Here is a 72,089-nt window from a genome sequence, read left to right as displayed (position 1 = left end):
CTGTAGCAGGAAGGGTAAGTAGTCCGGGCGTACAGCTTTTGCTTCTGGTAGACATGCTCCTTTTTTGTAAGCCTCTGTAATGCTTTTGATATTTGATGCCGTTAGCCATAGGCGAGTGAGTCGGTTATTTACCTTTATCGGTGGTTGTAGCTTTGAGTCGTAGGAAGTGCCGATGACCAAGCTATTGCCACCAGGTTGTGATCACACTCCATAGTTCTGGATACTGCGTAGTCTTCTATGAATTGGAGCATGCTGTGAGAGATGAAGAAGTAGTCGATTCACCTCTCTCCCAGGTAGGTAATGTCCTCTCCCATGCTTTCAGTGCAGCGACGTTGTGCAGATTTCTTGATTTCATCAGCGACATCAGCGACATCCATGTTGCTCCTCTTTCTTCCGCCTGTGATAGAGCTTTCAACGCCCTAGCGTTGCCCATTTTGATGTTGCAGTTTGAGTTTAGGTCTCCACATGTGTGTCTGGGAGTCTTCAACTGAAATGTTATCGATTACTTTTTCTAGTTTTTTACAAAAATCTGTGCTTGATATTTTCTGCAGGTTCAGGTAGACCGTTATGATTGCTAGCTTTGCTGTTTCATTTCCCCTCCCTCCGCTGTGATTTTGGGTCCATGTTGTTAAGACCGCAAGAATGCCATATAATTCCATTATTTGCTTTGTAATCTCAATCTCAGACCCCAGTCGGATTGCTATTAGGAGCCCTGAGGATGGGCGGCCAAAAGGCCTTTCGTTGCCGGGGAGAACGCTATCTCAAAACCATCTAGTAAAGGTTTTGTCATTAGCCATGTTTCTGGGAGACAAAGTATGTCAAAGGCTCCAAGATCTTGGTTGTCTGGGCTCGTTAGGTGATGATGGACTCTCGTGTTCCATGAGGCCATTGTCACACGACTCTTTGGCGGCAGTTTTATCAGGTGCAACGGAGGAGATCTTTTTCCTGGGGCTCCTCCTGGTAATTGCTATTTGTCTTGTTTCAGGTTGAGGTCTGCCTTTAACCACTTTCATGGGCCCTTTGGTATTCTTGTGTCGTCCCTCTCTGGGTGGTTCACCTCTCTTTCATGGTCATTTTTTTGTTCTTTCTCTTGTTCCAATCTGTTGACATGTGGGGTCGATCTCTGGTGATCTTCGGCTTCTGAGCAAACTCTATGGTTGCGAAATTGGTCTCTCTTCCAGACTGGAGCTTCTCTTCTTGTCTCCCTGGTGTGGATCTCTCTCCGCCTACTGTGCTCCCGTCTGCTCCCTTGGTTGGTTCGCGCTCTGTGGCTATCTTTTTTCTCTGTGTTTTTGGAACTCGAGTCGAGCCTTTTCCGATGGTAGAGAGCTTCAGTTTTTTATTCATAGTGGCGTTGTTGGTCCCCACTGTCCATGCTGGACCCACCCCTCAGGTTTTGCTTTGGTTGTGCAATTTCTGTCAAAATGAATCCTGCTTTTTTTAGGTCATTGTATGGCTCGTTTGTAAGTCCTTTAAGTGCCCTACTTTTAATGTGCAAGTAGGTTTTTGCTTTCTGCTCTTGGTGGTAGGGTTCAATTAGGATGAAGTCGTCCGTTTTCAGATATTGAAGGAAATCAATTTTGTTCAATGTTTTTAAAACTGTTTTCCTGTTGAGAATCATGTAGTTGCTTTTACATGATATTTGTTCCAGTTTGAAGACTCTGATTTCTTCTGGTTGGTTTTCTCGTGTCGTAGGCCTCTCCCGCCCATGAGTCCTTTTTGTTTTTTCCTCTGAGTCTCCTTTTATTTTGTGATGTTTTGGGGTAGACGCACGGGTGTGATCATTTCTTTTGGTCGTTTCAAGTTTTTCCAGTGTGTTTTCTGTTTTTTTCTATTCGAAGTGAAAATCTCCTTGCTGCTTTGGAGGCGTTTTACGCCTCAGTTTCTATGTCTTATTTTCTCCACAGGTTTCTGCCTCTGTATGTTGTGTTTTTATAGGTCCTTCTAAGGCCGTTGACTGGATGCGTTTTTTGCGTGTCCTCCTTCTATGTCTCTGGTTCCGAGTGCACGGATAGGTCCATTAAGGCGCTTATCGTCAGAAATTCCTCCACTGTTCAGGGTGATTTTTCTTCAGAGTTGGTCTCTTGTTGAGATTTTAGAGCTTTGTGAGCTGATGAGGTTGGACGCTTAGTCAAATCGATCTTGTTCTTATCTTTGTTGTCCTCTGTTCGAGGAGATTTAGTTTTCAAGGATCCTATTTGTGTTGCCAGCTGCAAACCTATTTTTTCTCTTTGGTTGGGTAACAGTGTTATTGTTTTTTGGCTGGCATTTGGTTTTTGCATTTGCCCCGATGTACCTTCTGGTCGTAGTGTCGATTTGGGTTTGGTGAAAATAGGTTAAATTTCACATTTTTACACCCCTTGCATTGTCTGTGATGCTCTTTCTGTAGTTTTTTTTTGGCCTTTGTTCTTTTGAATACCTTCCTTGATTTCTGCCCCCATACAGGCCCATTTAGCCTCCCATATCACTGTCTGTTTTTCATTTTTAAGTTCTACAGCTGTTAAGTATCCTTCGATGAATTCAAATTTGGACAGAAGTTTGCCAAGGATCGTTGTGTTGTCTTTGTAGATTAATTTATCGTTTCGTAAAGTTTACCGAAGGGGGAGAGGGTGATCGTGATTGCCGCCATGATTTTTGTCATATCTGGTTTTTTGTTGGTCTTGACGTGTCCATCGAGATTTCACTGGATCTTCTGTGTTTACCTGGCGTTTGTTCCGTATCTATGTTTTGAGGTGAGCGGCGGGCCTGTGTTGAACTTTCAGGGCGGGGGGGCACCTGAGGGGAGGTTAGCTGTGTTCAAAACTCCCCATGGTTTCCAGTGTAGCTCATGTTTGGCGCTATTCCGTCCATAGTGTGGTTTACAATGTTTTCTCTCCTGTCTAGGAGTTGGAGATGGATTTTTGTCCAGGGCTGCTCACTCATTTTCCTCATTGTCCCCGGCACCAGGGGATGTGGCCTCGCCCAATCCTCTGGCAACCTGTCGCACCTCAGGGTTTCTGGAAGTTGGTTCTGCTCTGTGGGGTCTGGAGCATTTTATTGATTCGGATCAGAGTTTTGTAATATCTCCATCTCTGCAGGGTCTTGTTGTTCTGACGTAGCAACGGCATTTGGGTGAGGTAGGTCCATCACATGAGGGATCACTTGCGCCGTCTTGTCTTGGTGCTGGATGTCTGTGGGCTCCATTAGAGGGTGGATGGCATTTTCCCCTCTCGGCATATGGTTGAGGTCCTTTTTTTGGTGATCCTCAGTTGGATTAGTATTCACCTCAATCCCATTCTCTGCTTCTTCTTCAGTATGCGGTTTTGCTTCATCCGTTTTCCTTGTTTTGTTGGCAGGCATGATCTCATCTACTATTTCCAACATTTCTGCGTCCGAAAGTTCTATGTCTGAGTTTAGTTTCCCTTTATGCTGTTGTTTCTTGAAAAAGTTAAGCAGAGCATTTGAAATCAAAGGGTTTGGTAAAGTGGATGTCAGGGCCTTCGACTTCTTATTTATTGGCTGTTTTGGCCTTTTTTGGTCTTTAATCCGAGGCTTGAGTCTGTGTGTCTTGTACTGGCCAGATCTTTGAGGTTGACTTTTTCCAATCCTTTCGTTTTCGCTGTTTTTCCTTTTTGGCTTTTGTTGTAAGTTGTTTTTATTTTCTTCGCAGAGCACCCCCTTTTGGATTGTGGCACCGTCGGCTTCCGGCAGGGCACAAGGGTCCATGTCAAAGCAGGGCTTTGTGGCCAGCACCGGAATGTCCTCCATAGTAGACAGATCACGGATTGCTTTGTCCTCCGTGCTACAAGGTCCTTGTGCTGGATGAGGAAAGGTGGATTGTTATGGTTCTTTGTTGAGTCATTGGATGCGTGGTTTGATTTCAATAGGTCTGGTTGAGTGTGGGTATGAATTTGGGCTGTGATCAATATTTCTGTTTTATCCCGGTTGCCCATTTCGCCAACACTATGTTCTGAGGGCGGGTGCTGTTCAGTTTCTTCTATCCGGGGCTCTAGGAAGTTTTTATTTTGGTCCCTTCCTCCCCGCTCCTCACAGGAGGGCTGGTCTCTCTGCTCCTCACTCAGGGTTGTCGAAGTTGTCAAGGTTGCCACCGGTATGATGGTCTTAAGTGTCTCAAAAGTTTCAGTTTTCCTCAATACGTTTTTATTTGTGGCCGAACTCGTGGTGTGCATACCGCATGTGTTTTCACAGGCTGGGGCTGCAGGAAGGGCCAGCCCAGTATGCCCTACGGCAGTCTCGGCTTGCAGACCTCTCGCTGAAGTGGAACTCTGGTACCTGTCATCTTCACACAATGCTGGCCTTGTACGCACTGCTGGCGTGAGTTTGAAAATGGAGGTTCCTGTCTCCTGCAATCCGCTAGTGGCGGCAATGTACAGTTTCTTTGTTTTACACTGCGGCTCACGATCAAGTTCAGACGGTAATTATGTGTCATATGTGGTGGTGGCTGCAACGCCCTTACCTTGCTTCGGGGGCAGAGATCTTCTTTCCGCCAGAGAGAGCTTCAAATTGCTCCTAAGGCACCTCACAGCTGCTGCTCAGGTTCCGTTGAGTCAAAGAGATCAGCCATCTCCACCGTCTCGGCAAATTCTGTTAGTGCCACCACCTTGTGCCTCTTCTCTAGGGGGGTAGAGATGTTGACCACAGTGTCCGTGGCCCCCTGCATCGCCCTGCAAGGCCTGCAAGACTGCAGGACTGCTGACTCTACGCTGACTCCACGCAGACTCCGCGGTCCGCTCCACGGTAGACGCTGTAGTTATGTGGCTCCGCCCACAGGAAAACAAACTGGAAGGTAGACTCTGCTGCAGGACTGCTGACTCTACACTGACTCCACGCAAACTCCGCGGTCCGCTCCACGGTAGACGCTGTAGTTATGTCGGTCCGCCCACAGGAAAACAAACTGGAAGGCAGACTCTGCTGCAGGACTGCTGACTCTACGCTGACTCCACGCAGACTCCGCGGTCCGCTCCGCGGTAGACTCTGTAGTTATGTGGGTCTGCCCACAGGATAACAAACTGGAAGGCAGACTCTGCTGCAGGACTGCTGACTCTATGCTGACTCCACGCAGACTCTGCGGTCCGCTCTGTGGTAGACGCTGTAGTTATGTGGGTCCGCCCACAGGAAAACAAACTGGAAGGCAGACTCTGCAGACTCTGCACAAGGTCGGGGGTACAGCTTGTGTGCACCATGGTATCTGGGTTAATGAGAAAGCTTAATGTCTCATCAAAAGCAGGTTTGACCGCGCCAAGTAATTTTGATTGCATCTGGAACAGGAAGGTGCACATCATGTGATGGTCTCAAATTTATGAACCTATTGGTAAGAACCCCAATCATATACCTGGGTTCGATAGTGACGATATAGGGGACCACGTCTCTTGGGAAATGGGGGTAGCGTAGATGTGGCCAATCAGTCAAGGGACTATAGGGGGACTTAGCATGTTCTATAGATGGTAGCCAATGAGGGTGCTGGGATTATGTTGTACTTATTATTATGCATGCTATTGTTAATTATGGCTTATCAGCATTTAAAAGATTAAACCCTTTGAAGAATCTGGGGGCTCGATGTCAGTTTGGTTCCATGGGACCATATGATACCCGTTTTGCGTGTAGAAAACCTTGTTTTCCCTTGCAAAGTTGTGCAGTGATTCTTTTGTCATTTTGGATTGTTTTTATTCTCTGGTTTTTGGGCTGCCACTCTATCAATTTGGTGACCCTGATGTGATCCCAGGTTCTTTGTGACGTCCGGGGTGTCCCAGCCATGCATTTTATGGTGTGGTACCCATCTACAGCGACCAGTCCCCCGTGCACGACTTGAAAAGAGGTTCACAGGTTCTGTGTTGCCAGAAGGCCTGTCTGTTCTTTGGATTGGGGCGCTGCTCCCAGATTGTGAAGGCTGTTGATGGGACCCAGAATTGGAGGAACTCAGTAGAATGCATAGATGTGCACCTTCGCAGGTGGAAACAACAAGGGGAAGGTGTGTGTGTGTGTGGAGGGGTCAGCCTCTAATCACCTTACCCCAAAGCAGGCCCACCACTTAAGAAGCGAGTGCATGTTTGTACATAAAGCAAGTTAGCTGTGTAATCGGCTGGGAGACGCTAGATAGTGCTGTAGAGTCAAACTAACCCGAGTCTGTCAGAACAATACAAGTTGACACATTATATGCATTTTTGGAACTGTTGTAAGACTCCAATATATTCATTACAATACACCCCCAGATGTGATTTGTCAAGACCTATGCAAAAGAAATCCAATCTTTCTCTAATTCCCCCATTCTCATTGGTTACGTTTATCTTAACTACCATCTCCAGCTCATGTGAATGGAGGATAGCACAGGGGCAATGCACTGGTCTTGGAAGCAAGACCACGCAGAGCAACAGAGGTTTGAATCCCAGATCCACACTTAGAAACCAAACTCAGGTACGGTATGAGGCACTTTATAAAAAAACAATAAAATAAAATGTATTCAACACACCCTCTTTCAGCATTTGTTCCTGGTAGGTTGTGGCATCACCACATAGATACACATTCATATATAAACATATTTTATTACAAGCCCTTGCTGGTTTGAGACCTCCTTAACCCTGAACATAATTTCACATGGTTTGCAAGAGTACTTAAAAAAATATGAAGAGGGGAAGAATAGACAGGTTCCCTTTGAACTGACAATAACCATTTCACCCACCCATACTGACTTGATGGTGTCTCCTGAACACTCTAATCTAAACTACCATTTCAACATTCATGGCGTCTGGTCACATCCAGAGAAAACAATTAAAACCCATGAAGTATCGGTCACTCTGCCCTTGAGCGTCAATTCAGCACGAGTTTATTGATGGTCAAAAGCAAATGGCCATATCCCTCTGAACAATAAAAAACAAACTCCCATGCACTTAAAAATATAAGAATCTGCCTTCTGTGATACTGTCAGGCCATAACAACCCCTGACCGGCTTGTTGGCCTGACAATCTGCTTAATGCTGCTGTTAATCAGTACCTCTCCTTCAGCCTGCAACCCTGCAAAACCATGTCTTCTCAGTCACTCAGAATTCTCCTTCACAGCTGAATGCAGAGTTTAACCAATTTCTGAAAAGAGCCCACTACATGTAGATGTGTAAATTCCCTATGTATGTATATCAGTGTGCATGCATGTTTTAAAAACTATCATCCTCTTTACAGTGACTATTCACAACAAATCCCCTTCCTTGCATGTGCATTATGAAACTCCTCATTGCCGAGCTTCTAGGTGCTTCGCAGCATACCATATCTACATTGTGTTTATATTCCGTTGGCGATTTTGACATTTTTCTTGCTGTGTATGTAAAAATCTAAAATGTATCAACTTAACAGAAAGTAACACTTACAGTAACACATATCTCATTCACATTAAATATGCTGGATACATATGAAATTGCAACATTGTGCCAACTTTGCCGCTCCTCAGTCACAAATATGGCACGTGCAATGCCAACCCTCTCTTTCTTTGTGGGAACTTTCCTGACCAAGCCAACATGTGTGAAGTAAGTTGATGGGGAGTGAGAGAAGTGTAACAAGACCATTTGGCAGTATATAGCAATTTGCATAAAGTGACATCACGGTATATATTATGAGGGAAAGATGATAAAAGAGTAACAGGAACTTCTCTGATTATGAAGGAAAGGCAGCTCTGTAGGATAAAATAAGGAGTGAGGCCCAAAACATGGACACCTGGCAACCTAACCTTCCACTCAGAACAATGGAATGTGAGGAGGTACCTTCCCTCTTCCTGAGGCAAGGGGAAAGCGGAAGGGTCTACACCATTGTGTAAATAAGTGTGATTTTGTTGTGTAGGTCTAGTATGTTACGGAACTGGGATTCCTTTTCCCGGCAGAAGGGGGTGTAGAGGAGCAGGTAGATTCTATCTCGTCATTTCCCGCCCCCTCACCGCCATCATACTGGAACAGTCGGAGTAGAGCAATAAATGGGACGCCCTGCATTTTTCACATTCCGCATCGAGTGTATAAGAGAAGTTATACACTCAGACAGCCATGCAGAATGTACCCTCACAATGAGGTGTGGAAGGATGTTGCATGGAAGAATGCTATATGGAAGGATGCTGACTGCCAAGATGTCAGAATGTATTGAATGCATCAATGACTATTATGGATGGACAGTAAAGTGAAATCTCATGAGGAAAAAGTGATGTCATAAAGAAGATATATGAACCTATGTTGAAACGATATGAGAATACTTAGAAGTAATGATTTAACTAAAACACTAAGAGTAACATGTACCTAAAACTAAAGTAATCATGGATCTAAAGAAGATGAAGTAGCTCACTGGCCAATAACGGTAAATATTCTGTAATGCAAGGTAGAAAGAAAACATATAGTAGCTTGCTATAGAGGAATATAATAACATGGTGATGTTGAACTTAACTAAGCTACCTTGGGAGGATAGCTCAGGGGCAACATGCTTGCCTTGGAAGCAAGGCAACACAGAGCACCACAGTTTCGATCCCCGGGTCGGTGCTTAGAAACCTCTGGATATTAAGCGTGTTATAAATAACCTATCATTTCATACCTCAGAAACAGGCCGAAGCTTTAGAATCAGGAGATGCGGAACAGCAGCTCTGTGTGCAGAGTTGATGATGAATCAAGGTTGGCTTAGAGTTAATTTTATTTTATTTTTATTTTTTACATTTGTATAGCGCGCAGGCAGCCCAGGGGCATTTTGGCGCTGTTACTTGCAGAAAGCTTAGTTACATTATGCATAGGTTACATCATTTGGCATTGACATTTAGGTGTAACAGATATTATGCATGGAGGCGTACAAAGGTCAGGTATACATGTGGCGAGTGTAGGTGATAAACGGTAGGGAATCAAGCAAACAGGGTGGTTTTCAAGGTTTTGCGGAAGGTTGTCAGGAAAGGTTCAGCTCGCAGGGCAGTGGGGAGGGCATTCCAGTGTAGAGCCGCAAGGTAGGGGAAGCTAGAACCCCCTGCTCTTGATTTTTTTATCATGGGTACCGTGAGTAGGTTAATGATTATACTTCAATGGATAAGCATAGATCACAAAGGGAGAACATGGAAAAGCTCTGAATTTGGGACATTCTTCATAGATGAAAGAAGAAGAAAACATCTCTGAGTGCCTGTAACGCTCACCTGATTCCCACGAAGGGTGAGGTTTCTGTAGGTGAAAGAATATGGGGGTTAAGGGTCTGGGCTGTTGAATGTTCCTCTCCCTCTCCCTCTCTTCCTAGCTTCTCCGTAGAGCCCCCCCAGGTCAACGTGCTCACCTTAGATAGGTGAATGCTGGACTCTCCATCTGCGTCTGGTGCAGGGTGCCGTTGCCAGTTCCTTCACTGGTGAAGCATAGGCCTCTTGAACTCAGAGGATCGTTACCGTCGTTAACTGCACGAGCGGTGAGTTTCCGGGCACCTTTTTAGTCTTTATAGTCTTTAGGTGCGTGGCACGTTAATATTGAACAGGACTCTGTATAATGCTTTTCCCTTTTTGTCTTGCAGGAATCTGGAGATGGAAGATGGAGTGAAGCGCCTGGAAATGAGTAAGTAAATGCAAGCGCTCAAACTGTCTTTTTCCCTTGCTGCTTAGTTCGTGCTGAAGAGACGCCAGAGTATTTGCAGGCGTTCTATTGTGACGAGCGCGATCGGCGTAAGTAAATACCTGTCTAATGTCTCTTCTTTTGTTTTCACAGGCGACGATGCAGCGTGAAGAAATCCGGAATTCGCGGAGTGCCGGTGAGTAATAACTATGCTTTTGTCTTCACAGGCGGAGGTGCAGCGTGAAGAAATCCAGAATTCGCGGAGTGCCGGTAAGTAATAACAATGCTTTTGTCTTCACAGGCGGAGGTGCAGCGTGAAGAAATGGCCGCAGCCGATGGATCAGGTGAGTAAGCACTGCGTGTAGGTAAGAAAAGAGTTCCAGTTCCAGAAGAGTTCCAGTGCTGTATCCAGGGAGTGGAGCTTGCCCCACCCAGGTAAGAAAGTAGTTCCTGTTCACAGAGGACTTCTAAGTGGCTGGTAAGTAAGCAGCATGGTCTGCTGCAGGTAAGTCCACCCAAGCATCTTCATACATAATATGAGCCCGGCGCTTCCAGTGCCGGGACCGATGACTTTGATGAGCCTGGTGCCACCGGCGCCAGGACAAGGCCCAAAAGGTCCCAGTGGGGACCGGCTGGTGCCTAAGATAACGGTTAGTGGCCTGCTTCCAAGGATGTTGGGCTGTTCCTGACTCCTTGGAAGCAGTGATCATGACAGCACCCCCCCTCAAGGCCCCTCCCAAGCGTGTCTTCTCCGGGGGTTTTGGCTTGTCGGGGTGATTCAAATGGAATTTCTTGACCAGACGAGGTGCGTGGACATGTTCTGAGGGTTCCCAAGACCTTTCCTGGGGGCCGTATCCTTTCCAATCAACCAGGTAATATAATTTAGATTTGGAGATTTTGGAGTCTAGGATGTTCTTTACTTCGAACTCAATTTCTCCATCTACTAAAACAGGTTCTGGGAGTTCGGTCAATCGGGTTCCTGGTTGTACTGGTTTTAGTAAGGAGACATGGAATACTGGATGTATTTTCATATGCGAAGGCAATTCCAATTTAACAGCCACTGGATTAATTATGGCAGAGATAAGATAGGGTCCAAGGTATCTCGGGATAAAGGTGCGGGGCCCTTTTAGAGGTAGGTGCTTAGTGGATAACCAGACCTGCTCTCCCACTGCGTAGTGAGGGGCCTCTTTACGGTGCTGATCTGCTCCTTTCTTGAATTGAGCTTTAGCTCTTTGCAGATGGTCAGTGGCTTCCTTAAAAGCATGAGTGATCTCCGAGTGCAAGTGATCCACAGCAGGTGCCTCGAATTCTTGGGGAGGATCCAGGTTAGAGGTTCTAGGATGGTGTCCGTATAATAAGAAGAAGGGAGTCTTTCCGGTTCCAGAATGAGTCGAATTGTTATAAGCGTATTCAGCAATCCAAAGAATGTCCTTCCAAGGGTTTTCAGTTTGTTGGAGCATGCAACGTAGATATTGCTCTAGAGTTTGATTTGTCCTCTCGGTTTGTCCGTCAGTCTGGGGATGATGACTGGTAGAAAGTCTCACATCTATTTGGGCTAAACGACAGCAACTTCGCCAAAAGTGGGAGATGAATTGACTTCCCCTATCGGAAACCAAAACCGAGGGAAAACCGTGTAACCGAACGATGTTTTCTAAGAATTCTCGGGCCAATACTGAAGCTGAAGGTAGGCCCTTCAGGGGAATGAAGTGAGCCATCTTGGAGAATAGATCCACGACTACTAAAATGGTATTATACCCTGAGCATGGAGGTAAGTCCGTGATGAAATCCATGGACAGGGTATGCCATGGACAGGGAGGGATGTCTAGTGGGTGTAAGAGGCCGGCTGGTTTCTCCTTCAGACTTTTATTTTGGGCGCATACACCGCAAGAGATTACAAAGTCTCTAATATCCTTTTTCCATGATGGCCACCAGAAATGTCTTTTGACCTTTTCCATGGTTTTGGTTATGCCAGGGTGACCCTCCATTAGTGAATCGTGATAACAGGAGATTACCTGTCTTTGTATCTTCTCACTGGGCAAGTACAATCGTCCTCGGAAAAAATGTAGATCTTGATCCACTGAAAATTCTTTTCCCCATAATTGCCAGTTCTGTAAGTCGGCCGGAGTTAGAAGTGATTTGACTGTGGTCTTGATGTCTTCAAAGGATTGAGCGCTGACCAAACCCAAAATCCTTTGTTCAGGTATTATGGGTATTGGTTCTGGATTGGTCAAATGTTCATCTATTCCCATCCGGGAAAGGGCATCTGCTTTTCCATTTTTACTGCCAGGTCGATAAGTAATTATAAAGTCAAATTCCACCAAAAACAGAGCCCAGCGAAGCTGCCTGGAGGATTGAGCTTTGGCCGTCTTCAGATACTGTAAGTTGCGGTGATCAGTCATTACGGTGACTGTGTGTCTGGCTCCCAAAAGATAATGCCGCCAGGCTTTAAAGGCCGATCCGATAGCTAAAAGTTCCTTGTCTGTAATTGAATAGTTGATCTCGGGAGCCGAGAATTTGCGGGACCAAAAGGCTATAGGATGTAATTGATGTGTGACCGGATCTCTTTGTGATAAAACTGCCCCCATAGCAAGACTTGAAGCATCTGTTTCTACGATGTAGGGGAGTTCTGGACGAGGATGTTTTAGAACAGGTGCAGAAATGAATTTAGTTTTTAAGTCCCGAAAAGCTTGTTCCGCCTCAGTAGACCACTCAAAACGTTTGTTTTTCTTTAACAGAGCAGTGATGGGCTGGACTATTCGAAAGAATTCAGGAATGAATCTGCGGTAAAAATTAGCGAAGCCTAACATGCTTTGGACTCCCTTTATAGAGGTTGGTGAAGGCCACTCGATAATTGCATCGACTTTCTTTGAATCCATATGGACTCCATTGGGTGACAATATGAATCCCAGGAACTCAACTTCAGTTACGTTAAAAACGCATTTTTCGAGTTTAGCAAAAAGGTTATGTTGACGTAGTCTCTTGAGGACCTCTCTAACATGTTTCCGATGTTCTTCTTTAGATGATGAATAGACGAGGATGTCATCAATGTAGACAACAACACACACATCTATGAGTTCTCTAAGGACATCATTCATTAAATACTGGAAGGCGGCAGGACCGTTGCAAAGTCCAAAGGGCATAACTTGATATTCAAACAGCCCATACTTGGTGCGGAAGGCCGTCTTCCATTCATCGCCCTCTTTTATTCGTACCAAGTGGTAGGCTCCTCTGAGATCCAACTTTGTATATATACATGCGTCTTTGACTTGGTCCAGGAGTTCAGGGATCAAAGGTAACGGTTATCTGTTTTTAACGGTGATTTGATTCAGGGCGCGGTAATCTATACAAGTCCTAAGGTCTCCTTCCTTTTTCGGAACGAAGAACAAAGCCTAGGAAGCTGGAGATTTTGAAGGACGGATAAACCCGTTGGCTAGGTATTGGTCCAGATATTGTCTGAGGTGAAGATTCTCTGGCTCGGTGAGGGCATAAATCCTACTGCAAGGAGGAGTTGTTCCGGGTATCAGATCTATTTGACAGTCGTACGACCTATGAGGAGGCAGGGTGTTAGCTTGATCCTTCCGAAAGACGTCTTGGAATTCCTTGTATTCGGGAGGTAATTTGGGAACCTCAGAAGAGATTGCCGCCAGTGAAACATCAGGCCGAGGATAACAAGTGGTAAAACATTCTGGAAACTGAACCGTCTTTGCTCGCCAATCAATCTGAGGATTGTGCTTCTCTAACCAAGGGATTCCCAGAATGATCTGGAACTGAGGGGCCTTGATCACATCGAACACGATTTTCTCCCGGTGTCCATCTTGGCTCACTAGCGTCACTTCTTGGGTGGCGTGCGTTACTGGTCCGGAGGCTATCTCCGTGCCATCCACTGTAGTAATGACGTCTTTTACTGCCTTAGGGACAAGGGGTAGGTTCATCCTTGATACCATTTCACGGTCCACATAATTACCGATTGCTCCGCTGTTGATGTAAGCTTCAATTGCATGCAAACGATCCGGACGATCAGGACTAATGAGGACCATGGGCACCACGAAATGCGAGGTCACGGGACAGATCTTAACGCTCGGCAAGAGGACCTCTACACTTGTCGGGCTAGGTCGTTTCCCTGCTCAGAATTTGTGGTACAGGTATCTGCGGCTCTTACAGCCTTCTTAGCTGGTTTCACTGGACAGTCTCGAAGAAAGTGCCCTGAGTTTCCGCAATAGAGGCATAATTGCAGCTGTCTTCTTCTTTCCCGCTCCTTTTGGGTTAAAGGTCCTTTCATGACCCCTATTTGCATGGGTTCCACAGTGTCAGCTCCCCTAGTAGAGGTCTGTGGTTTAGAAAACACTCGGGTATCAAATTTGGAACGATCAGCCTTCCTGTTCTGTAATCTGTGGTCCAATTGGACAACTAAGTCAATATAGTCTGAGCATTCTTGTGGAGGATTCACAACTTGAGCTAACACATCCTTGAGCTCTCCACGCAAGCCTCGGTAGAAAAGCGTTATTCTCTTATCCTCGGGCCATTGAGTTTCCACTATAAGTCTGTTAAATGAGGCTAAATAAGTCAAGAGGTCTTGATTACCCTGTCGTAATGAAAGAAGTTCATTGTCCAAGGCCTGCCCTTGTGCATGTCTTGCGAACAGTTTCTCCATGCTGGACTGGAAGGCCTGCAAATCATGTAAAACCGGATCATCCTGGGTGACTAAAGGGATCGACCAATCTGCTGCGCTGCCACTGAGATAAGAAAGCACGAAAGCCACCTTGGTCTGATCTGTTGGGAATGCAGCTGGTCGACATAAGAAGTGTAGGCAGCACTGGTTGATGAACACTGCAAATTTCTTTGGGTCACCAGAAAAGCGCTCGGGCGGAGCCAATGGCACATTACCGGGTAGATTGATTTGCACTGGATTTAAAGATGATGCAGAAGGATAACTTCCTCCTGGAGTGGGCAAAGGTGTCTGTCCTGCCTGCGTTTGTAGCAATTGCCTAGCGAGGTCTTCTGTTCGCTCCTTGGAAATTATCAGCTCTCTTCTTAGAGAGTTTGTTTCCTGACGAGCAGCATGTACTTCTGCTCTTAATTCCCCGAGCAACTGGGCTAATTGATCAGTGTCTGAGGTTTCCATTGCGCCTGGGTAGGAGTTTTGCGGTGGGCTTCGCATTCTGTAACGCTCACCTGATTCCCACGGAGGCGCTGGTCTTGGCAAGAAGGTGTCTGTGACTCGAAAAGTGATGTGCAGGACTCGATTGGCTTCTGGGGTCGAACCTCTTCTCACTGTGTATCGAACCCGAAGGGTGAGGTTTCTGTAGGTGAAAGAATATGGGGGTTAAGGGTCTGGGCTGTTGAATGTTCCTCTCCCTCTCCCTCTCTTCCTAGCTTCTCCGTAGAGCCCCCCCAGGTCAACGTGCTCACCTTAGATAGGTGAATGCTGGACTCTCCATCTGCGTCTGGTGCAGGGTGCCGTTGCCAGTTCCTTCACTGGTGAAACATAGGCCTCTTCAACTCAGAGGATCGTTACCGTCGTTAACTGCACGAGCGGTGAGTTTCCGGGCACCTTTTTAGTCTTTATAGTCTTTAGGTGCGTGGCACGTTAATATTGAACAGGACTCTGTATAATGCTTTTCCCTTTTTGTCTTGCAGGAATCTGGAGATGGAAGATGGAGTGAAGCGCCTGGAAAGGAGTAAGTAAATGCAAGCGCTCAAACTGTCTTTTTCCCTTGCTGCTTAGTTTGTGCTGAAGAGACGCCGGAGTATTTGCAGGCGTTCTATTGTGACGAGCGCGATGGGCGTAAGTAAATACCTGTCTAATGTCTCTTCTTTTGTTTTCACAGGCGACGATGCAGCGTGAAGAAATCCGGAATTCGCGGAGTGCCGGTGAGTAATAACTATGCTTTTGTCTTCACAGGCGGAGGTGCAGCGTGAAGAAATCCGGAATTCGCGGAGTGCCGGTAAGTAATAACAATGCTTTTGTCTTCACAGGCGGAGGTGCAGCGTGAAGAAATGGCCGCAGCCGATGGATCAGGTGAGTAAGCACTGCGTGTAAAGGTTGCCTTGCTAACCTGTTGTTTCTTGTCCTTGCAGGTGCTGTTGTTGACTGGATACAGGAATGGTAAGTATAATTCTTGCAGGTTCAGGATCGAAAGAAAGGAAAAAGGCTGGAACAGACTCGGTGAGCATTCTGCTGCAGATGCAGAATAACGCGAAGCACGTTTCATCTATCGGGTGTGGTTTAAATAGCCTTGGAGTGATGAGGCGTCTTCCTCCACGGCCCCGCCTAGGTAAGAAAAGAGTTCCAGTTCCAGAAGAGTTCCAGTGCTGTATCCAGGGAGTGGAGCTTGCCCCACCCAGGTAAGAAAGTAGTTCCTGTTCACAGAGGACTTCTAAGTGGCTGGTAAGTAAGCAGCATGGTCTGCTGCAGGTAAGTCCACCCAAGCATCTTCATACATAATATGAGCCCGGCGCTTCCAGTGCCGGGACCGATGACTTTGATGAGCCTGGTGCCACCGGCGCCAGGACAAGTCCCAAAAGGTCCCAGTGGGGACCGGCTGGTGCCTAAGATAACGGTTAGTGGCCTGCTTCCAAGGATGTTGGGCTGTTCCTGACTCCTTGGAAGCAGTGATCATGACAGTGCCAAACTGTAGGTTAATTAAAAGTATACAAAGTTCATGTGGGATAGAGTGAGCAAGTCTCTAGTGACCAGGAGGAGCAACAGCACCCTGCATAATTAAATCAAATAGCAGTAAATAGAATTTTCAAATAGACACATTCATGGTCTCATCACATGTGACTCAGAAGTCGAAAATAAATGTTGTTCATTGGAGCCTTAAACTAAGATAGTGGTGTGCTCACACTCCCTTGAATGTTCCAGGACACTTAGTAGGCAACTAGGTCAACTACAAATGGAAGACTTTGGCTGATGGCTTACAGATGAGAGTTCATGGACTAATTGTGAAAATGGGGAGTAGTCTGACAGGATTCAAACACCTGTTTCATTTCACATACATGCTGCTAAAAGAACCAAAGGTCCAAGGTTGGGATAGTACGCCAACCAATCAGTGGGGTTAAGGGACACCTAACATGCAATGTAGAATAGAATAATCCACTGTTGTTTTGTCAGTTATAATCAGTACTAAACAGATTTAGAGGTTGTTCAATGCATGCCATACAGATAAAGGGTAGCACATGATGTTCTAATCCTTATATGTACTATAAGTAGATATGTTTGCCTAATCAATTTCTTATCTCAATAGGTTTTTTATTTTGCCACGTAGAATGACGTTGTAGATTACACATATCGAGGTATAAAACCTCCATGTAAACGAGCTGCTATGCGAGTGTGCATGCATCAGTTCGATGTCTGTGACTTCTCCCTACTTTGTTAAATGACAATAAAGTAGTACTTTGCCATATTTTTGAGTCTTTCCGATTATTTGGTTTGAGATCTTTATTGCTATTCCATCTAGCACAAACAGACGCTTCAAGGTGCTAGATCACAGGGGCATGAGGAGGTAAATGACCTTGTCTCAAAGTGGAGATTAAGAAAGGCTCTGAAGCATTGTGGATATATCTGTGCTTTTGTTGATTTGCAGTTTACGGTTTTATTGAATTGTTGTGGTATGAAGTAATGCTTGTTGAATGCTGTGGAGAGCTGTGTGGGGTATTTAGTGTGTGGTGTGTGGGACGACAAGGGAAGGGAGGGGTAACTGGAACTGTGGACAAAAAATGGGAGGGTGGATAATTTTGGTTCCACTAGATCAGTGTTTAGGAAGTGGGCTAGCGTTATGATGTCAGACTTGGTTACAACATGAGTTCCTTAACATCATTTGAATATATGTGTAAAGCACTTCTGCTGTACCGGGAGAAAATAATGAAATATTGCAATGGGTGGGTTGTTGATATAAGAGGGGGGATCTATAAGACCTGGCCCGAAAAAGGAACAAATAAAAGAGATGTTTTGAGTCATATGTACACGTATCTAGCAGGGAAATTAAAAGGGACAAAACTGAGGAATACAAAGAGCATTGTCGAGCTCTGGAGAATGGATTTGGAAGATGTCCCTGAGGATCCCAAAAGAGGAAAGGTAGTTATACAAGCGCCATCCATCACCCCCTCCACTCCTAGTTTCACAACAGCACCCTGTGAGCATCCCAAAACACCTGAAACCCCCACAGCTTCACCACCCCCACAAGCAACTGCCCTGAGTATGTGCCCCATGCAACTCTGCACCAGCAAGCCCCGCAAATGTCCCACAGGCCTGAGCAGCGGGTACCACGAACAAGCCATTAGTGATGGAAACTGAAATTAGGGCATGAAGAGATTTAAAAATGGTGCTCTGAAGGACAGAAGCAGAGCTCGCAAGTGAGGAAGGATGGGCGAAGAGCACCTATGGGTACCGATGAGTGGAGAGCGGGTGATCATTTATTTAGAATTGACACCACTGTGATTAGAGATGCACATGTTGAAATGAGGGATGATGGTCCTATTGATGAAGGGTATAGGGGAGCACAACCAATAGCAGACAGTTTACATTATGAATCCATTTGATCAAATGTTGATGCAGGAGTAGAGGAAGAGGAAGAGTGAGTGACAGATGAGGGGCAGGGAGGAGAGGTGCTGCCTAGACTGTGATGAGTGTTATGAGATAAAGGACAGACAAGACAGACGAATGGAGATAGAGAAAGAAGCAGGGAAGCAGAAATAAATAAAGGATAAACCTAAGGGAATAACAATAGCTCAGAATGAATGGATGGGAAGACACATATTGGTTAAGCTAGACGATAAGGGTATTGATGTGGTTCGAGAAAGAAGAACCAGAAAAGAAAGAGAAGGAAGAAGAAAGAGCATACAAAGACGCCAAGACACCCAATAAATTACGACAATCCCAGAACTAAGATTGCTCCAGAACCTATACTGTTATCCAACACAATACACAATGTACCCAACCTCTAATGTGACCACACTGTTGAAATGTCTTTTTCATGCATGTAATGAATGTAATCTTAAATTGCTTACCCATGTATGTATCTTTTGTAACCTGACTAAGATTGCAATATAACCGAATTCTTAAGTACAAGCGCCCAGATGCCCGAGGGTTAGGTGCACTATACAAATGTATAAATAAATAAGAGATGGATAATTGTTATTGGTTATTTATAACACACTTAATACCCAGAGGTTTCTAAGCGCGGACCCAGGGATTGAACCTGTGTTTCTCTGCATGTCTTGTTTCCAAGGCGAGTGCGTTGCCCCTAAGCTATCCTCCCAAGATAATGAATGCACACGAAGGGAAGAACAAAGAAGTTATGAGGCAAGGAAAGAATGGGAGAGATTAGAAGAGAAGCCCAAAGAATGAAAGTATGTGGGTTGCAATGAAGGCGAGAGGAAGATGAATTGAGGGAGATGAGGAGAAGAGAAGAAGAAATGAAAATGAGTAGGTGATTAAAAGTTAATGAAATACAATATTTACGCCACAGGTGTATGGTGCTGATTAAAGCACGAGAGCGACTGCAGGAAGAGAGAGTCACAACAGCCCTGCAGGGAGCTGCAAGGAATGCCAAGATCAGCATGGGCTGGTGGGCAGGATGTAGAAGACATAGAGGAGAGACTTGGGAATTTATACAGCAAATGAGGGACATAGATGAGTATAAATCCCCAAAAAATGCAGAGGGATCCCTATTAAGGGGAACTGAATGCATGTTAGATGACACCATAACAGACAAGTACAGACCATTGTCTTTAAACAGATTAGAACTCGATGATGCAGAGAAAACAACAGTCACATGAGCTGGGGCATAATGATGTCAGACGAAGAGAGGGAAGAGAATGAGATGGTGCAAAGCGAGAGTGCATGCAGGTTTTTAAAGAACCAAGTATAGAGAATGGGGTAAAATGGTCAGGTTTAGAGGGCCCAGAAGAGAAGACATCAGAATCGACACTATATGCTGAGCAACTACAAGCACGATCGCGTAGTGCAGGGGATATATCCCCACCTTGTGTAAGCAGGTTAAGATCATTACCAGGAAGGAAAAAAATGGGCAAGGTTAGCTCTGCTTTGAAGAAAAGAAGTGTAGGTAAATATGATTATGGACTGGGATTTTCACAATTTCCCTTATTGGAGAAGGGGGGATGACAACCACAATATATACCATGGCCGCAAATAGATACAGAAAATTTAAAGTGTAAATTGCTGAGTTTAACTTCTGCTGCGGGAAAATGGATTTATGAGTTTGAAAGGATGACAGCAGGAATGAGGTTAGCTATAGGTGACGCAAAAGGGCTGCTAGCAGCTATCCTATGGGAGAGGGCTGACAACATTTGTAAGTGAGCAGGATATGCAGGTGTGACTTCGCAAAACACGACACATGATGGAGCGCCATTTAATAATTTCAGAGCAAGTGTATGGCAGGCGCTCAGAGTACAATACCCTGACACATCAGACATGGGTGTGATTATGACTAGGAAAATGAGGAAGGATGAAGATCCTGTTGTTTGTATTCAACATCTTCAGGATAGATGGTGGCAGGAGACTCGTGAACCATGGGATAACATGGTAGCATTATTTTATCATATTCTATGTAAGGGACTGGCCGAGTCATTGCAACAGCAATTGTAAAAACAGGTGGGACTGGAAGCAAAGACATGGCCAGAACTACAATTGACAATCGTGCATCACTGATGATTAATGCAGGAGAAGAATAAGAAGAAAGCTGGGAACAGAAATCTGGAGGAAGCAAAGTTAGTTCAGAAGAAGTTATCCAAAATAGCCATTGAGGGAGGGGAATTGTCAAGTAATGAAGGAGGGCTGACACAGGAGATACAGTCAGGGCAGCAAAATAATTCAGGATATCCCACTGACCAGAGTTGGTACAGTTTTTGGCCAAGATGAAGAGGGAATGGGCCCAGAGGAGTAGGATGAGGTGAATTTCAAACTCTCATGGACGAGGAGGATTTAGTGGTGCCCAAGATCACACGTATGCTCAGACATATGCACCACAGTCCCAACAAATGCAGCCAGAACTGCTGCAAATGCAATCGCTGCAAGGGCAACCACACCAGGTACCCATGCAACAAAAGCACAACCGCAGCAAGCACAGACACACCAGGCTATGGTACCACAATGGAAGATGGACTTATGAGCCCAACAGGCACATGCACCCAAATTAGGGAGTTTGACCGTGATACGAAGTAATCCTTACACAGGTACAGTATTGCATTTATATCCACCATAGGACAGCCCACAGCGTGACTTGATGTGTTCAGTAGTAACAGTGACACCAGACCCCCAAGAGGAACCAAGAGTCAAGGTGACGATGAAAGGCAAGGCATTTTAATTTCTAGTAGACACTGGAGCCACTCGTTCTTGTATCCGTGAGGGAACATACCCAATGTCAGGTATTGCCACAAATGCTCAAGGATTCTCTGGGGTGATGAGATTAGTTCCTTTTACAGATGAATTGCCAATCTCTATAGGAGAACATGATATATCAATGCCAGTACTATATTCTAGGCAGACTCCAGTTAATATATTGGAACAGGACTTAATGACAAAGCGTAACATGACAATATCGTTCACTGATGAAGGAATAGTGTGCTCTACTCCAGGGATACACTATATGAATGTGGGAGGGTTTATATTAGCCTTTACAGGCCAGAAGGCATCATGAGGAGTACCTTAAGATTCAGTGGTGTTTTTGTACAGAGTGACTATTTTATTATCATTGTTACCCAAGCTAGTAGGTAAAACATTGAGAATACCTGATGAATTCTTTTTTAGTCCACAAATCCCTATGGACAATGAAGAAGGGCAAATAATTCCCTTTGAATTAGAAGCAGCAGTGGTCACAGACGAAAGGGTGATGCTTCAAGAAGAGGATGGAGGACCGTTAGCCCTCAGTGAAGAATACAGGGCCTCATTCTGAGTTGGGCGGTAAGGGTTAACGGTCACCGGTAATGATGCCGGTGCCGTTAAAACCTTACTGGCCAATTTCTGAGGTCTCTTAGCAGGACCTGCAAAGGACGTATGGTCTGACCACACGTCCTTTGCGGGTCCCGCTAAGGGACCAGGGCGCTAATAAGGGGCCCGCTATTTGCGGGCCCGTAATTAGTGCCTTCCCAATTCCCATTGAGCCCTATGGGGGCTCAAATGGGAATGGGGAATGGTCTACAGAATGGGGTCTTACTGGGTCCTCCAATGTCGGAATGACCCGATAAGTCCCCATTCTGTCAGACCGGACCCGGATCCGGGTTTGGAGGCAGACATGGAACTAATAGCGTCATGGCTACCTCCAAACTCGTAATGACCCCCCACAGGATGACAGATTTAACAGAGGAAGACCTATTTATAGATAACTACTCTGACGATAACCTAGTGTTTTGTATTACTTATTGGATTAAAGTAAAGAATATAGAAATACCACAGAGAATGCCATTGGTAAAAAGAAGACTGTCATTCTTTCCGGAAGACTTAGAGAAAGTACCAGAGATTTTATGGACTACAAGCACATATGATCTGGGTCTATTAAAAGGGATAGGTGCAGTTAAAATAAATTAAAACCAGGAGCTCTTTTACCATGAGTAAAGCAATACCTCTTTTACCATGAGTAAAGCAATACCTCATGTCCAGAGAGGCGGATGAGGATATATTTGAGACCATTTCCTCTTTAATGAAGCAAGGCATATTGGTTCCATCAGATTCATCATGTAACACAGCTGTGTACCCTGTGAGTAAATCAAAGGGGGGGTTGTAGAGATTTATTCATGACATTCGCCCCTAAACAATATAGTCAAAGCTGAGTTTCCTTTAGTTCCAAATCCTGCGATAATACTGTGTAACATCCCATCGAATGTGAAATATTTCACAGTTGTCGATTTGAAGAGTGCATTCTTTTAGATTCCTCTTCATGAGGACTCATAACATTTGACTTCCTTTTTGTACAGAAATATGCACCTGAAACATACGTGTTTGCCCCAAGGTTACTGTGAGTCCCCTTCGAACTTTAATAGGGTCCTCCAGATTGGCCTAGGTAATGTACGGCTCGAAAGTGTAATAATTCAGTATGTGGATGAGATTTTGGTGTGTAGTGAGAATGAAGAAAGATATAGAGGAGGCTCAGTTAAACTAATGACCATTCTTTCAGAGAAAGGATATAAGGTACACATGGAGAAATTAGAATATTGTCAAGAAGAAGTCTTGTACATAGGACAGTTGACCTCTCATGAAGGGAGAAAAGTGACTCTTGAAGCAAACATGAAAACCATAGCACCTAAAACAGTGATGGAAATGCAACAGTTTCTAGGCTTATGTAATGATTGCAGGGCCTTGGTTTCTGACTATAGTACAAACATTCAATCACTTTTATAAGGACTCAAAGAAGCACAGGTGGACAAGAGCACAATAACATGGACAGATGAGATGACTGAAGGGTTTGGCGAATTAAAAAAGGCAATTAGTACAGCCCCTGCATAGGGGATTCCAGATTATAATGAAGAATTTGATTTATTCTCCCATTCAAATGGAGAAGTCATGACAGCAGTTCTTACACAGAAGATAACATTAGGACATGGACATAAACCGTTGGCATATTATAGTGGGATTTTAGATCCAGTAATTAAGGGACACTATCCCTGTGAGAAATCTTTAGCTGCTGCTGAGAAAGCTTAAAGATGCAGTGCCCAATAACATTTTTTGTAGAGCATGCATTGTTTGCAATTTTAGAGAAGCCCAAACGTACATTGACCACACAAAGAGCATCAGAGTATGAGGTGATTATCTCCAACCGCACAAAATTGTTAGATGTAAAACAGTAAATCCAGCAACGTTTATAGCAGAACTAGTAGGAGAGGATGAATGTGTGCATGATTGAATAACGTATACTGACGGTTACAAAGATATTCCCCAAGCTAGAGTAAAAACCCTCGGGGGGTTGGGGGAATTGCTTATATTGATAGTTTGTCAAAAATTGACCAAGTAACTGTTGAAAGGCGTACTGGAGCAGCGGTAGTGAAACTGAAAAGAGAAGCTGAATTCAAGGTAGCAACAAGCATGAGGTTGTCTTCGAATCATTTAGCACAGGCTGCAGAATTAGTGGCGCTCATCAAAGCGCTGCAGAGCTTTGAGGATGAGGAAGTGATGGTGTACTCTGAGTCTGCCTATGTGACGTCAAACGTACATGCAGGTTTGTCATGCTGGAAAAGGAGGGGCTTCCTCCGTGCAGACGGCACTCCGGTGCAACGTGCGGCCCTATTGCATAGGCTTATAGAAGCATTGAGTCTCTCATTGACCCTAGCAGTCGTAAAATACTCAGCGCATTCTTAATTAACAGACTTAAATTCCTGCGGAAATGAAGCCACAGATGTAGAGATGTAGAGGCCAAAAAAGCACCCACTTCTAGTTTGGAAACAAAATTAATTTAAACAAATGACAGGACAATGCATGTTAGCAAAAGGAGGGCTTTAACATGCTGTCTATTATCCAGTTAATTGAAATGCAAGGTAAAGCTACACAAGAGGAAAAGGATTAAAGGAGAAAGTGGGGGTGTTCTTTATCCCCCAGTGAGGCAAATTGGAGGCAGGATAGCACTGGAAAGCCAGTTATGCCTCTAGCATTATTGAGAGTAGTGCTGGAGCAGCGTAACTACCCAGCACCCACAACTTTGGAGAGTCTAGCTGCAACAATTGCAGAATAATGTTTCTCACCCAATCTATTGTAACATATGGCACAGTTCATTGTGAATTGCATAGTGTGCCAGAAATGTACAGTAGAGCACACTTTGCGAACAGTGAGAGGAGCAATCCCTAGACCCAATGGCCCATTGGCCCATTTCAGCATCTACATATAGATTATGTAGATATGCTGCAGATATGCAATGGCTAGAGATATATGCTGGTCGTGGTATGTCGTTTTACTAGATGGATAGAGGTAGGACCATGCACACACCCTGATTTCCTGTGTGCTGCTGAGTTCCTTGTGCATGAGGTGTTACCCTGGTGGGGGGGGTGCGAGATTTTACGGTCTGTCAATGGACTGAACTTGGTGAACAAATGAATTTGAACAGATAGTTCTCCTATTAGGTATAAAACTTAAGTAGTCTTCCGTTTAGCACCCACAGGAGAACAGCCTCTGTGAAAGATCAACCAGATTAATAAAGGAGCGAATATCACTCTGAAAAAGGGATGGCTACATTGCCTGCCCCTTGCCTTCCATTCCTTAAGAAATCAATCTGGTTTAGACCACTATCTAACTCCTCATTGTTATGCCTCACATACCTCCCGCCCCTCCTGATATGGCCACGGTATGTAGAGACTGTATCATCCATTGCGCTTATCTCAGTGGCACATGCTGGGTCGTTCCATGGGTCCTCGGCAACTTGGCTTCCCCGGCTCCAATGTTGTTGCAGCGGTGCTCTCTGGCCCCATGCAGGCTAAGGGGATGGCACGATCATGTTGGTTCAGTGCGACGGGGCGCCACCATACTCCTCGTGGCAACACCGACATCAGTTCCCAGGCAGGCGCTCGACTGCGCATGCATGGTTGCTTGGCAACTCGAGGCTACCAACCTCGTTCTCACACACAAGTACAAAAGCAGGCAGCTTTAGTCACTTGGCGCATCTCAAATTCCTTGTTGCCTTGCTCCTCTTCTTTTCTCCGTGCATCTGGCCTGGGTGATTCCATGCAGCTCTTGGTTTCTGCCCTGTTGCTATTTGTCTTGCTCTTCTCCTCCCTGCCTGAGGTCTTCTTGCTTTTTGTTGTCTTATACCTGCTGATAGCCTGCCTCATCTTCTTGCTTCTTGTTGTCTTATACCTGCTGGGCCCCTGCCTCATCTTTCTGCTCTTGTGCCTTCCAATGTGGTACGCCACTTCAGTGCCTGGCACTGTCTCTGCACCATGTTAAATCCTGGGGTTCCCCTCTCGTGGTGTAGGGAGAACCATCCTGCCCCTTACCTCCAAGGGAGTGCATGCTTGGTTGATGAGTGCAGGGTGGAACTCCAGTCGCACATTGACACGGACCCAGTTCGGAGTTCGTTGTGGCACTTCCTACTCCCCAGAAGGCTAAATCAGGTACGCGCCAGCGCTCAGTCTTGATTGATACTCATGAGTTGGTGAATGGACACTGTTTGAGAATCCCACTTGCTCCTCCAACCAGGGTAAGAACTTATGTCCACAGTCTAGCAAAGGCATTAGTTGATGAGATGAACGATTAGCTAAAAACAATGGGCCTCATTACGAGTTTGCCTGGACAGTAACAACGGTATCAGTAAGCTTGCCGGTACTATTGTCACCATACCAGAAAACTACGACTTCTGCTTGCGGGTGCCTTTGCAGCCACCAGGTGCTAGTGCGCAAATGTTGAGGCACCTGGAGTATGCCCCGCTATGAAGGGCCATATCAGGTAGAAGAAGCTAGTCCCACTGCTGTCAAACTGAAGGGTCGAAGAGTGTGGCTACTTCTACATGACGTCCAACCCTATAAAGGTGAAACATCAACTCCTCTCGAAGATATTGGAAGTGAAGGAAGAGAAGTAGTTGCGCGTGTGCAGACGCATCCAAGAGAAGCAAGAGAAGAAGTTCCACGCAAGCAGACTCACCTAATGGCTAGAAAGGAGAACAAGGAAAATGAAGTGCACACAAGCACTATAGATTAGGATCCAGCATTTCTCAAAAATCAACTAAAGACCAGCGTTTCTCAACATTTGACAAAGAAGAAAATAGTCTTGCAGCTACCTTGTAATCTAGTGTTTCAGTCACATCATTACTCCGAAGTATTCTCATATCGTTTCAACATAGGTTCATATATTCTCTTTATGACATTACTTTCTCTTTGTCAGGTTTCACTTTAACGTCCATCCATAATATTCATTGATGCATTCTGACATCTTGGCAGGCAACATCCTTCAACATATAATTCTTCCATGCAACATCCTTCCACACCTTTAGTATGAGGGTACATTCTGTATGGCTGTCTGAGTGCATAATGTCTCTCATACACTCGATGCAGTATGGGAACAATGCAGAGGGTCCCATGTATTGCTCTTCTGACTGTTCCAGTATGATGGCAGTGAGGGTTGGAAACTGAGGAGATAGCTCTACCTGCTCCTCTACATTCCCCACTCTCGACTAATTATTCACCAAATTCTCTTCCTCCAGTGTCTTTATCTCCTCTTCATCATTTATCATCATCTTCTCTTCAACCTGCTTCTTTTTTGGGATCCAAATCTTTGACACCCCCCTCAGATGACCTGCATTTTTTATGTGTTCATCTAAACTCCAAGTCATGTGGCAGCACTCTCCAGATGGTGAGCATAATATCCAACATGATACATATGTTTTCTGATCCTTGAGGTACTGGAACTTGGTTTCTGGAGGTGCAAGAGTCCTTTTCTTTATATTCTCATGGGTACTGGCTTCATTTTGCATCTGAATCAACAAACTGAATCACCTTGGTAGTGATTGTGACAGACATGTGATCATTATTGTGATGGAAATGAATGTGCCACGGTAGATTAGACACCAGGAGAGCGAGTCAAACCAGTAGCCAATATTGAATCCTAAAAAAACATGCCCTTTCATTACAGAAGGGACACGTGAATCTGCATATAAATGTGGGACAGAAAGCATGAGATGACCCCGACTTTTATGAAAACTCCAAGAAAGACACAGTATCTCACAGGTTAGTAAGAGAGTGTGTAGTGACTTACTACATATTAAGAGAACATTATTGATGAAAAGATATTGTGATTTGGATACTAAACTAGTTCCATGTATCACTTACCTTTAGAAAGAATTGATTAAAGTCTAGATATCTTCACCTAAAGAAGGGCTCATCGAAACTCGAAATGCGTAGTGAGAATTAGGAGGTGTCCATACAAGAATGTCCAACTGGATTAGAACACCCAGACAAGAACTAATTAAGATATCTGAACGAAGAGAGCACTGGAATTTTTTGATTTTTTTTTTTACTAATGTACCAATGAACTGAATATCGATGGCAGAAACTTGTAATGAAGTTGAATTACAATGTTATTTATCGTAACTGTATTGAAAATTATTGAGAAAAACAATTGATTGAACCTACGATGACTTAAGTGAGAAAAATGAATTCATGTTTTTTACATTTACATATAAAAATATATTTTTGAAATATTGGAATTTGATTGTTTGAATATTTACTCATTCATTGAGTTGAGGTGTGGCCTTGTTTGCCGCCCGTTAAATACGGGGGACCTTTTTCTTGTCCATTTCGCATCTGCTCACCCCTTCCAGCAGCAATGTCAATATTGTCTTCATCCCCAAAGCTTTTTTGGCTGTCCTCTTACTTTGTCCCACGATGATACTTATGAGACAGAATACTAGCAATATACCTATTAGTATTGCTCCAAGCATTTTAAAAGCATTTGCCAACTAGGTAGGAATCCATGAAAACAGAGTTAAAACCAATCATCATCTTCAATGTCATCTAGTTCTTCCAACATCTACATTTACAAAGTTGACAACATTGTTATTTCTTCTGTCAGGTTTCCATTCTCTTCATCATGGGCAGGTGTAACTGTACAGCAAGAAGGCCTGATCTTGGTGCACACATCCTCCTTCTATTGCTGTAGTTAAGTCCAGGACAGAGCTCCACCTCACTGATGAGGCCCAACAAGGCTGAAACACGTGTATGGGCTTGCTGTTGGTACTCTTGTTCAGAAGGGAATTTCATTAGCATTTCGGGGCTGGACTGCCCATGTGGGTGGGACAAAGACTGATATATAAATGGATATTTCCCATCTGTGAAAGGTACAGTGAGCAAAAAGAGATGTCTGTGAACTCTCAAAGTGAGAAAAAAAAACACAGAACAGGTTATCATGCCATGTTCTTTCTGGAGAGGGGCGACTGCTACCTTTTTTGAAAAATGTTTGCAAGGAACATGGGGCTGTTTACCCTGAGTTACCCAGGGGAACTCAGACGTGCACTCCGTGCTCATGGTGCTCAGAGAGGCACAGCTCCACCTCACTGATGAGGCCCGACAAGGCTGAAACACGTGTATGGGGTTGCTGTTGGTACTCTTGTTCAGAAGGGAATTTCCATAGCATTTCGGTGCTGGACTACCCATGTGGGCGGGACAAAGACTGATATGAAAATGGGTATTTCCCATCTGTGAAATGTAAAGTGAGCAAAAGGCAATGGCTGCAAACTCTAAAAGTGGGAAAAAAAACCACAGAAAAGGTTATCATGCCATGTTCTTTCTGGAGAAGGGCGTCTGCTACCTTTTTTGGATTAAGTCCAGGACCTACCTGTTCTAGGGGGCCATAAGCCTGATTTCCCATATTTCTCCTCTGATTGCATTAAATCCTTTTATTGTCATGTTCATCTTTTGCAGCAGCTCTCATCTGGTGATTTGTAACCACTTGGCATTCACCGCAGTCTGAATTCCTGGCATAAAAATAGATGCAAATATCACTGCTGTTCTGCTGAAAAAGTTTATGTTAAACTGGAATGTCATAGTATGCTTCTACTGATTTTGCTGAAAAATAATTCTCTCTTTTGTGTCTGTGTTTACTGAAAGACTGTCTCTTTCTCAGGTGTGCTTCCATTTTCAAGAACTGTATTATCTGTAAGTCACTTTGTGGTGCTCTCAAAGCTGGTATACTTATCAGTACCAATGAACACACTCCCTCCCATTTTGGTGGTAATTTCATATGTGCTCTGGGTCCACAGGCCCAATAGTGATCCACTAGGACTGCTGTTCCTTCCTTCATACTTGGGACATCAAAAACTCAACCACACTTGATGTTTTCTCCAACTTTGATTTTGCCATTGTTCCTGTAGCATAAAGACAAATTCTTCAGGGGTAATATCTGTAAGGGTCCCCCTCATCATCACCCCATGTTAACTATCTTGCAGTCTTAGGCCACTGGTTTTTGAATTCTTTTTCTGCGTTCATTACAACTGCTTCCCATTGTCCAGTTAATGCTAATGTTTTACACACAACCATACCAGAAGCCCACCCTTCTGGAGTAAGCACTAATCTTTTAATTTGTAGCTGGCCTCTTTCCCAGCATTCTTGTCTTTCCTCTCAAGTCTTGTCTTCATTTTCTTCTGTCTTGATTACTACTCCATTAATTCCAGGCTGTTCATATTTTATTATTTGATGCTTTGTCTCTTGCTTTTCTCTTAACTATATATATTGTACATAACTGTCTTCTCTTGAAGATATTGCTTTATTCACCCACACTATGGATGCTGTTCTGCCTTGGAACTGTCCTCTGGTCAGGCAAAGTGTACATCTGTGGCTATGAATATTTTGGTTGTTCCCAAAGCATAAGGTGTAAGGGTACACACATAATAGCTTTCGTCTGACATACTCCTTCCCACCTTTTTCATGTGTTGGTAGCATAGCTTATTTTTCAAATGCCTCGAATTATCGAGAAATGTATTTATATCTTCATGGTTTCCCTCAACATCCCTTTTAAATCGAAAGAGACTCCTAGTTATATTATAAAACAGACTGTCTGTACCTTTAGTGGGGACAATAATAGAAGTTTCATATCTGTACCACTTTTTGTAACATGTCGAAAGCCCATAATAATAAGGAGAAAAACACAAATCAAAATACCAACCGATATCATCATCAACATTCCATGAAAACCTATAGACTTTCTAGATGGTAGTGAGTCTCTAAAATGTTGAAGCCTCTACATTTTGTGTTTACTTTAATATACTAATTTCGTATCTCCTTTTTAATCACTTTTATATAAAATAAAACGGGAGTATTATTGCAAGTATCACTCTCTAGACAATACAGTTATTCTTGGGGTCTCCCAGAAAAGTGATAACGGGCCTCATTTTGAGTTAGCCTGTCCGGATTTAACGGTGCCCGTAAAACTGTACCGACACAGTTTTCTCGACTGGCTAACTCTGAGTTGTGTGGCTGTGTGGCATTACGCCCATCAGGCCAGACCTGGCGGGTGTAACATCACCGGCTACACATGGATGTGGAAACACCGGCACCATTACCACATGTTGCCAGTGTTTCCACTGCCCCCATTCCCATGGAGTCCTATCGGACTATCGGACTCCATGGGAATGGGGAGTAGCGGAATGCCAGCTCTGGAATTACCGGACCGGCGGGGCTGTAATGCCACGGTAAGTCTGGCAATTCCAGAGCCAGTAATTCATTCCAGGTCCAGCAGCAACCTGCCGGTTTTTCCGGCACAGTTACCACTGGATTTGGAATGAGCCCCAATGTGTATTCCCCTTCATATTAGAGCTGGATAAGTCTGCAATATGTGTGAAAAAAATAACAGACAAGAGTGTGTAAACTATTGCTATAATAGGTATCATAAACAAACCCAGACTGGCAATATGGTGCTTTGACAGCCTGGTTCCCTCTCCTGCCAAGGATGTGTTTCTTCAGTATTTCCATCTCTTCCTTTTATGATCAGCAACCCTTGTATCCTCTGTTTTAAATATGGGTGCCAGACTGGCAACTCTCCTCTTGAATAGCTTAATTCACTCTCCTGCCAAGCTAAGCCTTCTCGTGCCGCTGTTTCACTGTTAACTAAGGTATCTGACCCTCTGCCTGTCCGTGCTTCTCTCCGGGTGTCAGCCCGTAGTACTATATGACTTCCAGAATTCCCAACCCGCTCACTCTGTTCTCTGTGTGCATATTCCAGGTCCTCTGGACCTCTGGTCTTTTCCCATTAGCCTGCATACCTTTTCTGTCAGTTCACGTCTTCAGGGCCACAGGATTTCTTCTGAGGCCACAGTAGCGTTCAGGCTCGTTTTCGTGTCGGTCACCCATCAGAAGCATTTTGCGCCCACTCGTGGTATCTTCTCGGCTTTGCGTTGCTGTGGACACTGTGGGATGCCACTGCGTCTAATCAGGAAGGGAGTCTCATAGTACCCAGGTCTTGGGCTACGCTCGCTCTCTCTTCCAGCTTGATAGACAGAGTCTCAGCTCTCTGTATCACGATTGCCAGGTCGGCTTCCCCGGCAACACTTGTCCAAAGGATCTCTCCCTCTCTTGCTTGCCAACTGCAGATGGTCCCTGGTCCCTTGTGGGCCCTTCATTTCTTCTGGGGAAATCTCAGACAGGGCTGGGAACTCTGTCAGCATTCAAAGTTTCCCTGTCCCCCAAATCGGCAACCTGGTCCACAACCCTTTCCCTGGCAGCAAAAGCTCCTCTCTTACATGCTCCAACTTCCTGCTTTCCCTCCTCAATTTCTACTACTGCTGAACCAATAGAAAGTGTGAAACCTCTAGACTGTTAAATGTGGTTCCCATAGGAGATCCTCAGGCTGCTGCACTGCATCCTCATCACAGTACTGATCTTATGGCTCCACAGTACTGGGAAAGTGATCTTCTTACTCTTCCAAGTACTTGCTAGGGGAACGATAGGTTGCCAACAGCTCATTAGCCTATTAGGGAAGGGGTAGTTCTTAGGGTTGTTGGAAGGGGGTCTAGAGTCAGGTAATTGGCAGGGATACTGCGTTCTCTGGGAGGGTCGTCCCTAGTCCCTAATCCCAGAAGAGTCTTCCTCTCTCAATGCAATCCTCCCCCAATCTACCACCCCCCAGGGGATTATTGTACTGTGGATGCACCCCCCTGGCCCCATGGGAAAGTTCTCCCCCTAGGGGCAAAGGGGCAACATCCTGAGATTCATCAGATTAGACCATCTTTTAGTATGTAGGACCATGGAAATGATGTGCAGTGCAGATTCTATTACACTATTGACATTGCTTGCTGACAAAGGGTGCAAAGTAGACAAGGAGAAAATGGAATGTTGTCAGAAATAGGTTGTGTATTTGGGACAAATAATATCATCAGCATCAAAAAGAGTAACTCAGGAAAGAGCTGCTGCTGTGCAGAATACACCAGAGCCTACTACTGTTAAAGAGATCCAACAATTCCTGGGCTTGTGCAACTACTGTTGGGCTCAAAGTTTTGACTATTCTACTTACACACAACCTCTCCTTCTGGGACTCAAAGAAGCACAGAAGAGGAAGGGGTAACTTACATGGACAGATGAAATAGTGACATGTTTCACAGAATTGAAAATGCTATAAGTAATGCTTCAGTACTGGCAACCCTTGATTACACAAAAAAAGTTGATTTATTCTCACATTCTAATGAACAAGTAATGACTGCCATATTGGCTCAACAAACATCCCTGGGACACAAGCCTTTAGCATATTACACCAGTAGTTTAGATTCACTAATGCAGGGCCAATTTCCCTGTGAGCATGCTTTGGCCGCTGCAGCCTTTGCTATTGAGAAAAGGTCAACCATCACTATGGGGTGTACAGCACTCTGTACTCACAATACTAGAATGATCAAAATCCACATTAACCACACAGGGGGCCTCCACGTATGAAGTAATTGTGTCCCGGCCATCCATTCACATTGTAAGATGCCACACAGTGAACCCTGTCATGTTTATTGCTATACCTGTTGAGAACTGCGTCACTTATGAAGGTCCCAAAGATGATTTGGTGCAGGCCCGGGAGGACGCATTGGAGGAGGGAGTGGTCCTTTTCGTTGATGGTTCATCAATGATCGATCTGGTCGGAGACATAAGGGTGTGGCAGCAGTGCACCTTGTAGGTGGGGAATATGAGGTTGTTGTTCATAAGAGATTTCCAACACATTATTCTGCTTAGGCAGCAGAACTCATTGCCTTAATTGAAGCAATGGAGGCATCTCAGGGATGCTTGGTGACCATTTACCCTGATTCAGCATACATCACCACCACTGCACATTCAGGGTTGTTCAGGTAGAAATGGAGGGTAGTTTGTAGGTCTGACAGCACACCTGTACAGCATATAGCCCGATTGGAAAGATGGATTTATGCGTTGTCCTGCCACTCCGTTAGTAGAAGTGGACCATGCACACCCAGAATAAATACGCCATTTCGCTCAGCAATGATCCGGCAGACAAGGCAGCCAAAGAAGCAGCGTATCAAAGGAACCCTGATGTCACTATGTATCCTGAGGTGGCAAATCAGCAGTTACAGTTAACTATTCCATACATTGCAGTACCGATTACACAAATAAATGAGTTGCTTCAACAGGCACCCCAGGAGAAGAAAGATTTGTGGGTAAAGAGGGGCTGCTCGCAGTCAGCAGCTGACCACGTTTGGAGACATTTTTTTACATGTAAGGTGGTAATGACACAGAAGTTGCTGATGGTTGCGTTTGAGCAGTTGCACTATGTGGAACATGTTTCAAGACAGCACATTGCTGCAGACATTTCGGTTTGTCCTCAATTTGCATGAATTTCCAAATACATGTGTGGCAAATACCTATACACAACATGCCATCTCTACAACACTGGCCAGATGCTCAGGATGTTGCTTAGCACATTGCTTGTCACACTGGGCCGTTCCAGGAACTTCACATTGACTATGCGGATATGTCTGATATGTGTAGTACTTACCGTCACCTTATTCTTGCAGTATGTCCTTTCTCCCATTGGGTTGAGGTTTGCCCCTGTGCACACCCAAAATCTGCAGCAAAATTACTAGTACGCGAGATATTTCCTTGTTGGGCGGTGTGTGAGATCCTAAAGTCTGATAATGGAATTCACTTTTTTTATGATTTATTTAAGGACATTGCATCTCTATTCGTAATATGGGATAAGTTGTGCTCTGTATACCACGTTCAAGCCAAGGGGATTGCAAAAATTATTAACAGACTTTTGTATAGAAAACTGTCTAAGTTATGTGTAACTTTAAGGAGGAACTGGGTGCAATGTATCCCTCTGACTCTGTTTAGCCTGAGAACGTAGCCCTTGCCCATGCATAAGATAGTGACAGGGAGAAGGATGGCCAGCAACACTAACGTTCTCCTCAGCTACTACCTACCGTTATCTGACCACTATTACTTTATTTATGCCCGGTGTGGAAATTAGTCATTTGACCTGTTGGATTAGTCACTTGCCATACTTTGGACTCTGTACTGTCCAAATCATAAATTGTGCAGTGATGATTCTTCCTCGGTGTCGTGCATGCAATACTATTGGTGTCATGTATTAACTGCATAAGTGAGGATCCCTCCTCAGCTTCTTGTATGTAATATTGATGCTATCATTCTGACCAAACTGTAACATGGTCTTCTTGCCATGCCTGTCTTCCTTTAACTGTACCTGTAACGATTCAACTATGCTCAAGCGCCCCCATACCTCAGGGTTAATAAAAACTAAACTAAACTACCACACCCATAGCACCAGATGCTCACAGGGTAGCAGGAGTTTTGGGGGAAAAGTTTCATGGGTATCTGCTTGAGATAACTAAACACATTAAAGTACTCTCTTGACAGATTGCTCCTAAAAGAGAAGATGCAGCAGTAACATCGGCCACTGATGAACTGAACTTGCCACCATTACAGTTATTTCTAGGATAGAAGATCTACGTTTGTAACTTTGTCCAACTGCTGGAACCAGCAAAGGTTCCAGGGACCATTCACTGTGGTGTTTGCAACGCCAATTGCTGTTAAGGTGAAGGAGTTGTATTATTGGGTTCTTCTATCTGATGTTCATAAGGCACCCAACACCACTCCACCTTCTCATGAGGTGGAGCTAGGTATTGACCCATAAACTGCATATTGCATTACGTTCTCAATTGCCATATTGAAGTTTGAACTGACCTCAGTATTGAACCGTTCCATCGTGCAGTACATTCCATATTTACTTGTTACTGTACACCACATTTCCTTTCAGACCCAATTGTTGATTTTCGATTGAGGTGCATTAACTAGCGCTGTCCCTTTTTGATACAATAGCTGAATCTGGTACTATTTTCATAATGATGGATTTGCAGTTGTTTGCATGGATGTCTGCTTTTTCTCTCCCTCTGCAGGTGTAACTCCACAGATGTTGTGTACTATAAATGTTATGTTGTATATGTTGTGTTTTTATTACAGGTTGTATATTGTTTCTATGTGATTATTTGCTATGGTAGGGGCATTTAAAAGGGGTTATGGAGATTATGGAATGTTTTTGAGAATGAAAAACACTTGGGGATGACATGAATTAAGAGGGAAACTTAGAAGGTGATAGAGTGCAATCAAAATACCGGTGTTATATTTGATACCAAGGCCGATGTGCACCACCCTGAATCGGAAGACATGTGGTATAATCACATGCGCAATGTGGGGAGGGAGAGGTCAAATGAGAGCTACTATATATGCTTTGTGATACCTCCTGCGACAGGCGCACCCACGTTGTTTATACCCCAGGATATGCCTCCTCTTATAGCCCAGTGTCTGACACACTGAGCCCTGTTCAGAGTATGGAGTCTTTTCCAAGGAAACACTGTCCAAGCAGTAATTATGCCAGGGATGATGAAGAATGTGCCATGAAAAAGAACAGGCATGGTGCAAGGTGCGGTCATTGTTGAAAATGGAAGGAGCATTGTTTTTCAACAATAAATGAGTGGCACGGATAGTGAGCTGTGCTGTGGGGGAATTAATGATGATGATAGGTTATTTATAACGTGCTTAATACCCAGAGGTTTCTAAGCGTGGGCCCGGGGATCTAACCTGTGGTTCACTGTGTCATCTTGCTTCCAAGGTGAGCATGTTGCCCCTGAGCTATCCTCCCGAGACCGTTACTGGGGTTTCCTGACGATGTGGTGGTATGTGTCAACCAGAACTGTGGCAAAATATGGGTTAACTATGTGCCGAAAATGACATGGAGTGGGCTAAACAAAACATCAGCCAAAGTACAAAAGTCACCAGAGTACTATTTTTGCTTTCAAGGAAATTACACTGTACCCATAGGAACAGCAGCCAATGCAATAAAACATTATTTATCCCTGAACTAACTTATGGCACAGCAGCGTGAATGGACATATATTGCTTGTGTGGACAATATGCATATTAACACCCTCCAACATCATGGACGGGTGTATGTTTGCTGACCACCCTACACTCTGCAGTTCTAGTAGTTCTTGACTCTCATCTATCAGTTATAAATGTTGCAGCCCCAGAACCAACTATGCCCCCAACCATAGAACCACTAGGGTGCTGTTCATCACTCACTAAGAGTTCACCATCAGAAGAGATCGAATTACCTGCCCAAAGACTCTTCTGAGAAACTAAAGGAGATTCTGAGTCAATACCGGTAGTTTACCACTACAGAAACCTTTTTTTCTCCCTTCTGGTGCCAGGTATCCAGACTGCAGTGAACGCAAAATGGCTGCATTAAACTAGATGGGAGATGATTCAGTTGGCGAACCAGACAGAGGCATTATGCTCATGACCCTCCAAAATCGATATGTTCTGCACTTTCAAACAACTATGGAAGGGATCATATGCAAGAAAATTGGACTGTCTTGCTGTATGTACACACCCACAAATGATGCTGACAAAGGATCATAATACCATGCAATAGGGAACCGTCACAATTTGAGGACTGCCATGGAGAAAGAAGCTGGAGTGAATGCAGATGACTGGTTTGATGCCATGTTTTCATGGGCCCCATCTTGGTTAAAGATAGCTGGAAAAATGCTGTTTCCCATCGTAGTATTCTTGTTAGTGATTTTTTGCTCCTGTCAGATGATCCTAAGGTGCTGCACAAAGACTTTTCTCAGGCGCACCACAATGATGATTTCAATAAGGGCGGGTACAGCTACTCCTCTCACAAAACACAAGTACACCATGACTGATAGGTGAGATGGGGTTGTCAGGCCACGAATAGTAAAAATAGAGGGACCTTTGCAATCCTTGTGGACAGTGACCTGACCCAGAGAATTATATTGAGCTTTGGGTTGATTTGGGTTGATTTGGTAGGAGATGGAGGGTGCAGTTCTATGTCTATTCCCCCCTCTGGTTTCGGTGCTGTGGGTTGGCCGTCGCCTGTTCCATTGCTGTCTATTTGTGACTTTGGTATGTTGGAGCTTGGTGTAATTCAGGGGCAGGGTGCTATTGATGAATTGTCTTTGTCCTTCTGTCTTGGTCTCCCTATGTATTCAGTCTTTAGTATCATCCTATCATAGCTATCTATCAGGTTGTAGTTGGTAGGTATGTCTTAGAATATCTTCCTTAGATTCTGTTTGTAGTAGATTGCTTGGTGGGGTCCAGGATCGGTGTCTTCATTCACCATCGTTTTGGCTATGTGTGTACACCTGTGGGCGGTCTTCCAGTTACGCAATGAAGAGCCGGGATTTAAGAAGTTTCCATTTAAGGTGGTTTCTTGTGTTACGTATGTTCTTTGGTAAGTCGTTCCAAGTTTTCGGTGCCTGGTGAGAAAAAGAAGATCCTCCGAGTTTTCTTTTCTTGTAGGGTTTTGGTTCCAGGTGGATGTCGTTGCTTGATCTGAGTGCTCTTGTTGGTTGGTGTAGGCGTAATTTGTCTCTCTGGAACTCTGCGCCTTAGTTGTGGATTGCTCTGTGCGTGATGCACATTGATTTGAATTTGATTTGTTGTTTTATTGTTAGCCAATATAGTGTTATCAAAATCCAACAACCCCTCCTTGTCTGAGAAACCAATTAGGAACCTGAACAATGTTATCGGGGTAACTACATCTCCCAGAGTCCCTATTTTCCGGTTACCTACCAGAGCACTCCCAGTCATTCTTCTGCCCTGCTCCTCTAATTATCATTTTCCAAACTCCCAGTCAACTGTGACAAAAAACTATAGTTCCCATAATTCCTCCTACTCATTTCACAAACCCTACAAAACCCACCCTTCCAAGCTCATCACAAACCCTAGGACGAGAGATATACTTTCTTATGACACTTTTTCCCCATCCTGCACAGCAGAATTTAGAAACTCTACCCCCCCATTTTCCAACACAAACACTTTCCAATACTGTAAAAAACAACGGACTAACAACAGAGCTGTTTACTTGACATGTCCCAGCACAAGAATCAGACAGAGTCAGGCAATTAATAATAACAATGCACACCTGACGGCCATTTCCTTTTCCCACAGGGATAAAAGGTGGAGCAGGAGAGTACACTACGAGCAAGAAAAACCGCACAACGAGACAGCTATCCCAGGGCGGCAGTTCAAGAGGAGGAGAAAAGCAGTGAAAACCAAAGGGGCAACAAGGAGAGAAGCAACCGTTCCCTTTTCAACCCAGACCCACGAAGCCTCCGTGAAGGGAATCATAAGACTGTGAAGAATAGCCAGCGTGTGTTGCAGCAGATGTCAACAGTACACAGAGCCCTCCTATGCTGATAGTCAGGGCAGGGAGAGACGATTGCGACTGTGGTGCCATCCTTGACTCCAGAGGCAAGAAAAGCCAAGCTGTTCATCACACTCGGTGAGTCGAAGGAAGGACTGATAAGAAACCAAACTGTGTTGAAAGAAAGTTGCAAATGGCAAATTAAGGGGAAAACCAGCTGCATAGGGGTCTGGCACCATGTGGGTGCTCACTCGATATACTCTGGTTGATTGCCCTATTGTTGAAACTACCGATACCAGAAGGCCGTAGGAGAGCCGCAAGGAAGGGTCAAAGTGGTCAGACAGGGGTCTAACAAAACCCCCTCTACAGTCAAATGTCTTTGACCAGCACATAATTGGAAAACTAAGGGAGACAAATCCTGCATAGTGATAAAGAAGAAGGCCGCAAGGAAGGGTCAAAGTGGTCAGACAGGGGTCTAACAAAACCCCCTCTACAGTCAAACGTCTTTGACCAGCACATAATTGGAAAACTAAGGGAGACAAATCCTGCATAGTGAGAAAGAAGAAGGAACTGTGTGTTTGACAAGTGTGAACCCAACGGAGTGATGTCGACAGAATGGGGCAAAGCATGATGACCCAATGAACATTGTGTTGACAATAGTTAACCCGATGGAGGGATGGCCACAGTGGATTGATTAAAAATACATTAAGACTTGTGAATGTGGAAGGAGAAATCTTTTTGGAATAAAATATGTAGTGAACCCGAAGGTTGGAGGTTAACATTCGAAAAGGGTCTTAGCCCGGAAGAGGGAGATCCAAGAGTGAGAAGCCATCACCCAACGACTCGTGAATGCAGTTGGTGAAATCTTGTGAATAAAAGCCATAGTGAACCCGACGGAGGGAGGCTGACATTCGAGATGTGTCTGAACCCGGAAGAGGGGGACCCAGAGAGAAAAACCATCAACCATACAGACAGAAAGGAACTTTTTGTTTGGTTAATTTTTAACCCATCAGTTCCTGGGAGGCAAGAGACATTTTTGTAGAAGAGGCTTAACCACCAAAGGTCCTCTTACTTGAGAACGGAACTGTAATCTTGGCTGGGAAAGCTCGAGAGTGTAATATGCTCAGGAGTCCCACCTTGTCCTGGGCTCAAAACATGGGGGAGACACCTGGGTATAACATCCTGGCTTATAATTTGTGAACACTTCTTTCTTTCTTGTGAACACTATCCCACACTCTTTTTGTATTTAGTAGTAAGGATTGGCAATAGTTTTCTTTTAGTACAGGCCCTTTTGTTTGACAGGACACCACTAGGACAGCCGTATTATTATTTGATGGTCGTAGCTTGCTCCCATCTTTGATTTTGGTTTAGATTAGGTGTATTTCCAACCTACATATACAGTTTAATAAACACCCTTGAACTGTGATCACTTGTGTCTGTCTTTACTATTGCCACCATGATATGATATGATATGATATGATATGATATGGCGCCTATACACAAGTGTTTCAAGGCGCTAAGAGGCAAGGGAGGGGGAACAAAGGGAGGACAGACAATGATCCTACTAGGCCAAGTGTCATTCAGATCGCGCAAGTGCATGGGATGGGGGAAGGGGAAAGTGCGGGGGATGGGGAAGGGAGAGTGCAGTACATGGGAATAGAATATTAACAATAGGTAAGTAATGGCCAACAAGTGGCAAGTGCAAAGGTAAGTGCAGAAATCAGGTGCAAAGAAGTCAGCCACGCCAGGGCCTGACCATTGATACCCAGGTTATCACGGAGACATGAGTTCCTTACAGCACCAATGAAAGGGGTCCAAAAGTTGCAAATGGCTATTCATTCCTTTTGTGACACTGTTTGAATAGTAACCAAGGGGGAGTATTTTGACAAAGAGTGATGCAAATTGTGCATTTTAAAGAATATGTATTCAGCAACCCCGGCCAAAACTATTAGCCGCAGAGTGAATTAACTAATCAAACTGGCCAAAATTGGCCAAAAAAGAAAGTGGCCCACTTTGACCAAAAACACTGGCCCACACCAGCATTTTGTGCTTGGCATGGGCCTATTGACCTATGCGCCATTCTGAGCCTGCGAGGGGGGGTTACGTCACATGTGTAGAGGAGCATGTATACCCAAGAAAAATGAGTATAGAAGGAAGGAAGAAGAAGGGTTAGTTAATGAAGTGTTAACTAAAGGGGGGAATGTTGGGATTCGCATGCAGTGTCCGAACCAAGCAAAACGGTTCAAGTTGAGGAAAACCTATTAGAAAGCGACATTGGAGGAGCAGAGTGAAGTTTGTGCCATAGACAGCAAATATGTTGTTTTAGTTAGGTTTGATACATATTAGATACTCACATATAGCACCAGAGCAAGAGCAACACATGTATTAATGTTGCATTTGCAGAGGTAATATATAGGGCAGTTTTATATGCCCAATGTTTAGTCAATGTTTTGTAGTGACGTAGGATAGTGTGATGTGCGGGAAGGATTGAAAGGATTGAATTAAGTGGAAGATGCACACCATGAACATAAGAAAACACAGGGCTTGGTGTGGAACTGCGGCTCTGGTAGTTCAGCTCCAAAAACAAAACCGTTTTCCCATTCCCCAGGAGAGAAGCCGAGGTCAGAGGCACCAATGGTGCGCAGATAAGCACTAACTGTATCCAGCTGTAGGGCTTCATTGTGATGGGAATGTAATGCTAGTTACTAGAAGAGCAGGAAGGGATGCTCCCTTTGAAGCACAAATTCTTGAGAATAGGGCTCGTGGCTCTGTGATGCCAATGAGCCAGACAAAGAATTAGAGCACTTCTGCTCTCACCCCAGGGCGGACACTACATATGAGTTACACCTAGACACACAATTTCGGCATACAAATCCTCAAAATTCAGACTCGAGAATGGTGCCGTAGTAATGTCATTTCTGGGCACCTTGGGCTGGGAGGAGATAATGTAGGAGCTGTGTCTGGAAAGTCTTGTGATTTGGGATAGAAGGAGCGGAGGTGATGCAAATACATTTAATACAAGGTCGGGAGTGCAGCTTGTGCGTGCCTTAGTGTCTGGGTTAATGAGGAAGCCTATTGTCTCATCAAAAGCAGGGTTGGCCTTGCCAAGTTACTTTGATTGAGTCTGGAACAGGTACACATCACGTGATGGTCCCAAATTTACAAGCCTATTGATAAGAACCCACCAATCATATAACTGAGTTTGATAGTGACCATGTAGGGGACCATGTGTTTAGGGACATAGGGGCAGCAATGATGTTGCCAATAGCCAAGGGACTATAGAGGGAATTAGCATGTTCTATAGGTTGGAGCTAATGAGGGTGGTGGAATTATGCTGTACTCATTATTATTCATAGAATTGTTAATTAAGGCTTATCAGCCTATAAAGGATGTAACCCTTTGAAGAATATGGGAGCTCTGTGTCCATTCGGTTCATTGGGACCATCTGAGACCCTTTTTGAATGTAATAAATCTTGTTTCCCTTGCAAAGAGGTGCAGTGATTATGTTGTCATTTAGGATTGTTTTAATTCCCCGATTTTTGGGCTTACATTCTTTCAGCCACCTTTGCGAATTGGGTGAAGGCCTTTGGAGGTTTGCATGTGACATTCCAAATACTATTGAGGGCATTCCCTCTGTGGTGCTCAAACAGGCCCACTGCAAATACGCTAAACCTTCATTACTGGGTGTAGCTCACAACTGAACTATGCCCTGACATATATGCAAGGCTTCCACCCACATTACAAAACAACTCCTCCCACACAGCCACTCCCCAATGCCATGGCCATGATCAGTGCTGTCCTACTTTCATGAGGCACAAACATGGTAGCAGGCTGAGCCACCACAGCCGTAGATCCAAAGGCATGATTTTCGGGGCTAGCAAAAGCAATTGTGAGGGTAGGGTCGCATTTCAGTTAAGGGGCCTGTCCCAGAAATAACCTACTCTTCAAACAAGCTGTACACTGCAGTATATCATTCACCTCACCAGACATAGAAGAATTCAGTGCAGCTGTCTCCAGTGCCACATGAAAAGAACCCATGGTTCATAAAGTGTTTCAGAAACTCCACAGACCCAACCTGAACAAGATTGTAGAGGAGGCCCCAGACATGGCCTGCACCCCTTCCCCTCATTTCGAGGTACCAGGAGCGTACTCGCCCAGGTATGTGACGTATGAAGAGCAAATGAACCTACAAAGAGCTGCACTGGGACTCTGCCCAGTATACATCAGAAGATCCATACCGGTTGAAGCACCCATAACCAGACAACCTTGGGCAGCACGGTACCCTATCAGACAGCCATACCAGCCGCTGATACGAAATGAGGAGTACCTACACACGGTCCACGAAGAGACCCCATAAGCCTTAATGGAAGGCCAGTGGAAATGACACAAGGGCCTGAACAGATCCGTGAATGAACGAAAGCAGCTATCGAAGATAACACGCCAGTGTGAGTAACTATGAAATTGAATGGAATAGGCACAGAGAGGAGACAATGTTACAACGTGAGGAAACAGTGCTACGAGACAAGATGGAAGCAACCGTCCTGTTAAACGTGTGTAAATAGGCTTGAAACGCAAGATGCTAAGAAATCGATATTGCTTGCAATGCTTAGTAGAAGATAGAGCGGCAAGCGTCAACCATATATCAACCTCAATAAGGCAGTTTATACAAGTGCGACTCCATTTTGTAAAAGCAGAAAGGTACCCAGGTGGCCAAAGGCCTGACAGGCCAAGTTTAGAAACCCAGCCAAAGGCAAGAAAAGGAGCGGAATCGAAACTCATCAAAGAGCAGCTCATGCCTAGGAAATCGAGGTCAACCTGAGAAGGGGAGGAGAGCGTCAGCTCACAAGACTCCAACTTCAGAGCATACCAGCCTCCCTCATGAAGGTCAAGATAAGGGGGGCCCATGCAGAAGGCTAGGCCGACACAGAATTAAATGCACTAAAAGCTGGAAACTGAAGCAGATTCATGATGAACTAACACGTGATCAGCCAGGCGCGAAGAAGTACCATCGCCTGATGTCATCCAGGACCCGAGGATGCCATAACTTTTCCCGATAAGAGACTACAGTTTCGAGGCCATCCTTAGCCAACTAATTGACACGTCGCCCTAAAACACTGATTGATGGACATGAGGCAGGGTGAAACTTGGGACACCAGGCACATGGGTGTCCATTCTACATGCTGCTAATTAAAAGTGGAAATTTATGTTTAGGGGTGTAACCTGCCCAATCACAATGGACCAAGTTATCTGGAGTCCTATAGCTATTGTAACCAATAGGACGTCGTAGTTATAGTGACGTCTATCACGCGTGATGTAGAGGGATGGGCATAGATGCCCACCCGATAAGAGTTATCCAACCCGCATGCCCTACTATCATATACAGATATAACACCTATGCTTAAGTAACCTTTCCTAACCAATTATATTGCATTGTGATTTTTGTAAATTTAGACGTCAATGATGATTAGTTTTATGCATAAAAGTGACTGTTCAACTGAAGTTCGAGGAAGTCGGAGCGAGACAGGTGAACGCACTACAGCTGATTCCCATTTGTTTCCCTGTTTGATGTACTTGTCATTAAATTGACTTCCCTTTGCCAAACTATTGTGTCCTCGTTATTGAGTCGTGTCGGAGTAAGTGAATCCTGCACCCCTGTCCTCACGAGATGCAGCTATCTTGTCTTACAAGTTCTAGAGTGTGAGTGCTGACCAATGGGCCCGTCAACGAATTCCTCCCCTCGAGAACACTTGGTACCAGAGCAGGGCCGGACTGATAATGAAAAGTGGCCCTGGAAAATGTTTTCAAAGTGGCCCCATATTCTGCTGAACGAGCGAGCACAGCGTGTGAGCCCAACCCTTCTATGAGGGTATTGGCAGTATCCTCCAAGAAAATGTTGAATAAAATTTGTCAAAATGAGTGCATTTAAAGCATGTTTTAAAGATATATGGATTAAAAAGTTAGTTTTAAATAAGTTCATGATCTCTCAAAGTAGATCTTCAATGATAGAGGGGCCTGCGACATTACACGTTTTGCAGATGTGAAAAACTAATTCTGGTATTAAAGGTGCCCAGAGAACACGCATCCCTATCCATTTCATCCTATTCCCATGCTGGTAAGTGCACACAGATAATAGACATTCTTAAACGAGCATTGGCAATGCCATCAGTTTTGGCTTTTGTGTAGGCATGGGAAAGGCATTTGCCAAGCACTTTCGTAATGGTATTAACTGTCCATTGATAGTAGCAGCTGCAAAGTGGTGAGAGTACGTGGGCATATAATAGCACAGCCTGGTGAATGCCTAATATTGATACACAAGCTCAAACTGTTGGCTTTGCCAATGCTTGTTTTTAAAAGGACTTCAGTGAAGGACACGCATAGTACTTATAAATTGAGTGGCTGAAGGCAGACCCGGTCGACATGTTTATTTCACAAGTAGCACTTTTACAGTTCCAATAAAATCATTAACTCTCAGAAGACTGCTTTGAGAAAACACTGGCAGGCACTTTAGGCACACAGTTTGATGGTAAGGCTTGATAAAGCTAGCTCAAATACAGCATAGGAGGACGTGTTTTGGGTGAACAGGGGCAGAAAGCTGGTAGAAATGGCCATAGGGATTAGCAAAGCCATGGCCAGTCAATGGGTGGGTAAATAACCAAACAATATGTACAAGCTTTGTGTCCCGCCTCACATGCTATTTCTTCCTAGCTGTACTCTAATGCAATAGTTTCAGCTTATAGGTGGCACTTTAGCCAAAACTAACAAAAAGGTTGACTTGGTATGAGATCAGTGAGTTATGCCAATGAAGCGCCCACAATGCTGCAACAAAGTGGTTCGACACATGTGCCATCAACCATAGTGGTTTGCTTTTCGGTGGCTCCACTTCGCCAATGCCAATGTGTTTGGAGAGTTTGGGGCCTCATTCAGCACCATACATGCGGCGAAGGGGGTGTTTTTTTTTTACCTGTGCCCGTTTCACCTTTTTGATTGGAATCACTGTTGTTTTGTAGAAGTGAGAGGGCTGAGTAGGCGGGCTAGACACTACTCATCCTTGTACTTCTGCGGAGCAGTAGTCATTTTGTCACTAGCGGGAAAGTGCAAGGCTGCTCCGACCTCCGGTGGAACGAGTGGTTGTAGAAAGGTCAGATGCACAAAGCAAAGTGATGAGTCAAAAGGTACAGTACGAGGTCGCTCTCACCTCCCTGCAGGTGGATGGCACAGAATGTGACAGCTTGCCGACCACAAACCCCACATTCAAACAATAGCTACATTTTTCCTTACAAAAAATGTTTGTTTATTGTATTTGTATTTATTATTCTTATATAGCGCTTTACTCCAAAGCGCTTATAGCTGAGTCAATTTGGCAGACTGTCACACAAGACATCCTGGTTTGTGGTCCTAGCTTCAAGTCCACTCTATTCTGCCTCTACCTATATTTAGCAGGAATTTCACCAACTACAACAGCAGCGAGACAGGACAGTGATGTCAAGAAGCTACAAGAATACTTTGATAACGTTAGGCCTAGCACAAACATAACTATTTACTAAGTCAGACAACTCAAGATACAAAAGATGTGCGCAGATGCTAGGTCCACTCTAGTGGGTAATTACACAACTCACTCCATCAATCTCCACAGCCCACTGACTCATGCCTGCATTGTACACAGCAGACAAATCGGTGCTTTGCATGCTGCACAGTCCCGAATTGTAATTCCCTGCACAGGACACAACGCTCCCTGTGAAGACTCTTCCCTGTTCAAAGTAAATCATCCATGCAAGATTATTGCGCAATGTCACCAGGCATAGGGTCCTTCCACTTGACTGCAGTTGAAAGTACCTACGCCTTCTCTGTTAATCGCTTTGCTTTCCATCCCATCCCATAGGTTTCCGATTGCCTTTTGTTCCCCGCCTCCCTCTGCCAATTGAAACGCGTGGCCCAATTCCTTGCTCTTGTAGAATGTGTGGAAGGGTTGCCGCTTATCGCCCCAAGAACCGGTCCTTTAAACCCCAAGTCTGGCCCCTTGCCAATATACATAAATTGGCCACAAAGAAAACCAATAACCAGGACGCCAAAAATAAATAAAGTGCAAGTATTAGCAACAAGTCATAAAGAAAACAGAGGAGAAACACGATATACGATAATCAATGAGTCCACCCAATTACCAATTGGTCATCCAGCAATGCACTCCAAGAAATTCCAGAGGAATAGGTGGCCTGGCTACCTTACCCTGAAACGGCAACATGACTGACTGAGCTATTCCTTGAACGTGACAAAGCAGGAAAGTGCACCCATTTATAATGCCTTTCTCATCATCAAAAATTAAATAATATAAATAAGTATAAAATTGCTACTATAAAAGGCCAATGTATAATCATACCATCTCCCACTAAAACTTCGATCTATGTGCTTGCTCTGGCATTGCCACATCCTTTGTGCCAACTCAAGGCCACGCAAATTAAGGCACCACGTGCACAACAGACTAAATAAGCACTACCACACCATTGATACATTACCATTCGTATGCTCCATTATATCGGCAAAATAAATAAATAACAAGTGGTAGCCGTGAGTGTGTGGCAGGCGCAACTGGCGCTGGCGCCATGGCAGCACATGGCAACTTGCCGAAGTGAGCGTGCCCTCCATTCCCTGTAACAATGTAAAACCATTTGCTGTTGTTGCTCTGTATTCATGCAGTGTCACAGCCTGCACAGGGCCTGCTAGTACCATTATGGCACTACCTGGCAAATGCCTATCTCATGCCTACACAAAAGCCAAAACAGTTGGCTGTAACAATGCTTGTTTTTAAGGCATACTTCTAACACCTTTACCAGTTATGGATTCATATGTTCCCATCAGGGCTTCGTGTCTGGCCCGCATCACTCTTATAAAAATATGAAATATAATGAATGGGATTGAGCGAGCGAGAGCGACCACAGGCGCAGGAGAATGTGTGGTCCGGTGTGAGGGGCAGAGGAGGGGTGGACAGCCTAAGGGAGAGCCGAAGGTGTGCTGCGGGGGGAGCGCAGGTGGTGTGAAATTTGAGCTCTGGACACGGGGTGGGGGAGGGACAGGAACAGTACAATCTTCGGGTTTTAAACTAAACATTTGGCAGCAGAGCTCAGGCGCATGGGATCATGGAGGCGACATTTTAGGAGACAAGGAGAGCACAAGACAGTGCGAGTCAAAGAGAGATGGAACCTAGAGAGGGAGGGCGAGAGCCAGAGTGAGAAAGAGAGCGGGAGAGGTAGGGGGTGAGGGTGCAGAGAGAAAGTGACAGTGTGAGGCACTGGGGGCTGGTTTGTGCCCACACCCAGGGCGCCACGAGGGGAGCCTGAAGCGTCTTGCAGCTTACCTGACACTCAATATTCTTGACTTACGTCTTGCAAGTTGCTATTAGGCCTCATGCAGCCCGGGCCAGCTCCCTGCAGCCTGCCCTGCTGACCCCTGCGCTGCCAGTGCCAATGTGTGCACAGTGCACGTGACGCAGCCTGAGCTGCCCAGCCCAGGAGGCCCTCATGCACAGGTGCGGCCCAGCCCAGCACAGCTGCTGGGAAGAAAAAAAATTGCAGCGCATGCCTCGGTCGCACTGTGGTGGCAGCCAATTCAAGGCAAAGCACCCAGGCGGAGCCGAGGCAAAATCAATGCAATGTTTTTAATGAAGTGTATCCTTCCACTCAAAAGAGGCCCTACGGCCCTAAGGCCTACAGGGGGATGTCCCGGTGGGGCTGTCCATCCCTTGGCTCGGCACAGACGATGCCAGGAGCCTCGCGCTCGCTGGCTCTGATCGAGCACATCTCAGGGTTGCCAAGCCCCCAAACAACCAATGGCGTGTACCCTACCCATCCGAGGATACAGTAATAGTGATTCGTGGAATGAACCCCTGTGTCTGACATAGTGCTAGTGTAAGCTTCAAGTGTACCGGTGTGGCACACAGTTAGTTGGAGCTCGAGTGTATAACAATAACTGTGTAAGCTTCAGTTACACAGTTTGTGACAGAATAATAGTGAATGGCACATATGTCAGAGTACAATACAGAAATGGTACACGTTTCATGTGTGCAATTTTAGATACAGTTATTGCTTACTGCATCTGCATGATACAGTGACAGTGCAACCTTATGCTATGCATTTTTTACACAGTTATAGCCAATGGCAGATTAGCCAGTTAATCACACAGTGACAGGTCAAGCTTCTGGTATACATTTCTGGACACAGTTATAGTTAATGGCAAGTAGCCAGTTAATCACACAGTAACAGTGAAAACATTTGGTATACAGTTCAACACAGTTATAGCCAATGGCAGAGTTCCCAATTAATCATACAGTGACAGCCCGGTTCGCCACTACAACAGTTTTAACAAAAAGGTGCAACCCACAATTCTTTTCAATTGCAGCACGTTAAAAGGCACAGTACCTGTCAACGTGCTACATTTGAAAAGAATTATGCTTTTGAATTTGGCGTGAGGGAGTTTAGACGTGGCTGCATTGTCAGCCACGTCCAAACGTCCCTCGCGCCAATTCAGCTGTGCCAGAAAGGCTCCTGCGCCAAACTGGCCCGTGGCGAAACAGCAGCGCCAAAAGAGGGTGTACCGGGCTTGGGGTCAAGCGGCAGCATTTATATTTGCCGGGGGTCTTTTTCAGGTGTGCAGTCACTGTTTGAAAGGATTAGGGCTTCTCACGGGCACCAATGGAAAGTAGCCACATTGGCAAATGGAAATGAATTACTTTTGGGGGGTGGGTGGGAGGGGGCCGGAGTGTGGCTCAAGAGGGTACAGTCATTTAATTTTGATAAAATGTGTTGGAATTTGTGCAATGAGCGAACTTGACACAGCCTTTCAAAAAAAATTGCATTGTAAAACCGCACACATGTTAAACATACAATGCATTTTAGTTTAAAGTGTTGGATCTAAAAAAGTGCAAGGTTATATATAATGGGTCTAAACGTGTACTGATGTATAGCACAAGTGCACAGGTCGGTATTGGAGTCAATGCGGAACGCGTGGCACGGGGTGCAGGCGCTAAAATGCCAGCACTGGTGTGTGAATAACGCCAGGGGCTTCGCCTTGTGTTGTGCGCGGAGCCGCTGTGGGTGTTGCCGGAATGAAGCGGGGGAAGGAGGAAGGGGGCGGGAGAGTTGGGTGGTGTGAGGGTGTGGCCTTGTTTAGGTACATTTTGGGATACTCCGAGGTGTATGGGCGGTGGGAATCTGGGTCCTCCGGGGAGGAGTTGTGCACCTTCGCTGCACGGCCCAAGGAGCCCGACCTCCCTGCACGGGCACTCGGACACCTAGGAAGGATCGGCACTGTGGCACAGCTGGCTAATGCCGTGGTGAGTGATTGTTCAAGTAGAGCCCGGGAGAAAGTTAACTGCTTTTAACAATGAAGCTGCCCTAGAGCACTTTCATTAGAATGTGTAAAGGAGTAAGATGGCCCCAACCTTGGTGGGTTAGCCCCTCCACCCCCCACCGAAATGTAGGTTTGATGCACCCCTAGTGCTGACTTGTTTCCTTGCTCCTGGTTCATGATAGCTGCAGCAGGGGGCCAGGGGCACGCACGTGCGGTTCCTCTCGTGCCCAGCACATGAGGCCCTCATGCACAGGTGCGGGGCGGGCACAGCCCAGCCCAGCTGCTGGGAAGAAAAAAAATTGCAGCGCATGCTTCGGTCGCACTGTGGTGGCAGCCAATTCAAGGCAAACCACCCAGGCGGAACCGAGGCAAAATAAATGCGATGTCCTTCCGCTCAAAAAAGAGGCCCTACGTGCCTGAGGCCTACCGGGGGATGTCCCGGTGTCCCGGTGGGGCAGTCCAGCCCTGTACCAGAGGATGGTTTCGGCCATCGATTATTGATTATCGATTGATAGTGATAAGACACCTTTAAACCGATGGCACAAAGTAACTCCAGGCCTTCGGTAAAATCACGAGTCCTTTTGCCATTCCGGCTGAGTAGACTGAGAAGCTCCCCGTGGACAATGATAGAGTAATAATTCAAAAATCTGCAGTGGGTCTGAAGGAACCCGCCTTTCCAAGCATAACCCTTCTCATTCCCACAGGCAGCGGATCGGACGAGAATCTTAAAAGCAGGAAGAGGAAGGGGTGGTGATCCTGAAGCTCCGGAGAGGAAAAGATGTGATTGGTCAGTAAAATAACAGACTTGTTACTTTGGCAAACGTCGTGTAGGCGTTAGAGTAGGTCAGGGAAAGGCAACGGAGGGTGGTGGAGAAACAATAAAATAATTAGAAGTAGAGAAGACTGTATATATATAGGGGGTAATGACTCCAGCATAAGAAGTAAAACGTAAGGAATATCAGGGGGGCACCTGAAGTAAAATGTAAGGAATATCAGGGGGGCACCTGAAATAAAACATAAGGAATATCAGGGGGGCACCTGAAGTAAAACGTAAGGAATACCGAGGGGGCACCCGAGAAGAATAAAAAAGGAAGGAATACCAGGGGGGCACCTGAGCAAAAACCTAAAGATTCGGCATGTTCCTGCACTTTAAAGAGTGGTCAGAAGGAACGTGAACCCAGAGCCCACAGTGGGGGGGCAATTTAGGCCATGGTGACGATTAAAGACGTCACAAAGGGGTTCGTTCACATCCCATGGTGGGGTATTGATTAGAAGGCAGGTATATGTGTGACCAGCTGGCGTCCGTCTAGTCTGTCAAGCGTCTGTCATATATGTCCTATCTATGTTAAATGTGAGATTACTGTATTGATGATTGATTGAAATGCATTTTGGCTTTACGCGATTTCGTAACTAAGAGGGAATCGCCTTTGAATTGATGAGTTTTGAGTAAATTGTTGGCACAAAATTTGGCGTGAAAAAATTTGTATTGGAGCTTGCGTATGTGGTGCTCGCTCATACAAGTGGAAAGCTCAAAGAACTGTGTGAATATTGTTGGTGATGAAATTAGGAATGGAGGAAGTTACCCCACTTGCGCATTTATGCAAGCAACTGCCCAAACATGCAATAAAACTGAGGAAATATAGCCAGGAGTGGGTTAAGGGTACCGCTAATATGATGTTTATGCCATGGCCCCAGAATGGGTCACTTTCTAAGGCTGTTTTACAGCATATGACCACCTTCCTACACGCCACATATACAGGCAAGAAGCCAGAGAAACGTCTTGCTGTTCTTGAGTTTTGGAAAATATTTGAGGAACCGAAGGTGGAAGAACCACCCACAGACTGGATACTAAATGTGTGTACGGAGGGGGGTGAGATGCCTACTGCGCCAGTCATTGAAGGGAGTAAATCAGAGGGGCTCTACCCACTAAGAGAACTTAAGGCAGCTACGGGGTATAGTATCCCTGCTTATGAGTCACCTACATACAGTAGTGACGACATCAAAGAAAAGGAGCAGGAAAGTAATCTTGCCTCCGTAGTCCCTAGGGACAAGAAGAGATGCAGCGATGAAGGAAAGGATCAGGCACAGAATAGAACATCTCTCGAGAAAGAGAGCGAGGGAAAAAAGCAGAAAGGGGACGATGAGTTAACATGCGCAAAGGACGAATGGATGGGAAGATAGATACTATTGAAATTAGATGGGAAGGGAAGTGATGACGTAAGGTCGAGTGAACGGTCCGATGAGGCGCAGAGAAAGTAAAAAGAGAAAAAAAAGGACATGAGAAACGAGAGGGTAAGAAAGAAGGATAGGCTGAGGCGAGAACAACTATATTGCGAAGAACAAGGAATACCGCTCAGTCGCACACAATACGCAGCCTACGAAAAGTACAGACAGAACATGCTAAAGTTAGAGGAAGAAAGGAGAGTGAAAGAAAGGAAAGTAAAGAAGTGGGAAGACGAGGAAAGTAGAAGGGCAAATGAACATAGAAATGAATGGATGAGGGAAGTAGATAAGGCTAGAGAAGAAGCAAAGAAGCTAAATGAAATAGATGAGGAAGTAGCATGTAAGTGCAGACAGAGGGCACGAGATCTAGAATATTAGCAACGGGAAGTTAAAAAACCCAACCCGGTTGTTGAATGGGAAGACACGGAAGAATTCTTTCCTGCAAGCGATGTGGTACCAGGTACAAGCGGGACAAATATTGAAGATGACTTTGCCAACAGAAGCATCGAGGAAATGATTGATAAAATCTATGACGAGATGAGTCTGGAACTAATTTCCCAAGGGGGAAGGGAGGATGAGCGCTTAGAGAGCACTCAGCTATGCGACACTGAAGATGTCACCTGAAGTAGTGGGAGCAGGGGACTGTGCCCAGACAGGCTAGAGATTGGGCAGAATGAAGAGGATGCAAGAGGTTGTGTAAACTGGGAGTATTCAGAGTCTGACTCTGGTGGGGAAACGGAGGAAGTGGGATATGACGAAGGGAGACTGTGCGAAAAACAGCTCCCAAGGGACCGAGAGATACGATGGTCAGATCCTAGCGGGTCCATAAGTAGGTCACCGAAGTCCATTGGACAGTCAATTCGACATGAAGAAATACCCCACGGTCAGAGGGGGGCGCCAGCACCTGCCTATGCGGACAGGTTAAGGGCATTGCCAGGTAGACAGCAGGGCGCGAACGGCACCATGGTGAAAGACCGGAGAGGTATGGGGAAGGAAAAGGAGGACTGTGCATTCCAATTCCCATGGCTAGAAAAGGGGGGAGCAAGACCGCAATATATTCCATGGCCACACATGGACCGAGAGAACCTTAAAAATAAGCTTCCAATGCTGACATCGGAAGCCGGAAAGTGGATACATGAGTTAGAGAAAACGACGGGGGGAGTCACCCTAGCCATAGGGGACATTAAGGGACTCCTAATTGCTATACTTGGTTAAAGAGCAGACGACGTGTGGAAAAGGGCGGACTACCCTATGGTAACCGTAACTAACATCTCCCATGATGGAGCGCCATTCAATAAATGTAGAGCAGCAGTGTGGAAAGCTCTGTGTATGCTATATCCAGACTTCTGATATATGAGCTATAATGACTCGAAAAATGAAAGAGTCAGAGGATCCGTTGCTTTAGATCCAGAATTTTCAAGACTCGTGGGTACTTGAAACGCATGAGTCTTGGACGAAATCTATCCCTGTATTTTACCATATATTGTGCCAAGGGTTACCAGAACCGGTGCAAAAACAGCTTAAGAAATTGGTAGGAATAGAAGCAAAACCATGGGCCGAAATACAGTTGACAATTGCACATTACTGTAGATTGTTGCAAGAAAAGAATTGGAAAAAGGAGGCAACTCGTAAGGGCGAGGAGGCGAAGCTGGTGCAAAAGAAGCTCTCGAAGTATGCTCTCGAGAGAGCCATGCTCACCAGCCCAGCCGAGCCAAGTGCACAACACGTGTCTAACTCATCACAGAATAATCAGGGTAACACAGGATTTTACCCAAGAGGAAGAGGTTTTGGATGAAGAGGTTGGCAAAATAATCAGGGAGGGTTTCGAGGTAACCAAGGAGGTTTTCAGATGTTCAAGGTGGCTTCCAGAACACACAGATGGGCAATCCAACTACACCAGATGGACAGATGGCCCGACCACCATCAGTATGTTGGCTGTGTGGAATGACTGGACACATGGCGCGCATGTACAGAAGTCATGGCATGTGGCAAAATAGACCAGGGATGGGGGCAGGCATGGCAAATCAACCTGCCATCCCGCAACAGGGCGGTGCACAAAATTACACAGTGCAGCAGCAGGCGGCAGGCTTGCAGCAAGGTGCACAGCAAGTGGTTCAACCACCAAATATGGGGAATATGCCACAAGGACAACCCCAGCAGGCAACGCCGCAGATGGCTCAGGGCAATAATCCTGGAGGGGGAATTAACCCTGGAAATATGGGAAACCCACAAGTGTACAGTGGACCGAACCTATATATAAAATAGGACAGCTCACGGGAGACTCTTATGTGTTCTATCCTATCAGTGACACCACACCCTAATAGGGAACCTAGGGTGAATGTCACCATAGGGGGTAAAGAATATTCCTTCCTAGTTGACACAGGTACAACGCGTTCATGCATACGAGAAGGCACATTTTCCTTGTCCGGCGAGGCCATAGATACCCATAGTTTCACTGGAGCTCATAGTAGAGTTCCCTTTACAGATGCACTCCCAGTCTCAGTGGGAGAGCGCAAAATGAATGTAGCTCTATTATATTCACTCCAGACCCCAGTAAATATTCTGGGTCGGGACCTGATGACTAAATTAAACATGACCATCTCGTTTACCGAGGATGGTATAGTATGCTCCACCTCAGGAATGCATTATTCAAACGTGTGTAATGATCAGAGCATACTCATGAGGTATAGCTATGAGAACTATACCGTTAGAACCAGAAGTCTTTGCATATGGCATGCGGGTGCTCATGGCGGGATTGCCAGGCCTCGCAGACAAAACTATGAGAACCCCTGATGAGTTTCTATTCAGACCAAGAATACCCATGCACGAAGAGGAGGGACAAGTATTTCCCTTGATGATACAATCTGCCGCAGTGTGAGGAAAAGTGGTATTGGTTGAAGGATATGACGATGAAGACAGACAATGGTGTGCGATTATTGCCATTGAAGAAGGGTATCGAGAGACTGACGTCACCGATGACGATCTGTTCGAAGAACACCCTGACCTAGAAGAGACAAGGGTGGAGGTGAGTCTCATATTTTGGGTCAAAATGATCAAACGAGAGGTGCCACAGAGAATGATTTTGGCACTGGTATGCCCAGAATACTTTGAGGACGACATGGCCCAAGTGCCTGCCGCAGTATGGACTACAGGGCCCTATGATGTAGGTCTCCTGAAAGGGGCGGGTGAAATGAAAATAAAACTGAAACCAGGAGCAGTTTTACCACGAGTACGACAATATCCCATGTCCAGAGAGGCAGATGAAGGAATCGCGAAGACAATCTCCGCCATGATGGAGCAGGGTATCCTAGTGACGTCAGAATCACCTTGCAACACAGTGATTTACCCTGTCAAAAAATCAAAGGGAGGTTTCAATGTCGTTTAATTCAAGATTTAAGGTAATTAAATGATATTGTAGAAGCCGAGTTCCCTCTAGTCCCAAACCCCTCTAAAATATTGTGTAACATACCTGCTGAGGCAAAATACTTCACGGTGATCGATTTGAAAAATGCGTTTTTCGCGATTCTGCTACAAAATGACTCACAAGACCTGACGTCATTCACTTTCAGACAAATGCGACTGAAAAGCACAAGGTTGCCACAAGGGTATTGCGAGTCCCCGTCTATTTTCAACAGAGTCCTGCAAATGAACCTAAGCAATTTTGCGGTGGACAGTGTTGTTTTGCAGTATGTAGATGACATTCTGATCTGCAGCACCACTGAAGAGCAATGCAGGCACGATTCTGTCCAGCTATTGACTATACTGGCTGAGAAGGGATACAAAGTAGACAAGGATAAGTTGCAGTACTGCCAACAGGAGGTGTTGTACATAGGGCAACTGATCTCATGTTAGGGGAAGAAGGTAACCCCAGAAAGGGCTGAAGCTATCATCAACACGGCCAAGCCGCGTACGATAAAACAAATGCAAAGCTTCCTAGGCCTGTGCAATTATGTCAGAGCATGGGTCTTTGACTACAGCTCATCTACCAAGCCCTTGATACAGGCCCTTAAAGAGGCCCAGGCAACAAAGGAAGAAATTGAATGGAATGAAGCAATGGAGAAAGGGTTTACAAAACTCAAGGGGGCAATTTGTAAGGCCCCAGTTCTCGGGATTCCTAATTGCGAAGAGGAATTCTACTTGTTCTCACATACCAATGGCAATCTTATGACGGCAGTGCTCACACAGCGAACCTCGCTGGGGAACAAGCCCCTAGCATATTACAGCGGGAGTATGGTCCCGGTCACGAAGGGCCACTTCCCATGCGAACAAAACCTAGCTGCAGCCGCATTCGCCATCGAGAAGGCGTCATCCATTGTGATGGGGTGCTCCATGACATTGGGCCTCATTATGACCCGGGCAGTAAGGGAGTACAGTCCCAGTAAGGGTACCAGTACCGGTAATCCCTTACCGCTGTATTACGAGTTCCCTTTGCGGGTCCTCCCTTAACGCGAGACCCGCAAGGGGACTTTGGTGCTAATAACGGTACCTCAATTTACGGTACCATTATTAGCGCCTTCCCCATTCCCATTGAGCCCTATGGGGGCTCAAATGGGAATGGGGAAGGGCCCTGGTGAATGGGGAATTACCACCCCTGCCAACTTTGGAATGGGGCGGTAATAGCTCCATTCACCAGGGCGGAGTCAGTTAGGTTTTGGAGGCAGCCATGGCGCTAATAGCGCCATGGTTACCTCCAACCTTCTAATGACCCCCATTGTATGTTGAGCACGCGCTGCTCGCCATATTAGAGAAGCCAAGGGGCACACTGACATCTCAAAGAGCCTCCGCCTATAAGGTGATTATCTCTAATCCATCGATCAAAATAGTGCGATGTAAAACTGTAAACCTTGCTACGTTCATAGCTGAGCCAGTCACAGAGGGAGAAACTATACACGACTGTGCTAACTATGAGGAATTCTATGATGAAATCCCCAGGGTAAAAGAAAATGCCCTGGCAGGTGGAGAGATTGTCTTTATTGACGGGTCTTCGAGAATTGACCAAGAAGACGGACAAAGGTATACAGGCGTGGCTGTGGTAAAGTACCTAGCGAATGGGGAGTTTTGAGTACTCGTTAGTGCACAAATACCATCTCATTATTCGGCACAGGCTGCAGAACTATTGGCATTGATACTCGCCATTGAGAATCATGCAGACCAGGAAGTAACAGTATAAAGTGACTCCGCCTATGTGACATCCACAGTGCACGCAGGACTAATGCCCTTGAAAAGGAGGGGCTACCTCCGAGTGGACGGCACACCAGTGCAACACGCAGCCCTATTGGACAGGCTGATAAAAGCACTACAGCTCCCAGTGGGCATAGCGGTCATGAAATGCGCCGCTCATACCAAGGGGATAGATTTCGTATCTCGTGGAAATCATGAAGCGGACATGGAAGCCAAGCGCATGGCATCCAAGAATGAAATAATCATGGACGTGGAGGTGGCACGTACCCATGAGCGAATGATGGTAGTGCGAGCCACATCGGAAGCCTATATTAATATGGGGCAGACTCAGCTAATGGAGTTCCAGGGGGAGGCACCACAGGAGGAGAAGAATTTATGGAAGGATCGAGGGTGTTCCTTAAACCCCTCTGACGGGTTGTGGAGGCAAGACAGCACTGGTAAACCAGTCATGCCTGTCGCTCTCCTAAAGGTAGCATTAGAACAACTGCACTACCCCATCCAAATGACAAAAGAAAATCTTTCTGCAACGCTCGCAGAAGACTGGTTCACATCGAATTTGGCAGAGCATGTTGCATTTTTCATGATGAACTGCATTATCTGCCAGCAATTCACCGCTGGGCACACATTAAAAGTAGTGAGAGGAATCATTCCCAGACCAAACGGACCATTCCAGCACTTACATATCGACTACGTCGACATGATTCAAGTGTGCAATGGGTACAGGTATTTAATTGTGGTGGTGTGTCCATTCTCTAGATGGATAGAAGCAGGTCCCTGTACACACCCCGACACTGTCTGTGCTGCTAAGTTCCTGGTGAGAGAAGTGTTCCCTAGATGGGGGGTGTGCGAGATGATGAGATCAGATAATGGGGCCCACTTTGTAAATTCAGTGTTCGAACAGATTAGTTCATTGCTTGGTATAAAGCACAAGTTCTCGTTGGCGTATCATCCAGTGGGGAATGGGATATGTGAACGGATCAACGGCTTGCTTAAGGAGAGGGTAGCCAAGTTGAAGCTCACATTAAAGAAGGGATGGCTGCACTGTCTACCATTGGCATTGTATGCACTTCGGAACCAATCAGGCTCCGACCATCACCTCACGCCACACGAGATAGTTACAGGCAGAAGGATGAGGACCCCTCTTACCCCCAGAGATAGAGCTGGTTGTGATGCCCAGCCAACTAGGGAGGTTCTGGGAACAGAGATGCAAAAGTACCTAAACTGTTTGACATCCAGTGCCTCTGTCATTTCAGACCAGCTGCAGCAAACGGCGGAAATGGGGTGGCGCAGCACAAAACACAGCAGGAAACGCTGAAGCAGAAGCACCGGGCAAGTTGTACATGCGCCCCTCGTCTTCGCTGGTGACAGCGTTTTGGTGATGAACTTTACCAGGAAAAGGTGGGACAAGCCAAGATTTAATAGCCCTTTCATGGTGGAGGACTGCACCCCCTCCGCCGTCAAGCTCCAGGGCAGAAGGGCCTGGATCTTCATAAATGACATTAAGCGCTACATAGGGGAGAGCCCGCCTGCTGCATCCGACTGCAAAGAGACCACGGACAACGGGGAAGAACGCCAGCATGTGCAAACAAGATCCATGGTGAAGGAGAAGGACGCATGAGCAGCAAAACGACAGCAAAGAATATAGCAAATTAAGACATTCCCTTAAAACAAGTGAAAGATGATAAAAAGGACAATAATATGGACACTCAGTGCAGCCAAAGGTGCAGAGAATCGCACATCCAAAGCTGCAGTAACGCTACTCATATGAACGTTTTAAGCCACACAAAGCATAGGAAGAGCCCTGAAATGTTGATAAGCGGAAAATAAGACATTTCTGAGAACCAAAAAGCAGTATCCTGAGGCAACCAGTAACAAGACTTTATCACAAGAATTTATGGTATCCCCCCGCAGAAATATTACAAAGGATGTGCTTTCCTGTTTCCGACTAGTGTTAGAGACATATCCATCGCTTGTAGGGAGAGAAACCAGCGTCCCAGATTTCATCCAAAACCCAGCCAACAGGAAGATAATTCGGCAACCACTGACTGTCCTCGCAGAGGCTTTTGCCGAAGTGCCAGAGTACTGGGAATAAGGACCAATGCTTCCACCTCAAGTGATCATCGATGAACTGACTTACACTCTATTTTTCTGAATCATAGAGGAGCGCCCAGGAGCTGTTGGGAGAACCACAGATACCCTAACCTTCATCAGAGATGCAAGAAACAACGAATTCCTAAACCAAGTGTGGTTCAAATTAAATTATGTGGTTGCAATCCACACAGCAGGAAAATGTAAAAACTGTTCACGTCAAAAGAAAGGATTGTGATCAGGACCCATCAAACAAGGCAGATGTCCCTGACTCCCGCAGATACCCAGCTGGCCCACAATGTCATGCTCAGACTAGTCACAGACTATCCTGAAATGTTAGGAAGGTCTGCAGATGTTGACGTCATCACCTTCCTTAGAGATCCGGCCAACCCCCCACACATGGGCACACTTCTCCATAGCATAATGATCCAAGTGGAACCGTCCAACTTCCAGCGAGAATTCCTAAGGAGATTCCAGTGAGACCTTTCGCCGAGGGACAGATCGAGGAGACAAAGACTGTTCACGCGGCTGTGATCTAGAGGCTAGAAAATCAGAGCAAATGTCATTAACACCAGAAGACAGCCAATATGCATTCTGTGTTTTCTTCCACCTCATTGAAAACTTTCCAGAACTAGTGGGTAGACCCAGCAATGTTGACATACCCACATTCCTCAGAGATCCAGCAAAAAACGCACAATTAAACAGGCTCCTGAGGGCTATCATAGCGCAACTAAGAAGCAATTATGGACATCCACTGCTGAGGAGAGCCTTAGAAGGAGGAAATCCAAAATAGAACTTTGTCGTCATTGTTTCACCGTGGAGAAGATAGAGAAAAGAGACACTGCTCTTAAACTTGTCGCCGAGAGACCGAATGAAAGGAGCAGACACAAGAACTTCGCCATCTTATTTTTCCTTTTCTGCATCCTTCTCATTTTTTCTATTTTTTCATATATTGACTTCTGCTTTTATTTTTGTTCCTGTTTGTACAACATCTTATTTTTGCGATTTTGACTCGTTTTCTATTTTCTTCCATGTTCATTTTTATTTTTATTTTTGTTCCTATTTTTACAACTTTATTTTTGTAAGATTAACTCATTTTTTCCTATTCTGCCACACGTTCACTTTTATTTTTATTTTTATTTTTTCAGCATTCTATTTTTGTGTAATTTGTAGCAGTTCCTTCTGTTTCTTCTTTCGCATTGAACTGTCAACAGCATGTCCTCAGAACCAAGGCAAATTCGAGGCATCCACTGGGACCTCACCTACTTTAGATACGCATGAATAAATGTGATGTATCAGAACTGCTAGCCTAACCCCTTTCCTTAGTCTAGCACAGGAAGGGACATTTGGAGAAGCACTCATCCCTCTAATAGTAACAAGCTCTCGAAATACGAAGACAGAGCAAAAGAAGAAATAAATAATTGACTATGAACTCATTCGAAATGGGGGCCCAGAACAGTGACTTGGTTTTACCCCCAACAGAAGGGCGCCCCCACTTCCCTGGAAGAAAATGCTGCAAATTGTCGTTCCGAGCAATTGTGTGTATATGTATAGTTATTATTATTGTTTTTCTGTCGTTAACAATCAGAACTGCTTTCTTTATTGGTGCGCGAAGTGCCCCAATCTCAGTGCACCCAGCAGATAATGAACATCTGGGGCCTACGGAAGCACCCAGACCCTATATAGTCATTCCAGGCCCAAGAAAAACTGATGACAAAAGTAGCGAACTCAATTTAAATGTAATGAGAAATGATTTAGACACATTTGAGGTAACAAATGAAGAGAAAAGCTGGAGACAGGGTCAGCACAGGATTAATGACAATGTAGCACTGACCACGGCATGCACACAGAACGCACACAACCAAGGGCAAGTGTCAATGGCTACAATGCCTCCAACAAAGGCAGCAGAGAAGGAGAGACTGCCTGCCGAACATTCGATTCCAGAGAATAGTAGAAATGACCAAGAAAAGCCAAGTGAATTTACTAAAGGCGGAGGAAATAGCAAAATCCCTCAAAAGGACAGAAGTGGCCACGAAAGAACTCACAGAGAAGACACACATGCTAATAGATTATTTGTTCCCATTCATAGTCCAAGCAAAGAAACTGCACGAGGAGCTGAAAAACAGAACTATAGAAACTATAACATCAAGCACACCTGCTCCAATGCAAGGAACAAGCCGCAGGTCTACAACACAGCCACGAGTTGGGAGGTTGGTGAACCAATGGTGGTTACGGGAAGTTTATGGCAGACTACAAAAGAGAAGGAAAGGAAGCACACATCCTCCTCCTACCACAGCGATGCAGTCGAGGCAGCCTGCTCCATCGAGATACCCGAAGTGGAAAAGCAGCACAGATGCATTCAGAGACATAGTCATAGCAAGCTACAGAAGAACGCTGAGAATCAAGAGAAGCCCTCATGAAGATAACAATGAACTTAATGATTACCTGGACAGCACAGCCCATCTCGGAAACAACATATGGTACCAACACATGAAGGAAGTAGGACGAAGTCAGTCAGAAGGAGAATGCTTTGTCTGTGCACTCCTACCATACAGCATGGAAAAATCCAAGATCTTTGTGGCTGTAGAAATTGATGTCCCTACAGCACACTGTATGCCACATGTAGCAATGTGCAACACCAGAGGACAATTTATGGGAAAAGATGCCTCGTTGACATGGGCCAACGAAAAGGATTACCCGGATGAAGATGGCTACGTCCAGGACATTAAAACAAGAAACCGTGCACACACCAGAAATCATGTGATCAGGTACGAGAACCCTGGCGTCAAAGGATCAGGGATAAGATGGGAAATAAACCCAAGACTGAACCGTCAAGGAAAAACTGCAGAGGAGGCTCAAATCTGGAAGAACAGAGGCCAAATTCAGATCTGGCGGTCAGTGATCTCCCCAGATGGATGGGAAGACGGAGTAGTAATCTGCCGAGCATGGATGGTCTTTGGAGCCTGCAAGGAAGCAATAGAGAATTCGCAGAGGTTATGCAAACCTATGTGGCCAAAGCTAGTAAAGTTGCTAACATGGGTCAAAGATAGAGGGGGACCCCTGCAGATAGTGCCACTGGAGAGCCCGAAACTATGCTTCAAAAACAATGGCACAAGGAAGATGGGAGAGAATCAAAACTGCAGATGAACCTTTGAAGCTCTGGGAATAACACAAGGAACCGCAGTTATTATGGACCATTACTGGGCGTGTGGATCCAAGGCATACATAAGGCTGCCGAAAAACTGGGGAGGCATATTCACACTAGTGAACGTCCACATTTCCGGACTAGTGATCCCTAAGAATGACCTAAAGTTGGACAGTTTCCCAAAAGTAGATGCTCATTTAAGAAGAAGAAGATCTGTGGAACTGGTATCCAGATTGAAGAGGGAAAATTCCTTTTCTCCCAAATCAGAAGAGGCATTCTATGCAATCCCATATGAACACAGGCTGTTCAGCCTCACCTCAAGAGTATTCACAACACTACTCCTGCCCCACATCCAAGTTGGAGTGAATACTAAATGGTTGCAGATAACCCGATGGGAGTTATTGCAAACCACACTATAAAAGGATTCAATGCGATCAAAGAAGAGCTGAGAGCAATCAGACTGATGACCCTCCAAAACAGATAGGTGCTTGACATGATCACTGCAATGGATGGAGGTGTTTGTTCAAAAATCTATGAATCACATTTGTACCATCACACGATGAAGAAAACGGAACCCTAACAGAGGCCATTAGCATGCTGACAAGCCTGAAAAACCAGATGATCAATGAAAGTGACGGAGTAGACGATGACAGCTGGTTTGGAGACCTATTCTCGTGGGTCCCACAATGGATGGCAGATATATTCAAGTTTCTGGGAGCTCTACTAGCAATGGTATTGCCAGGATTCTGTGTTATCAAGATAATCATTACACAGTGCCAGAAAACTGCAAAGAAAGCCATAGGGATGAAAATAATGAATGATGTCGAACCAGGATGGAAGCCCAGAGACCTGACTGATGACGAAATAAGAGACTTTGTGAAAGCCAGCAAATTTGCCCCAGAGGGAACAAAGTTCACATACCCTAAGAAACGAAGAAGGTATGAAGGAAAATGGATCTACTGCAGCCAAAATGGACAATGTCAGCTAATGACATGGAACAAAGACGAACATGTGAAAACAGCAGGGAGTTTGAAGAGAGTGATAAAAATATTGACTCCAAAGGCTCATACATTCACGCCATCATGTACCAACACAGAGGACGATGAGCATGACACTGAAGAATCAAAAGAAATGAATGCAAAGGAGATTGCAGAAGTGGTCGATGGACCGACCAGAGGGGTGAGTGTAGAGGAGGCCCCAGACATGTCCTGCACCCCTTCCCCTCATTTTGAGGTACCAGGAGCGTACTCGTCAAGGTATGTGACGTATGAAGTGCAAATGAACCTACAAAGAGCTGCACTGGGACTCTGCCCAGTATACATCAGAAGATCAATACCGGTTGAAGCACCCATAACCAGACAACCCTGGGCAGCACGGTACCCTATCAGACAGCCATACCAGCCGCTGATACGAAATGAGGAGTACCTACACACGGTCCACGAAGAGACCCCAAAATCCTTAATGGAAGGCCAGTGGAAATGACACAAGGGCCTGAGCAGATCCGTGAATGAACAAAAGCAGCTATCGAAGATAACACGCAAGTGCGAGTAACTACGAAATTGAATGGAATAGGTACAGAGAGGAGACAATGTTACAACGTGAGGAAACAGTGCTATGAGACAAGATGGAAGCAACCGTCCTGTTAAACGTGTGTAAATAGGCTTGAAAGGCAAGATGCTAAGAAATCGATATTGCTTGCAATGCTTAGTAGAAGATAGAGCGGCAAGCGCCAACCATATATCTACCTCAATAAGGCACATTATACAAGTGTGACTCCATTTTGTAAAAGCAGAAAGGTACCCAGGTGGCCAGAGGCCTGACAGGCCAAGTTTCGAAACCCAGCCAAAGGAAAGAAAAGGAGCGGAATCGAAACTCAACAAAGAGCGGCTCATGCCTAGGAAATCGAGGTCAACCAGAGAAGGGGAGGAGAGTGTCAGCTCACAAGACTCCAACTTCAGAGCATACCAGCCTGCCTCATGAGGGTCAAGATAAGGGGGGCCCATGCAGGTGGCTAGGCTGACACAGAATTAAATGCACTAAAAGCTGGAAACTGAAGCAGATTCATGGTGAACTAACACGTGACCAGCCAGGCGCGAAGAAGTACCATCGCCTGATGTCATCCAGGACCCGAGGATGCCATAACTTTTCCCGATAAGAGACTACAGTTTCGAGGCCATTCTTAGACAACTAATTGACACGTCGCCCTAAAACACTGATTGATGGATGATGCTATAGTAATCCTCTTTTTAACAAGAGTACCAACAGCAACCCCAGACATGAAAACCCCAAAATTGAGCCAAAGGCTGTGGCCACCTAGTTCGCCCGAAAGACACTTATTGGGGGAACATATACAGTGGGCATGGCTGAATGCCGGGGCCACCTAGTGGGTCCAAAAGAAAGAAATTGGGGAAACATGTACAGTGGATACGGCCAAAGGTCATTTGTAGTAGCTCAGTAGTGTTTTAAAATATACAGTGTGCACGGCTGAAGGCTGTGCTCACTGGCCAGGGCTGGTGGTCCTGAAAGACATGTCTAGAGACCACAGCCGAAGACTGTGGCCAGCTGGTGTGTCCAAAAGAAATATATTGTGTGAACATGGGACATGGCCTAAAGGCGTGCTCACTGGCCAGGGCCGAAAAAGCCTGAAAGACATGTATATTGGCCATGACTGAAGGCGTGCCACCAATGGGTCCAAAAGAAATATATTGGAAACAAGTCATGTTTTAAAATCTACACAAGGGACGGCCAAAGGCTCTGGCTAGTGCCCTCAAAAGACATGTATAGTGCCCAAAGCCGAAGGGTCCAAAAGAAACATATTGGGGAAACATGTACAGTGGACACGGCCGAATTTCCTGGCGACTCCTCATGGCTTATGGCCCCGTTGTGTTTTGTAATATACAGTGGGCACAGCCGAAGGCCATGCTCACTGTCCAGGGCGAAAGGTCCTTTCTAGTGGACCCAAAAGACACGTATAGTTGCCATGGCCGAAGGCCGTGGCCACCTAGTGGGTCCAAAAGAAACACATTGGGGGAACATGTACAGTGGACATGGCTAAAGGCCATGGCCACTGAACACAGCAGACGGCCATGGCTAGTGTCCCGTTAGTGTTTTAAAATTGATAGTGGGCACGGACGAAGTCCATGCTCACTGGCTGGGGCCAGAAAGCCCTTTCTAGTGCGCCTGAAAGCCATCGGCAGTGGCCACCTAATGGGTCTAAAAGAAACATATTGGGGGAACATGTACAGTGGACACAGTTGAGGTCTCTGGCCACTGGCCGTTGTTGGCCCGTAAAAAAATGATGATATAACAAAAACTTTGAAATTCACATAAAAAACATTATTGAAGGTGCAGTTTGATTTTTTTACGTTGTTGGCCTGTAAAAAAATGATGGTATAACAAAAACTTTGAAATTCACTTAAAAAACCTTATTGAAGTTGCACAGATTTAATAGAACAAAAACCTTGTAATTAAACGGATGTGGGAAGTCTTGACCAGCTTAACTCGGCGCGTTCCCACTGCAAAGCCTATGAGCATGTACATATTAAAAGAGTAGGGATTCACAATGACACACAAAATGGCATTATGTGGGATATTGCATTATGGGGACATCAACGGGAACGCAATGAGTTAAGTTGGCCATGACTTCCCACATCCGCTGAATTTCAAGGCTTTTGTTGCAATAAATCTGTGTGGTGTATTTACTATAGATTGATTAATTGAATCTGTGTCTCAGACGATCCTCCTTTGCCTTTCTAGTGCTGGCCCCTTTATCTGGCCACTTCCTTCCAGACAATCCTTCTGGTTCTGTTATTTTCCGGTTTCCCCTTTGCACATGAATGTCTCTCCTCCTTGGTTGCTCTCGTATGTACTGCTGTTTGTGAGCCTCCTCCATCCGTTTCTGTGTTACTTGTTTTTGTTTTGCTCTAGTGTCTTCTTATCCCTTATAATACTTGTTAACTTCCGTCTTCTTTCACTGTAGGACGTTGCTAGGACCCTTAGCCATCTCAACTTCTTCATTTTCTTCCTGTATGCTCATCTTCGTATGTTCTCTTATCTCTTCTGGACGGTGGGGTTTCTGGGTGCTTGTCTGTTTTCTGAATGCTTTCCCTTTTCCTTTTCTTTTCTTTCCTTACATGTCACGTGACCCCTTTTGGAGGTATCTGCCACCTGCAAGGGATATAAGGGGGGTTATTTGCACTCCCCCAGTTTCCTTTGATTTGAACCGTCGGGACAGACTTTACTTGGCCCGCAGACGTGCCACTGTCGTTGTGTAGTGCGGGTTACTGCTGGCTGCTTTTTGTCGTGGTGCACTGCCGTTGTGTCCTGCAGTGGTGTCCTTCTGTCTGCCATGGCGGACTACTGTGGTCTCTAAGTGCGGTGTACTGCCATCTATGCTGCAGGGCCCTTCTGCTAACTTCCTCCGAGCGCGGCGGACTGACGTGACACCTTGGCGCAGCGGATTGCCATCTATGGAGTTCACCTGGACTGATTGCATGCACATCCGTGGGAGGGTTGCCCTATTACTTCCCTCTGGGCCGGGATCGGCAACTCGATGGGGCCGACTGCCCTCTTCACTGTGAGCGGAATGCCCTTCTTCTTTGTCAATGCGGCCAGTATCGGCATGATCAGCTGGGCAGACTGCCCTCCTTTGCAAGGGCAGAGCGCCCTATCTTAACAGGGCGTATGGCTCTCCTTATAATGGGTGTATTGCCCTTCCTTGTTTCCTATGGCTGGAATCGGCATACTGTACAGTCCAGACTGGCTGTCTTAACACGGGCGGATTGACCAATCGTCTGTTCTGTGGCCGGGATCGGCGTCCTGAACTGGGCAGACTGCCCTTCTCTTCACAGGCAGAGTGTCCTATCTACTGTACTGTGGCCAGGATCAGGGTCCTTGATTGGGTGGACTGCCCTTTTAATTACAGGTGGATTACCCTTTCCTTCATACCTGTGCACACAAGGCCGTTTCCCTTTGTCGCCAGTGAGGGCCGCCTTAGGGGCAGCAGCACCCTGGGTGAATTTGCTCCCCCCGTTTCCCCTGCGCGCCTCTGGGCAACAAGGGGCAAGGGGGGGCGGGGCCAGAATGTGCCACTTTTTTATTTTTGTATTTAATGCTATGAATAGGGTGCATCAGCACCCTATTGTTCTTAAATGTGCTTTGCTGCCGTGGGTGCCTTGAATAACAATGAGACGCCTGCCATGCCTTCTACCACTACGCCAGTTCAAGGGAGCCCTAGAAAGACTTCCCTGAGCTGGCGTGGTAGGGGGCTAATGGCGCCTTTTGTTATTAAAAGCGCCCGCGCCCGGAGGGGCGCATTTAATGGCAATAGGGTGTTGACAACAACACTGTGTTGTCATCGCAACAGACCTGCTGCTGTGCTTCTCCCACTGCGCCAGCTCGGGGGAGCCCTTGAAAGACTCCCCGACCTGGTGTGGCGGGGGCTAATGACACCCTGGTGGCCGTGGCACCCCAGTCCATCGCCCGGCTCGCCCTCCCCTAAGGCCGGCTCTGTCGCCAGTTGTTCTATCAGGTCTCACACCAGAATGAGCAGCACACTCATCATTCTCTCACGTTCCATTCCCATTCATAGAAATTGCCAGGAGCCACTGTATGTGCGAAACTTCTCTTTATTTCACTTTCCAATAGGATCCCGGGCTCTAGCCCCTCCTATTCCTCCCTTCTTCGCTTGTGCTCCCAGTCTCTGCCTTGCTCTTAAGGACGTTCCTCTTAAGGGCGTCTGTACATGTTTATGACCACAACAATCGTTGTGGTCATAAACATGTACGTTTTCAATCCAAAGCTTTTAAAATGTCCCCCTCTTCAATTTTGAACACACCCTTCTTTTTCTTCCTTGTTTTTACATGTTGGAATTCCACGATATGCTACCTACGTTCAATGCTTTGTTGACTGTGTTCTTGTTCTTTGTCTTCCCTTCTCTCTCTCTCTCTAAGATCATTGTTTCTTTTTCTTTTGGTGCTACTTTTTTCATATGTGTTGTAGTAGTTATTTCAACGTAAGCGCATGGCAAAGACAAATGCGTATCTCAAGCTTGGAGCAAGGGGAGCACCAATACTGACTCAAAGGAAAAGCCAAGAAGAAAGAATGTTTCCAAAATGCAACACAGAGCAAAACAAGTGCCGCAAACAGCTGATAAGTCTAATTATTGGTTGGGATGATGATGTGTAGGCTGTTGCCAAGGGAGATGAAAACATGGGATACGTAATAATGCACACTGGAGTATCTCCCCAATGCCATGGCCAGCATACATTTCCAGAGCCCCCCTGTCCCCTCTCCCAGATGTCACATACTTCTCCTTGTGGCTCAGTCTGTATGTTACTCTCTCAATGGACGCTGGCTTCGCCACTGACTCCATCCAGCTCTCATTTCTAAGACTGGATGTTGATTTCCAGGTCCTTATTGTTTTATACTTCCCAGTTGTAATTGCTTTCTTGGTCCATTATTTAGCCTCGCCCTTTCTTTCGTTCTCCCCCTCATTCTTGCTCCACGCTTCTCCTGCTCCTCAATCCCCTCGTCTTCTGACTCTGCCACTTTCATTTCTCTAATTAGGTTCTTATTGTTAGCGCCTGCCCTGACTTTCTGGATTTGTAGGTACGCCTCTGACCCACCCCTCAGGCCTCGCCAGCCAGTCTCTCCCTCGAGGCTAATTGTCACACCTGGCCCTAGGCTATTAGGGGGCGGGAGGCTTCATATTGCGGGCGGTTCAGGCTGACACATAGTTGGGGATGTTTGGGAGGGTATAAGAGACAGTGAGTGATGAACAAAGGCTATGTATGCTGCCTGCCGACTGCATGTGTGAGTCTACAGTGAGGGGTTGTAATACGCACAGGGCAATGCCCTGCCCGAAGAGCAGGCTTCTGTTCTATGCCTGCTGCCATTGTGCTGCTGGTGCAGCTGTCAATTAAGAAAACACCTCATCCATTTTTCTGTCCTGTTCTCTGATGCAGGGATCTGATTCCGAGTGTATCCCTGCAGCCCTTCTTCCATCTCTGTGAATACAGTGACGCACACTACCCCTTCCCCGAGAATGGCTCTGGTGCCACTCTTAGTCGAGGGACATTAGGCACCCCCTTTGGAGGGAGTTCGGGCAATAGCATGGACGGTCCCATGGATCCGCAGAGGTCTTCCAACGACTAGGAGTGCAGTCATTACTGGGTATTGAGACCATTTGCACACAAAGTGAGGGAAAATGCTCCAGCTCCAAGATGGTTTACTGAAAAGTGTGTCATGTTGGAACAAACCTCACTCCCCCCCCTGCTTTCTGCATACTCCTCTACCACCTTGTAACCATGTATGAATTATCTGCCTCTCTCTTATGTAATCAAGCTTCTGTCTGTAACCAGCAATGTTTTCTTATTGTCTGTAACAGCGCCACAATGCCTCTGGGCTGCTGTGCGCTTTATAAATGTTATTAAATAAATAAAAACATTTAGTGACTGTGCCACACAGTAATATGGTGCATGCTCAAACTCACGCTTTGGGCTGGTTCTTACAAGGGCCCCAGGTGTTATAGCTTTATCTTGGAACCCTGGGGTTTAAAAGGCCAAGCTCCTATGTGACGAATCAACTTGCGCTGCACCAGTGGTCCAGGGATGAATATCGGTTTCTAAACCATCAATCAACCCCACGCCTCTAATACACCAGAAGGTATCCGAACAGATTGGAATACAAGTGAATTATGAGACCTCCTTGTCCTATTTTGGTGAGGTGGACGAAATGGCAGGCTTATCTCCGCAAGGTCATGGATCGTTGGTTATTTGCAGCACAGTAAAAATACAATTACTACCCAATGATAAAGGGGACCGTCCATGCAAGGTTGTATACAAATATCTACTTTATTATTACAACAGACAGTTCCAGCACACTACAATTACAACCCACACTGTAAAGGAACCACCCAGAGGACAGAAAGTTTGTCAAAGGACAGGGATGCACTCTGGATACTGACAGGAGGGTTGTTGGTAAAGTAATCAGTCTTATAGTTCAAGATTGTTTGGTTTCAACACCAAAGGGGCAAAGGGTCGTAACTGTCTCTAGGGGCCTTCAGAGAAGGGCCAGGGGGCATAACCACAATGTACCTGTGCTGAAGAAGTTCTTAGTGCTCAACAGCATCAAGGTGGTTCCATGCGCCCGGAGGCCCTAGGGCCAAGTGCGCTATGTAAATAAATAAAATACAAATACAAATACAGGGTGCTTCACATCCTGTGAGACAGAGTTAGTGGCGGGATACAGCTGCGGGTACCAAGCAGCAGGAAGTTCAGCAAGCAAGGCTGGACGGACGTATGCAGGCTGTCTGGTGCAGTGGCTTGGGCCATGAATCATTGTCGCTGTGCTGATTGGCAGATCTGGAATGCTGGTCGAGGCTTCCCGGACAGCTCTGGTGACTGCGGCGTGACAACAATCAGTGATGCAGTCGGATGTGGTTCTAGGACTTGACTGTCTCGAAATTGTCCTTAAAAAGATGGACGCTGGATGAAGCTTGTGTGGCACTCCTCTTAGCTTCTTTGCAGGGATGATGTCCTTTCAAAACATATTCACTAAAATTCAGGAGGGTGTTAGCAGGCAATGGCCTTGGCCTTGTCCTTTGTCCTGAGACTCTCCGGCACTTCCCACCTAGGAAGCTTGCTTTCAGAATCTAGCAGGGCATGCTGTGTGCTGGCTGGGTACCGGTTCTGGAGCTGCTGGATGGGTGCTCTGAGTCCGGTATCTCCCTCTGTTCCCTGGGAGATGTTTAGGGGAAGGATATTGCTTCCCTCTTGAAACTCCTGGCCTTCCTTCACTGGGGGAAGATGTAAGGTAGAGTGTACCTTCAGCTCAAGTCTAAATTAGTCCTTCTTACTCTTTGCAAAGTCTTCAGATGATCTGATCAGTGAGGGGCTCAGCCCTCTTAAAGCCAAATGAGCCCCAGTGATTGGTGCAGGCTAAGCCCACCTTAATGAACCAATCAGGGGTCGCCACCAACAATCTTCAGTGATGCTTCAGTTCAGAATCAGAGCACTTGGCAACAGACAGGGGAAGGATCACAATATATACTTCTAAGTCCCACCCATCTTCCAGTCTGCTGTACATCAATGTGTCTCCCTACTTAACTGAGCCCTATGCGGCACTTTGTCACAACATGGGCCTCCTTTGAAGTAGGCGGTTGCAGGTAGACTTTCCCTGCTCTGAAAGGAGTGGTTCCAGACAGGACATGCACTGCCCTTTCACACCAAAGAGGGGTGTTAGTACCAAGTTGACACATTGCATTACAAAGAGGTGTTGGTTTCTGGTCTCCATTGTCACTCCCTGCACCCAGGTCTTCCCTGAGACCTGCTAATTAACATTCTTGAGTATTCGCTGCTACCGGCAAGGTGTAATAATGGAGATGCAAATCCATGGAGACTTGAAACGCTAAACAGGCTGCACACGGGCAGGGATCTTTGATGTATGCACAGCTGTCAAGTGTCAACTACACATGACAG

This window comes from Ambystoma mexicanum, chromosome 11 (assembly GCF_040938575.1).
Source record: "Ambystoma mexicanum isolate Mex_15411 chromosome 11, UKY_AmexF1_1, whole genome shotgun sequence".
NCBI classification, from domain to species: Eukaryota; Metazoa; Chordata; class Amphibia; order Caudata; family Ambystomatidae; genus Ambystoma; species Ambystoma mexicanum.
This window is presented reverse-complemented; position numbering follows the sequence as displayed.